The 60,948-nt window shown below is 54.3% G+C and overlaps 1 protein-coding gene across 2 annotated transcripts; it reads right to left on the bottom strand.

The window, feature by feature from the left end:
* Positions 1-2,452: 2,452 nt before the first annotated feature.
* On the bottom strand, positions 2,453-32,575 carry SOGA1 (suppressor of glucose, autophagy associated 1). Of its 2 annotated transcripts, none has more exons than XM_027721531.2 (16): positions 32,181-32,575; positions 24,165-24,389; positions 22,604-22,762; positions 19,916-19,978; positions 15,895-17,127; positions 14,785-14,904; positions 14,497-14,622; positions 13,942-14,172; positions 13,657-13,764; positions 12,906-13,073; positions 11,649-11,900; positions 11,481-11,552; positions 11,023-11,093; positions 9,335-10,784; positions 9,098-9,239; positions 2,453-8,067 (listed from the first exon to the last, which is right to left on the bottom strand). In XM_027721531.2, the coding sequence occupies exons 2-16, from the start codon at positions 24,360-24,362 to the stop codon at positions 8,039-8,041; spliced, it is 4,422 nt and encodes a 1,473-aa protein (XP_027577332.1). In that variant the 5' UTR covers positions 24,363-24,389; positions 32,181-32,575; the 3' UTR covers positions 2,453-8,038. The 2 variants fall into 2 exon arrangements, with proteins under 2 accessions (XP_027577332.1, XP_027577331.1); XM_027721530.2 differs by having other exon boundaries at positions 14,785-14,901; positions 32,181-32,262.
* Positions 32,576-60,948: the final 28,373 nt, after the last annotated feature.

Here is a 60,948-nt window from a genome sequence, read left to right as displayed (position 1 = left end):
TCCTTGCCAAAATCTGGGTGTGCAGGAGGCAACAGAGCAGGAAGGATGCAACCCAGGAAGGCACAGAGGTGTGAGAGCAACACCAAGGTCAGTGTGATGGCTGAGGCTCCTGTCCTTGCGTGGAGGAGAAGGACAGCAAACCACCTGCTCTCCTACTGCCTGCCCACTCATCCCAGACCATCTCCTGAACAGGACAGCCTGGACCAGGGTCTGGCTATGCAGTTTCAGCATCTTGGTGATGGTAATCAGAGAAAGCATCTTTTTAGCATGGACCTTATCCTTGGTGAACATGTCACAGCACATAAACGAGCTTATGCCTTGCATGGACGTGCCACAGGCAGTGGGAGGCTTTATCAGAATATCCTGCAGTGGGAAAGTTTTCTTTAACCATAGGCAAAGGCAGAGAATTGAGCAGAACAAAAGAGCAAAGGATCTGGAAGGAATCACAAGCGACGCGAGCAAAAGCTCCTGGGACCTGCAGAGCAAGGGCGAGATGGAGTGGGAGGCACAGATGGAGTGGGAGGGTGTGATCAGGCTGTGGATCTTCCTTCTGGGGTTTTCTGGGCTAATTTTCAGCACCTGGCCAGGCTGGGCAGCCCTTCATTTATGCTGAATGAATCAGCACAGGGTTAAGCACTGTGTTGCACTGTCTCCCCACTGATGACACTCCTCCTCAGTCGGCTGGCTGCAGAGGAAATTTAATCAGCACCGTGATAACAGCCCTTCAGTCCTGCTGGGAGTTATCAGCTCCTTTGTTTGTAAATGTAACTGCTCAGTACCATAGGCTTGGCTCTGGGTTCCAGCACACACAGGCTCCACAGCCCTTGGGCTCAAGCTGCCTCCCTCCCTCCAGCCTCCTGCTCCAGCATTGGGGATATTGGGGTATTAATCAGGATGTTAAAACGACCCAGGTTGTGCTGAACACAAGCATCAAGCCTGAGCTGTTTCCTTTCTACCTCTGCTTTTTCCTGGGAGAGAGAGAGACCTCTGAATTTCAGGCTGCTTAAGATTCAAAGAGTAGCTGATAAATATCAGAGCCTGGTAATTTAGCCCTCTGCAGAGTACAGACAATATATTCATAATCATTTTATATGGAGATGAGCTAGTAACGCAATCAGGCTTATAAATCAAACCCAGGAGACATGTTAGTGCTGTTTGCCTGAGCTTCTTGAGCGATCTATCCACAAGAAAATGTCTGTCTGTCTCTTCGATGGGGCTAATTAACTTATAAAGATGCTCTCTCCTCTCACAGTGGCTCATTTGTTTACTTGGGCTCTGCCAGCTGCTGCTATTTTCATTCCGAAGAGGGGGCCAGGTCGGTAAGAGATTTGATGGAGGAAGAGAAACTGGGCTCGGGAGAGGTGATGCCTTCAGCAGCAGCACGTAGAGGAGGTTGGGTTTAATAACCAGCTTCCCCCTGTGAGCTGTCCCCAGGCGTCAGAGTGTCTCTGCACACCCAGAAATGTGGCTGCCTCCCTTTGTCCCCGGTTTATTGAGCAGTATGGGGATAGCTGGAGCTCTGGGGAGCTCAGTGACTGTGGCCCATGGAGCAGCCATGTCCTGTCTAGGTGGCACAGGCCCGTGGGTGGGCAGGTGGCAGTGGCTGTGCCCTCAGATGATGAGTTGCCAACCATGCAGAGCCCCCTGCCAGTGATGTGGGGTCTGAGGTGGCACCACTGTGGGGGCTGTGGTGGCAGCGGTGCAGGGTCTGAGCTGCCAGCAGTGTCAGCTGCAGTGCCAGGGATGCAGGATCCAGGCATGAATTCCCTGCAGCCCGGTCTCATGGGTCTCAGCCCAGCCATTGGCACTGGGCACATGTGTCCCCACACTGTCCCCTGGCACCACCTGCTTCTGCCCTGCCCAGAGCCTGGAGCAGGCTGAAGCTGAGCTGTATCAGATGGTTCTCCAGCACCCAACAGCAAGAAAGCCATCACCTACCTGCACAGGGATGCCTGAAGCTGTTGCCCAGCCCCACACCCGCCACCCCACTCGGACATGAAGGGCCGGGATGGGAACATGTGGACACAGGAGCACGTCCCACGTTCCAGACAGCCTGGGAGGCAGCAGGACTGCACCAGTGCTTGGGGGGACTGTGAGGGACAGGGACAGCACCCAACAAAGAGGGTCTGCTCTGCTCTTGCTTTGCTTCCTTCTCGCCTGGCCATGTCCTGCCCCACACCATGCAAGGGTGTCTGTGTGCTGGGAGCAGGATGGGACCTGCTTCGAGTGAGCAGGATTTGGGGTGGTGCAAGGATGCAAGGTGCAAGGATCTGCAAGGATCCCAGCCAGGCAGAGCTGGGAGCACAGGGACACGTCTGGAGCAGGGCCAGCACAGAGCTGAGGTCAGTGCTGACACCAGAGGGTGGTGTGGTCTCATGCAGGAAAGCCACCACTGGGGACACGTCCCTGCTCTGACACATTTGTAAGGAGATGATTTGGAGACAAGCTCACCTTTATTTTTTTCATAGAGATTTTTAATGTTTATTTTTTAACAGACTCGGTTTAAATTTTTTGTTTTCTACAATAATTCAATGTAAAAATCCCAGTACAATATACAACGGTTTGAACATTTGGAGTAAGAAATCCAGCTTGGGCAGACACGTAAGTTCAGCTAGTTCCTAACACAGGTAGCAAATTCCCTCCCCCAGATTTCCCAGCGAAGAAGGCATTTGGGCAGGAATGTCACCCCCACCCCATCAAGACACTGGCTGCCCTGCCCCTGCCTGTATTGCAGTGGGACAGTCCCTCAGACACATCCCCTTGGAAAGGGCAGGGTGCCCTCCATGGAATGGCTGAGAGCCTCCAACATTGGAAGGCAAAGTCTGCAGAGAAGCGAGGCTCTGTTGTTGGTTGGCCCTTGTGCGTGAGTGACATGGGATGCTCTGAAGAGGCCCTGCGTGCAGGTCCCTCAGGGTATGGGGCTCCTTGGGATGGAGAGGAGACCTGTCCTTCCCTTGGCAGCAGTGCCAGCAGCCCTGTGCCCTAGAGCAGCCATAAGGCCATTGGAAGGGGATGGCCATGGCCCTGCATGGACCAGCCCGAGGGAAGGAAACCAAAGATGATGCAAGGATCCCTGGCTCTAGGGTCTGAGGGAACATGTCAGGGATAGCTCACTGGCCTGGGAGCTGGCAGTCTTTTAGGAAGCCACTTTGGCCTGGCCCATGGTGCTCAAGCAGCCTTGGGATAGTTCTACTTGAACAGCCTGGAATGGTTCTGCTCAAATGACAGGGGGTGGTCCTGTTTGGGCAACATGGGAAGGTTCTGCTCCACCACGCTGGATGAGCCTGCTCAAGCAGCCTGGATAGGTCCTGCTCAAGCAGCACAGGGTGCTGCTGCTCAAGCAGTGTGGGATGGTCCTGCTCAATGAGAATGATGGTTCTGCTGGAGCAGCATTAGGGTGGTCCTGCTAGAACAGCATGGAATGGTCCTGCTGGGGTATTCCTGCTCAAGCAAGGTGGGGTGGTCCTGCTCAAGCAGGCTGGTGATCCTGCTCAAGATGCACAAGGTGGCTAACTTGAGCAGTGTGGGATGGTGCAGCTCAGGCAGCATGGGATGGTCCTCTTTTAGTATTGGAATGGTCCTGCTAGAGCACCATGGGATGGTCCTGCTTGAGCAGTGTGTGGTGGTTCTGCTTGAGCACCATGGAGCCACTGCAAGTAGCAGGGATAGTTCCTCATGTCCTGCAGCATCCCAAGCGATGCATTCAAAGCCATGTCTTGTCCCTGTTGGAAATACTTCACTGCTTGGGGAAGTCTCCCAAAGACGTGCGTGCACGAAGGGATCCCAGGGGAATCTGGTCGAGCTCCATGTTCCAAAATAGTTATTGCTAATGCTAAATCAGGGCAGTGGTGACTTTATCTAGCTGAGTAACTGAAACCTTCCAACGGCAGAGACCCTCCCCTTTCTCCAGTGACCAGTTCCAGCTTCACTAGCCCTAGGGAGAAGTGTTTCCTGATGTCAGGAAGGGCCCTTCCTGCTTGCATCAGGGGTGGCTGAGCTGGTGGTGGCCTTCCCGGGTCAGGAAGGAATGGGATACAAGGCAGGGGAAGGAGGAAGGGAAGCAGAAAATTGCAGCTGCAGTCAGATGTGCTGGGAGTAAAAGAGTGCAGGGAGGATGGAGGAGAGGACAAATGGGAGAAGCCAGGCTGGGAGAAAATTGGAGGTAAGGATGGAGTGGGAGATGAAGGAGAACGAAAGGACAGTGAGAGAGGACACTGTGAGCTAAGGAAGGAATAGGGAGGGGGTGGAGGGGAAATCTGTGAGGTAGGCAGGACACTTAGGGGATAAGGAGGGATGGGAAGATAGGGGGAGGTGGAGGAGCATGAGGAGAAATGGAGACTGTGGAGGCAAATGACAAGGAATGGTGAGATAGCCAAAGTATGAAAGGGACAGGCCAAGAGGTGAAACAGCAGGAAAAAGGACATTGGGAGGTGGAGGGTCACAGGAAGGAGAGACTCAGAGAGATTGAGGTGGAGGAATAAGAAGTATGAGATGGAGGATGAGGGAGAAGGTATGGGAGATGGTAGAAAGGACAATGAAGAGGAAAAGAGAGGCTGGGGAGGATGAAGAGGCTGGACATATGGCAGGTGGTGGAGGAAAAGAAGGGAGAGGAGATGGAGAACAGAAAGGATGAGGAGACTGGGATATGGATGAAAATGACAGGAGTGATGAAGAGACATCTAAGGGATAGAAGAAGATAAAGACTGGAGGGCAATGGAGTAGGATGGATGAGGAGATGGTGGAAAATAGCACATGGGGGGATTGGAAATGTGAGGGTGGAGGAGGAGAAGGCAAATTTGGGTGACGCAGTTGAGGGGATGGGGAAATGGTGGGGGGTGAGGGTGGATTTTGGGATGGGGAAGTGGAGGAAGTTGAATGAGGAGATAGGAAGAGATAGAAGAGAATGAAGAAAGGTGTGGAGAAGATGAAGAGTGGAAGAAGTTGAACATGGGGTGGAGGTGGGAGCTAATGGAGGATAAGCAGGGACAAGATGATGGTAAGATGTAGAGGACTGATGGTGGGAGCTGAAGAAGAGATGGTGAGATGTTGACATGAATATGGAAAGCTGGAGGCAAAGCAGGATGAGGATGGATAGCACAGGGTGGAGGTGAAGAAGGAAGAGAAGACATGAGGAGATGGTGGAGGTGAATGAGGATAACAAGGAATGGGGTGTGGTGAATGAAGGAAGGGCAGGAGAGAGGGATGGGATGCAAATGTGACAGGAAGACTGGAAGGTGGATATGGAGGGCAATGGAGGAGCACAGGAAGCAGGGGTCGGAGATGGTGGGTGGTGGAGAAGAACAAGGAGGGAGAAGATGTAGTGTAGGATGCAGGGAGAGTGGGAGGGGACATGGTGGGTAATGGAAGAGCATAGCATGGCAGGGAGGGATGGGACACAGCTGATAGCACACTGGAACGTGTGGAAGGAGAGGTGGGATGTGGAGGGATAGGAGGTCACAGGTGACTGGAGCACAAGAAGGGATAGGACATGATGGAGGATGCAGGAGAACAGGAAGGAGGGACAGGACATGGTGGCTGATGGAGGAGCACAGAAAGGAAAGATGGGACCTGGTGGGTGATGGATGAGGGTGGCAGGGTGGGATGGGACACACTGGGTGACAGCACAGGAAGGAGGGATGGGTGGACAATGGAGGAGCAGCAGAAGGACGGGTAGGACATAAAAGGAGGCACACAGGAGAAGGGATGGGATGTGGTAGGTGATGGAGCACAGGAAGGAGGAATGGGGTGGAGGGTGATGGAGGATGACAGGAAGGAGGGCTGGGCTGAGTTAGGTGGGTGATGAAAGAGTGGAATAAAGAGGGATGGGACATAAGGGATCAAAGAGCAGGGATGAAAGGGCGGGGACAAAAGGGATAGGACATGAAAGATGATGGAGGAGCAAAAGAAAGAGAGGTGGGTCACGGTGGGTGTTGAAGGACCTCAGGGAGGGACAGTTTAATGGAGTGAGCCTTGGAGGAGGCTGGGACCTGCAGGTGATCAGAGAATCACAAAATCATGAAGGTTGGAAAAGACCTCTGAGCTCATGGAGTCCAACCGAGGGGCACAAGGACAAGAAGCCACAGGCAGTGATGGGAAAGGGGCTGTGGGGGGTGTGTGCAGGCTGGGGTGAGCTGGGCAGGCTGGGACGGGACATGAGAAACAGCAGCACCACACAAACAATGCAAAGCTGAGAGGAGCCTGGTGTGGGGTGACAGCACTGGCAGTGAGGCCATGGAGGACCCACCCACAGGTGGGTAACAAGAAGCCCTGGTGCTGTGGCACAGGTGGGGTCAGCACATGGGGACGGTGTCAGGGAGAGAGGGGTGGGTGAGGAGAGGCTGAGACACCGTGTGTGGGCTGGGCATCAGGCAGGATGGTGGGGACAGAGGGACAGGATGCATCACCCCACATCTCCCTCTGCAGCATGGTTCCCCCCCACCCCAGCACGGGAAGGCAGCACCAAGGGTGTGGGTGAGGGGTTGCAGGACCTTTATTCATCACACAACAAGCAGGCATGATACAGGGGTGCAGGACAGGGTGGGCAGGGAGCCTGTCATCGGAGCACAAGGTGCCCTTCATGCGACCTTGGCATGGGCTGGTGAGAGGAGGCAGGAGGACAGGGCAGGGGCAAGCGTGGCTTTGCCCAAAACACCTTGGGCTTCACCCCAGGTTGGGCACTGGCATATGGGGAGGACAGGGCAGAGTCCATGCAGGGGCTGGGGTAGAATCAGCCACCTCCACACCTCAAATTTTCCCGACAAATCCCTTGCCAGCCTCGGCTCAGCCTCCCTGGGAAATGCCCAGCACTGCTATTTACAGAGTAAGACAGAACTGACCAATATTACAAATAATTAAAAGGCAGTTGTAAAAATGAGAAACCACATTCCAAAAGTAGAGGAGTCTTTAAAAAAAAAAAAAAAAACAAAAAACCAAAACCAAAACCAAACAAAACCAAACCCCCGATTTATCAATGAAAATGCTAAAAACCACCCCGAAAGGATCTATGTACAGCAGGAGATTGCCCGTGGCAGTGCTGTGGGACAGAGACCCGACTGCTCCCTGGCAAGGCAGGGACAGCGCCCGGCCCCGGCTGCTGGTGAGGGTGGGTGGCACCTGCCCTGTGCGTCCCCCACCCGCGTGACGAGGGTCCCTGTGGGGCCAGGAGCAAAAGGCCATCGGTGCTGGGCCTGAGGAGCCCTGGCTGATGCTGGTTTGTGTCTGGAGACACAGGCAGTGAGTGGCCGTCGCGGAGGTGCTGACGGAGGCTGCGACGTGGCAGTGATGCAGCCCTGCTGCTGCTGCGGGCAGAGAGCGGCTGGGCTGGACGGGAGAGGGCAGCAGCCTCGGCAGCACGAGCAGTTTGTAAGTGGAACTGCAGGATGACAATGTGCAGAGGCCCTGGGAGCAGTGTAAACACCCCCAGAGCAATGCACAGAGCCCTTGGAGCAGCGTACAGAGGTCCTGGGGCAGTCTACAAAGCCCTTGGACCAGCGTACACGGCCCCAGAGTAACACACAGAGCCCTTGGAGCAGTGTATGGAGCCCCACAAGCAGTGTACAGAGCTCCAGAGCAATGTAGAGCCCTTGAAGCAGCACACAGAGCCCCTGGAGCAGGGTACACAGCCCCTTGGAACAGTGCATGGAGCCCTTGGAGCAGTGTACACAGCCCTAGAGAAATGCACAGAGCCCCAGGATCCACAGGCACCTGCAGGCAGCTCCATCTGGGTGAATCCCTGCCTGGCCCCTGGCAGGCAGCTTGAAAATAGGTCAGGCAGCTGCCTCAGAAATCTCTGCTCTCTCCTGGAGCTGCACAGAAGCACCAACGCTGCTCTGTGTGGGGCTGGGTCACAGCCCCCCAGCCCCAGGAGCTCTGCACTGCCGTGGGGGCTGTGGCTGCTGCCCCCTCCCTCCTCGGGTAAGGCTTTTTCTGGTGGTGACAGAAGGATGTGCAGCGCAGACCACGGGCCACGCTGCAGCCTCCCAACCCACAATCTCTTAATCCAATTGGTACCTCTCCAATGTAGCTCATTTCGGTATTTTTAAAATGCACTTGGTTTTACATTGCAGGCTGTCCGGAGTTGGCCAGAGCCAGAAGTGGAGGGGAAAAAAACAAACAAACAAACAACAAAACAAGAAAAGAGAAAAAAAAAAAAAAAGAGAAATATGTATATTCAGCACTTGGAGGAGAAATAACTGCAAGTGGCCCCAAGCAAGGAGGTGGGTGCAAGGCAGGGGCACCACGTCCCCCTCGGGCGCAGGGGACGTGCACACACACGCACACACACAGAGGCACACACTGCCTCTCCCCACGCTATGCACCCAGCGACCCCATCCCTGCAGCTGGAGGAGCCCCGGGGACCACCAGGACCTTTCCCAGCAGCAAAGGGCCTCAGCAGCACCCCCAGAGCAGAAGGATGGCCAGGGAGGGCCCCCCCAGCCAGCGCAGCCCGGGTGACCGCAGGGAGCCTCCCTCCCTCCTCCTTCCTGCCCGGGGAAGCACGTGCGGCTGATGCAACCGCCCGCAATCGGGGCCGGCGGGATGAGCTGGAGCCCGGGCAGGGCGGGCAGCGCTGGCAGCACCAGAGCCAGCACCGCAGTCGGGGCTGGCAGGATGAGCTGGAGCCCGGGCAGGGCGGGCAGCACCGGAGCCAACACCCTCCGTCCGCAGGGCCACCGCACCTCCAGCCAGTGCTTCCACACTGGGAACGCTTCCCCCCAGCCCTCCCTGTCCACACGAGCAGCCTCCCCCGGCTGCTCTCCCCTTCTCAGGGCCCGGCGAGCCCTCGGCATGGCGGGGTCTCAGCTGACATTCCCGGGGCGGTGGGCACCGGTGCGGACCCCCCAGTGCCGGCAGCGGGAGGTGAAGTGACCACCCTGGCCGGGATGTCCCCACGCCCCCCAGGGCTACCGGCAGCCTCCGGCCCCACATCTGCTTCGTAAGCGTCCCCGCCGGGGGCGAGGGGACGTTTAGGAGACAGATGCGCCCGCGCCGCCTCCGAGAGGGGCCCCCGCGGGCGTCAGCGCGGGCGCTCTTCTGGCAGGACTCTGGATAGCAGGCACTGGATAGCTGCGTCCCCCGGCCCCCCGTCCTCACTCACTCGAGGCCCCCGGCTTCTCCTCCGCCCTGGGGGGGTCCGCGGGGTGCAGTTTGCACTTGGAGGGGGAGTGGCGGACGGCGGAGCGGGACGGCCGGGCGAAGCAGGAGGTGAGGGACTGGGAGCTGCAGTCACACGCCGTGTCCTGCAAAAATAGACAGGGCACAGCGGGGTTAGAGGGGCCGGGCACCCCGACCCCCGCCACGGCGGGACACCCCGGGGGGCACCGTGCCTCGTTACCTCGCTGGCTAAGGCCGAGATGAGGTCGGGGTCCCGCAGGGCTGTGTCCTTACTGCCCTGCCCGGGGGACGAGGGCTTGGGGTCCTCGCAGCTGCTCTGCTTGAGGACCTTCTTGTTCAGGACGCGGGAGATGTTTTCAGCTGGGTGGTGGGTGACGGCGCTGGGGTGCTCGGCTCTCTTGCTGCCCTCCTCCCCAGCGACCTCCTTCTTCTCCTGGGGGGTGGTGGGGCTCTGTGCCCGCCCGCAGACATTCCTGAAGAACTCCTGCACGAGGCCATACTTGGGTGCTTCAGGCTTGGCCCGGCTGCTCTCAGGACAGCCCGGCTTCCAGATGGACTCGGTGCTGCCCGCGTGCTCCACCACGCTGAACAAGCTGGACAAGCCGTCGTTGATGTTGCTGAGGACGGGGCTGTCGCGGGTGGTGGTGGAGCGGGCCCAGGCGGAGCCGTTCTGCTTGCCCTGGTGCAAGTTCCACAGGCTCCTGTCCTTGGAGGCGTCCAGCTTGGAGGAAGACCTCCTCTGGAGCTTCGGAGAGCCGTATTTTGGGGAGCAGCACGGCCGCTCGATCCTGGAGTGGACCTTATCCAGGGAGGAGGAGATCTGCTTGCTGCGCACGGACACGAGGGAGGAGCTGCGCGGGGACCAGCTCTTGCCGTGCACGCCGGCGCCGCGCGGGAGGTCGGTCTGGAGGCCGACGCTCACCGTCTGGATGGTCTGTGTCCCCACGTGGGCCAGCCCCACCGTCTGGCTGGAGGTGCTTTTCACCTTCCTCTCGAGGGAGCTGGAGCGGATGGCCTGCCGCACGCAGTTGGTGATCTCCTTCATGTCGTCGCTCATGTTGCCCGAGATCTCCAGGTCGTGCAGCGCCGGCGGGAAGCGCGGCACCGGCGGCACCGCGCCCTCCACCGCGCCGCCGTCCAGCAGCTCCCGCTGCTGCTTGGAGAAGTTGCACAGCCACTGGCTGTAGGTGCCCTCGGTGCTGGCCGACTCCTCCGGCTCCTTTGGCTTGGCCATGGTGAACAAGAACCCGGGTTCGATCATGATCTTGCCCTCCTTGTTGTGCACCAGAGGCGCCTCCAGCCGCCGCACCACCGGCGGGCTGTAGTAGATGCGGATCCCGGTCTTGTCGGGCGCCGTGTAGCTCCTCTGTATTTGTTTGTGGGCTGGGTCGTGCCCGGAGAGGCTGCTTGCCCGAGAGTAGTCCCAGGAGGACACGCCCAGCTTCTCCTTGGCCAGGCTGTCGGGGGCGGGTTGTTCAATATTCACATATGTACAGTTGGAGGGAGGAACACTGGCACTGTCCCGGATCCCATTGGGCAGCAGCTGGGTGGCTGAGGATGCTTTTTTGCCCCGGGCATGGTCACCCAGCCCTGGCACGGTCTTTCCAGGGAGGTAGGGAGAACAGTCGAGCAAGCTTTCGAACTCTGACATGGAGGAAACCGACTTGGTCCTGTGGGGAGAGGATTGGGATCAAAAGGGGACAGGGCAGCAGGCTGGGGGACAGTTGAAGGCACGCTGCTCCCACCACAATGGGACCTTCTTGGGCACCCAGTCCTACTCCTCATGGGGAGCCCTTGGCCTCCAGGACTACCCTGGACCATGGCTGCATCTCTCCCTGATTGTCAGGGATGTCAAGCCTAGGGGCCTTCTCCGTGCCCTGGAGACCATGCAGGCACCAGCACACTCACCTTTTGAGGTTGGTTCCCTTGGCTTCTGTTTCAGAGATTGTCTCCTTGTCTGTGATTTTCTCATTGAGAGCCTAGGAGGGCACAGGAGAAAGCTCCGGGGTCAGCCAGCACAGGACCAAAGCACAGAGACGGGCTGGAGCATGGGCTGCATCCTGCTCCCCTCCAGCACCACCAGCTTCCCACACACTCCCAGGCCCAGCATCCCATTCCCAGGGTTGCATGGGGCTCACTGCATCCACACCTATTTTAAATCAGCTTTTTATAACCCCATGGAAGCTCTTGGGGTTCAGCTATGCCCTCCACCCTCTCATTCTTCCCAATTCCTGATGCTCCCATTTGCAGCATCATTTGCTGTTTAAGAGGGTGTTAACTGTGGTAAACACAACCTCCCAACTAACCCTTAGCATAGACCTGAGCCCAACGAGCACCCTGAGAGTCCTCCACCTTCTCTTACCCACCTCTTTCCAATTGCTGCCGTGCTTCTCCATTTCCGAGTGCTTCAATGCCCACGGGTTGGATCCTTTCTGCAACTGGAGAATGTGACAGTTATTCAACAGCTGCAATATGTGCCCCTCTGGGCAAATGGCAGAGGCTGGAGGACACATTCAGGATGGGGGACATCATACCTGGTTGAGTTTGTTCTGCAGGTCCTTTGCTTGCTGCTCTGCCTGCTGCTGCTCCTCCTTGAAGCGAGCCAGCAGCTCCACCTTCTCCTGGTTCCAGTTCTTCTCACTGATCTGCAGCTGCTTGGTGAGGTCCATGACGGCGCTGTAGGACTCTGCCAAGAGATGCTGGTGCTCCTCACGCTCCCTCTTCAGTGCCACCTTCCAGTCCGGCAGCGCTCGCTCTGCGATCCCTTTGCCTGCCTTTGACTCCAGCTGCAGGGACACATTGGTGGCTGTGGGGGACCCGTGGCTCCAGAGTAGTGCTGGACACTTCCAGCAGAGGGGCAAGGCTGCGGGCATCCCGCTTCCCAGTGCTGGTCCCATGCTGCCAGCTCGGTCAGCAAGCGTGTCCCCAAGGCTGTGTGCACCATGGCCAGCCCTGGCTTGCAGCCACCTTGTGCCAGCTGGCCTGGCAGATGGTCACCCAGTGGGACACAGGCTGAACGTCCTGCCTGCCTGGCTGTGCTCTGCCCACACTCCTCCATGGGGGACCTGGCTCCTGGAGAGGGGCAGCATCGCCTGTAGGGCTGGCAGAGCAGACCCTGAGGATGCTGCTGCCACTGGGGTGCTGCCACCACGGCAGCTCTGCTCTCTTTGAGGGGCAGTGGGGACTTGGGGACCACCGCTGAGCTCTGCCTGGAGAAATCCTGCCTGGAAAGCACTGGCACCTGCTCTAGGGAGCAGAGCTGACGTACAGCTGTGGGCTGCTGCCAACACAGTGTGATGGAGCAGAAACCCCTCATCACTGGGAGGGCAGGGCTGGGGGACCAATGGGACTGACTGCAGGCAGAAGCCCAGGCTGCCCTCCCTCCACCTCCTGCCCCCACCACAGCCATGCATTCCTTTTGCAGCATCCACAGGGATGCAGAGCCCCCACCTGCACTGTAACTCGGGAGAGGAGAGGAGGGCTGTGATGCCACCCTCAGATGCCTGTCCTGGGCAGGGATGCTGAGCCCCTGTCCCATCCCACCCCCCCATACAAACCCAGCAGAGGAATAAAGAGCATCCTCTGCTGCTCCACAGTCAGATTTCCATGCCAGCCTCGTTGCTATAGAAACTCGCCTGCCTGAGCGGCTGCTAATTAAGATTCCCACAGTGCCACCCTGCTCCCAGCCCTGCCCAACGGCCAGTGCTTGGCACGGGGCACAGGCAGCCCCCCAGCCCCCAACCAGGCAAGGAGGGGGCTCTGCCAGCCCGCGGGGTGCCCAGGGCTCCCACCTGGGCAATGTGGCACTTGAGCTCGGCGCGCTCCATCTCCCAGGCAGCCTTGGCCTTGGTGAACTGCTGCTGCAGCTCGCTGGCCCCGCGCCGCTCCTCCCGCAGCTCCGTGCACAGCTCCTTCAGGGTCACCTTCATGTCGGCCAGAGTCTTGATGCACTCGTTGGGCTGCCAAGGGAGCAGGGGTGAGCACAGGGAGCTGGGACCCAGAGGGTACCCAAGGGGGTGGGACTCCATGGAAGCTGCCCTCTCTGTATTCCAGCCCTGCTCCCAAGGCAGGAACCACCCCTGGGGGTGATGTGTCTGCACTGAGCATCCCCACCCAGCCATGCACCCCGAGAGGAACCACCACCCCACGTCACTTGGCAGCAGCTGTGTCAGCAAGAGCCCACAGCAAACACTCACTGGCACCAGCGGCTCCTTGAGGGCAAAGCAACGTCACCCTGCAGAAATCCCCTCCTCCCTGCCCCAGCCTGGAGTGCTGTGATTCCTGGGGCTCTGCAAGGTTTCCCCACGGGCTGAGAGGAGCAGCTCCCAGGTCCCAGGGTCCTGATCCCCACACTCCCTCCCTGCACGCTCATGCCCTCAGTGGTGGCCCCATTGCATCCCCATCAAAGCAGGATAAGGGAGCTCAGCCCCTGGGCTCCAGTCTGCACAGGTCGAACCTCACATATGGCACTGCAAGACCACAGCCACAGCGGGGGCTGATCCTGCCCCGATCCACCCCTGGGCTTGTGGGGACCCCACTCACTGTGTTGGGGGTCCAGGTGTCCCCACCACACATCTTGTTGTCTGCCTGTTGCTGTGGGGCGAGCTCCTCCTCCTCCAGCAGCAGGTACAGCTCCTTCATGCTGTTCACCTGTGGGAGACACCACGGCTGGGCTGAGGAGGGGACCCACAGCCCACGGCCAGGGACAGGGGACACCCAAACAGCCCTGGGTGGGACGTGTAGGCACAAGGGACAGCCCTGGGGAGGTCCAACAGCGTGTTTCCCCCTCCAAGGCAGCTGAGGTGGGAGCCCCTCAGCCCACTGTACCTCCAAAAAGTCCTCGCCCTCACTGTGCACCATCTTGCCCTGGCGCCAGCGCTTGAGGAACCACTTGAGCTTCATGAAGAGCAGAAGGAAGCTCTGCCTGAACTGCTGTGACTCCTGCACCAGCAGATTCTTCTCCTGGCTCCAGAACTTCTGCTCCAGCCGCCTCTGCAGGTTCAGGCTCTGCAGCTCAAACTCCCGCCGCAGCAGCGCTTTCTGGTGGTCCTCCTTCAGCTGTGGAGAGATGTGTGGGCACCTGGGGTGGTGTCTCCATCCCAGGGTCTGGGCTGAGCCTGGTGTCAGCCCCATATCCCTATTCTGGGGACCTGCAATGCCCTGGCAGTGTGCTGGGGACACCAGAGCCATCAAGGCAGCGCCACAGGGGAAGCTCTGCATGGCTGCACACCCATGTGAGAGGAGTGAGCTCAGCCTGTGTCCCTTGAAGGTGGGACATGCTGTGTGCGCTCCCAGGTGACACCCAGGTCCCCAGGCAGGTCATTGGGCTGGGGCTGGAGGTGACACAGCCACGAGTGTGGGGACAGGCTGCTGCCTACTCACCTGGCAGATCTTCTGTGAGAAGTTGTCCACCTCGTCCTTCCTCAGCTGCCTCTCCTGCGAGAGCTGCTCCTGCAGCCCCCGCAGGCTCTCGTTGGCCTCTGACAGCACCAGCTGCAGCTCCTTCATCTGCAACAGCCCAGAGAGACCACAGGGATGGTGGGCTGTGTCTGGCTGCACCTCCCCGTGTCCCTCCCCAGCGGGGCTCTGCAGCTTCCCCGGTGCCCAGCTGTCACCCCTGTCCCACAGCCCTGCTGGCCCAGGGGACGTGGCTCCCTGCCCGTGTCATACCTCGGTGGCGTAGGAGTCGTTCTCCTCAGGCCGGCAGGTTTTGTAGCTCCGGGGATGTGTGGGGTCCGTGTCCTTGGCGTGGGGGATGCGGAAAGGGTCGGCGTCCCTAAAATCAGGCTGCTGCATGCGTGGGCAAGTTAATGAGAACAAACCAAAAGAGCGGGAAGAAAAAAAAGCCAGAAAACAAAACAATGGGTCTCCGAAACAGTAAAGAACTACAAGACGACAAAAAGGATGAGGAGGAGAAGGAGCTTCATCACCATGGCGGGAGACAATGCGGAAACCAAAAGGAAACACAGGATGAGGAGACACGTGGCCTGGATTGTTTGGGGAAAGGGGAAGAAAGAGAGAAAGAGGGAAAAAATGTGCAAACACCAGTTACGGTGCCATGCGGTGACTGGGGGAGACTGGGACCCGGGACTGGTAGGACCACATGCAGAAAAATAGGACTCTGAACAAGGGAGTGTGCTCCAGAAAAGGGCCTGTGCCCGCAGCCCCAACCACCACTGACATCCCTGGTCCCCAGCATGGGCTGGGACCCCTGAGAGGAGGGTGATAGCAGGGCATGAGCTGCTCTCCGCTGCTCCAAAGGTGCTCCTCATTGGATGCAGATTTGCCCTGGAGCCTTTGGTCTCCAAATTACCCTGCTTGGGCACCCCTGGGGGCTGAGGCTTCCTGCAAGCGGGGTCCCCACAATTTGGGCTGCTTTCAGGGGCTACAGGCTGCTCTCCTCCCACCCAGCTCATCCCCAACACGAAAGAGCTTCCAAGCTGGGGATGTTGGGTTGAGCAGCCAAAACATCAGCCCCTGATAAGGAAGGATTGCACCTGAGAGCCCCTGGCCACGGGCAGGGCAGCCTTGGCACGACCAGCCTGTGGTGGGATGTGCCAGGATGCCCACTGCCTCCTGCCCTGGGCACACTCTGTTGGAGCAGAGTCCTACCTTGTCCCCGGTGCCACTGGCATGCAGTGAGGTGTTAGTCTGGATTTCGCTCTAGAGAGGCAGGAGGGAGGTTACACTGGGGATCAGGGTTTGCTCCATTAAAGCAGGAGGAAATGGGGCAGCAAATAAAGCAGCAGCTGCTGTGAGGGATGTGGGAAGAAGCTGTACCTGGAAGTCGGAGGAATGGTCCTTCTGCAACCCCTCTTTGGTGACGTCGTGGCTGCTGGGGCTGGAGAAGGGGAAAGAGTCCGTGTGCTCCTTGATGCCGCCGGTGAGGTGGTCCACCTTCCTCACGAGGCAGCCCAGGTCCTGCTGGAGCACTCCCAGCCGCATGAGGAGCACGTTCATCAGCTTGGCGTCGCTGGGGCTCTCACCACCACTGCCCACCGCCTCGCCCAGCAGCACCCCCGCGCACTCGTTGTCCAAGCAAGCCTTCAGCCCGGAGGTGAAGCCGTTGGCATCCGAAATTAAGACGTCGATCGCTTTGCTGACGAGCGTCGCCTGGTCCCTGATGCCCAGCAAGGTCTCCAGGTCTTTGGGCTTGAGCACCTTGGCGGGGCCATCGAGCACCTTCCCGTTGCCAGGCACCCTGTCCTGCCCGTCGGCCTCGTCGCCGCCCGTGCCGTCCCTCCAGCCGACGGTGGGGACGCACTGTGCCGAGTCTCCGGCCTCGGCGTCGGTCTCCAGCATGGGCCGGGTGGTCTGGCAGGAGGCCAGGTCGCAGCGCTGCAGGTTGGAGAGCAGCACGCGGTTCTCGTACTGCAGCTTCTTCACCTTCCCGCTCAGCTCGCTGATCTGCACCTTGGCCGTGGCCAGCTCCTCCTGCGAGGGCTCGCTGACCACCGAGCAGCTGTCCTCCGACAGCGTCACGTCCAGCTCGTGGTCCGACTTGTACTTGCTCAGCTCGTTCAGCAGGAGCTTGTTCTGGTCCTCCAGCTCCAGCAGCGAGCGCCTCAGCAGCTCGGCCTCCTCCTCCACAAACTGCAGGTGCCGGCGCAGCTCCGCCACCGTGTCCCCTCCGTCCCCGCAGCTCGAGATGCCCACCAGGAACCGCGTGTCCTGCCCCGGCAGCTCCCTGTCCCCCTGGCCCTTCATGTCGTCCATCTCCGCCCGCAGCCCGCGGTTCTCCACCTCCAGCTCCACTATCCTCCGGCTGAGGATGTTGGCTTCCTCCTCCACCAGCTTGAGGTGCACCTTCAGCTCGGCCTCGCGGGAATGGGGAGAGTCAGCCAGCTCCTCCACGGAGAGAGAGCTGTCGAGGTCCCCGTACAGGGAACGGTACTTCAGCAGCTCCTCCTTCATCCCGTCATTCTCCTTGGCCAGCTTGGTCAGCTTCTTGCACATCAGGGCCGACTCCTCCTTGGCAAAATGCAGCTGGCACTTCAGGTCTGCGCTGTCCTCCTGGGGACACAGAGGGCGTGGGTGTTAGAAAGGTGCTCACAGGGGCCATGGTGGCTCTGAGAGAGCCCTGGGGACATGCCACCCTCCCACCCCAGTCAGCCCAGGGAAGCTGCAGCCACTCATGGAGGGGAAAAAGCTTTGAGATCTATCCTGGAGGCTTTCAGGGACAGCACCGAGCCTGGGCAAGGAGACCCATGGCTCTGGCCCCAGGAAGGACATCGAGCCACCAGCAGGGATGTGTAGACCAAGCCCAGCCCAATCCACCACAGGGCAGAGGAGAAAAGAAAGCTGTCAAGACTCCACAGGGCAAAATAAAAGTCACCAAGGTTTCCTCCCAAAAGCCAGTAAGCACTGAAACAACTGGCACTGCTGCCACTGCACTACACCCTCCCCTAGGCTCTGCTCCTCCCACCCAGCCCTAAACACTCCATCACAGAGCAGAGAAGCAGCAGTTTCAGCTGGAAACCTCCCGAAATCCAGCCCTTGGTCTCGCTGCCACCACTTTGCCAGGAGACTGAAAACCCAAGCAAAGCCTCAGCATCAGCTCTCTGGTCCCTTCCCAGCCCCTTTGCTTCTCAGGACTGTTTCTCTGTGTGTTTGTTTTTTTTTTTTATTTAGCAGTTAGGACCTTGGCTATTTGCCCAGACAGACTGTTCCTCTGCTCTGGGAAGCTTTTTGGATGGAGGACCAGGATTTCCTGACGTCCAGCTCGCAGCTTCCCGTGCCGTGGGGTCACTTGAGTGCTCTGAGCTCTGGTGTGGTGGCTGCCAGGAGGGGACCTGCCTGGCCGTGACCCTCACCCTGCTGCACTCGCTGGAGCTGGGTGGGTGCTGGAGGTGGCCAAGCCCTTTGGCCAGGTGGCTGGTGGCCCCTGGCAGCCCTTTTCATAGCTGAACTCATCTCCTTTCCCCTTTTCCTGGCTGGCAGAAACAATCTGTCCCCCTCTTTGGATGTTCCAGGCCCCAGCTCTCCCAGCCATGCCCACCCTCACAACCCTAAACCCTGCAGCAGGTATTTACTCTGCAAACTTCCTGGACTGCTCACAACAAGGGTGATGGGAAGGGGGGGGATCCCATGAGTTTGGGGTGACATTTCATTCCCCAAATGTCCTGCTGTGACCACAGGAACCACACTACTGCTGTTCTGTGCTCGTGCACAGAGACATGGCCTCGTTAAGGCGCATTAAACTGCATCCCCCTAATTAGCTGTGGAGATTAGGGGAGGGCTGGCGGGCAGCTCTCCCCGCCAGGGCAGACATGACCTCAGTTCCTGTTTTTCCAGGGGAAAAAAAAAAGCAGCGGCCCGGCGTGTCCCTCTACCCCTTGGCATCTCCAGAGGGACACACACATCCCCAGGACCCTCTCGAGTGTCCCTGGGGTCTGGGCAGACCTTGGTGTCGAGTCTGTCCCCCACAGCTCCATTTTTGGTGAGTGCTGATGCTCACCCAGCTTGGCTTGGGCAGGAAAGGGGCCCAGGAAGCCACCGATGAGTCACAAGCATCTGTGCCCGCAGGGCCACCAGCCCTGCCACTGGAGAGGGAGCAGATGGAGGGGCCATATCCAGGGGCATTTGCACCCAGGGAAGCCCAGGGTGGGCTCCTTCCTGGAGCATTAGTCCCATCACAGAGCTGGGGCTGCATCCAGCCCTGCATCCCCAGGCTGAGGGGTCTCAGCTCTGCAGGGGTGTGGGAAGCAGAAGGGGTTTTACTGCTGCCAAAAGCTGGGGGTTGTTTCCTGCCCCAGGAGGAGACAGAGGAGGGGCTTCAGCCTTGGGAAAGGGGTGATGGAGGGGCCTCCTCAGCTCGGGGTAGAGCCGGCTGTAGGTGCAAAGCCACAGTCTGCTCTCTGGGGAAGTGGGGGAAGGACGCTGGGCTGGCTGGAAAAGGGATCTCGAGGATGGAGCTAAAGAGAAATAACAAATGAAGGACTGAAGGGGAAAGTCTTTGAGGGCCTGGGGATCCCTGTCCTGCAGCTGCACAGAGTGGGCTGTGCCAGCAAGGACACAGGTCACCCAGAACCCCTGGGGTGCTCAGGGTCCCTGCCATGAGATGCTCTCAGTCAGGAGTAGCTTTACAGCATCTCCTTCCCTGCTCCAGCTTTGGGGGAACAGATCTGCTCCCTAAAATAAACCTTTCATGTCTTTTTGCCTTTGAAAGAGGATTTTTCCTCTTGCCTATCTATCCCAGCAACAGCAGCTCTGCCTCTCCCAGCCCTGGTAACAGCATTAGCGAGTCACAGTAGCTCAGCCCAACAGCAAGTGACAGCTGAAATCCTGCTGCCACCAGCAAATCCCCCATCCCCTCCTCTGCCCCGGCAGCCTGCGAGGGGCAGGGACAGCGTGTGGCCTCCAGCCATGCCCCGTGGGGACCCTCTGCTCTCCCAGACCCATCGAGGTTCCTGGGCCACTCTCAAGTACAGCTGTTGACAGGCAGGAGGGACCCAGGCTGTGACAGCCACAATCCAAGGGCATGAGCAGCTTTGAAACGTAAAAGCCAAAGTCCTTCAGCTCCTTACACAGGGAAAGGGTTAAAGCCACCGCCTGGCCACTGCTGCTCCATTGATAAATGAGACAAGGGAGCGGCTGAGGACAAAGAGGATGGCCCAGCACATCAATCCCTCCCTTATGCGGGGGCTTTGAGAGGCAGGAAAGCTCTGCAAAGCCCTGCAAGGAGGGGATGGCACTGCCATGCCCAGATTTACTCCTGGGCTGGGCGTATTCTCCAGCTGGCACCATGACCTGGGTGTTGGTGGGTCACTGTGGCGTGTCCTGGATGCACTGGCACTGATACCTGCACTGATGGCTTCTTCTCTGTCTTCCCAAGGGAACGAGACCCCCGTTTCTTGAGGGAATTCTGCAGAGAGCAGAGAGAGCTGTTACCCGTAGCAAGCACACAGCACCCCAGTGCAGACAGACAGACAGACAGACCCAGCATCCACACCAACTTTTCCAGCTGCTTGTGAACCCCAGGAATACACCCAAGCCCCAGTGGGCTGAGGGAGGCCCTTTGCTTGGAGGGAGCTGGACTGGCGAGCATCACATCATGAGGTTTGGCCAGAAATTCCCCCTGCAGGCAAGTGAGCAGTGAGAGAGCAGGAGTGAGCAGGAAATGAGCCATGGAGAGCGGAGAGGCTGAGTCACAGTCACTGTCAGGGCTGGATGGAGCAGGGAATCCAACCCCCAGGCCAAAGGACAGCTCTCAGGGCATTCCAGTGTGAGAGCAGCAGTTGATGACATTCCCCATCGCCTTTTCCCCAAGCAAGGGACATGTCCTGGTCACTCAGCTATGGCAAGGGCTCCTCAGCAGGACAATGCTGACTCTGCTCTCAGGGTGTCTGGGGACACAAGGGACAATGTCCAGGCTAGTGAGGACAGCTGGGAGGTGGGGAAGGCAGGCAGAGCAATAAGGGAGACCAAAAGTGTGAGAATAAAGCGGGTGCCCAGAGCACCCTGGGGAGGGGAGCTGGGGGAAAACCTTCAAGAACATCCACACAGCCCCCATGAGCACGATCCATGCAGCTGCCCTGGACCTATTTCCAAGCTGGTGCTGAGGCCCAACAGCCAAAGAAAGCAGCTGTGAAATGTAAGCTGCTGCCTGTGCCAAGGTGCCGGGCTCCAGGCTTTCCTATTAAGGCCACGACCATCACTGGAGCTGCTGGAGCTGCAGAGCCTCTCCCAGGGGCTGGCTGTGCCACGTCGACATCCCTCACCCCCACTGTGCTGGGGACTGGGGCTGGCACAGGACATCACCAGCCTCAAACAGCCCCAAGCACCCCAGGCACAGCACCCTGGGTCAGGGGACATTGCTCCACCTTGGGAGCATCCCTTGGGGTGGCTGTACCCGAGAGTCTGGCCACAGCCAAGCTCCACGTGGCAGGTTTGGCACAGGGTACCCGGATTGGTCCTACTTTATTCCTGCCCCCCAGGAGATGCCATGGAGGGGTAGAGCAGAGAGGAAAATGCCTATGCCTTTGGGGATGATCCCCAGACAATTATCCAATTATGGGAGAAACCTCTTGGAAGGGAGAAATAATCAGCCCTGAGGGGTGAGCCCAGCCCTGTGCAGCCTCTTGGCTTGGCTGCTAACGAGCTCTGCCAGGCTCTGCGCCCTCCAGCAGCAGGGAGGAGGTGGAGGAGGGCTGTTAGCTCACTTTGACTAATGTTTGCCTAATTAGCACTCTGCAATCAGTGAGTAACCCCAACGCCCTTGCTAGCCTGGGGACACTCCATCCCGAGCTTGGGGACCATCTCTGAGCTTGTACCCGCCAGCAGCATCCCCCCCGGGCTCAGGCAGCTGCAGAGGGGCTGTATCCTGTCCTGTCCCACGCTCTCCAGCCAGGGCAAGGCAGCAGCTGCCTCTCGGAGCCCCCCTCACACTGACCACGCAACCATTTTCTCTGCCTGTTTTCCAGGCGCGGGAGTGCTCCCTCCCAGCTCCCACCGCTGCCATTTGTTATTCAGCCCGCGCTCCCGGCTGCAGGGAAACCCATTTCATGGCTGTCAGTGCAGCCTGCGCAGCCCAGGGACGAGACACCCCGTGCGGGGGACACTGCTCCGTGTCACCAGCGGGAGGACGGCTGAGAGGGGACGGGTGTGACCACGGCCGGGTCCTGCAGCTCCTTCCCAGGAGCTGGTCCCGGCATTAAACGGAGCTGGCCCCAGAGATCCCAAGCCGTGTGCAGGAAGCACGGTGGGGGAAGTGAGAGCTTTGCCTTCCCTGTGTCTCCTCCCCCACACTGCCCTGATGGCTCAGCCAGCGGTGCTTCCCGAGGCCCCCCGGGGACCAAAGGCATCCCGGGCAGTAAGGAAGTGGGTTACAAGTGCTGCAATGGATCACAAGTCCATGCTGTCACCGGGATGCCTTTCCTATCACCAAGGATAACATCCTGCCAGGAGCTGGTCCCAAATGCGGCACAGAGCGCCCTGGACCTGGGTACATGTGCATATGGGTACATGTGTGGCTGCCCAGGACACAGAGGGGGTTGTGCACCCTCCCAGCTCTGCAGCACCACCAGGACACCTTCAGGACACTGCTGGGACACCGCTGGGACAGGGCTGCCACACACCCCATGGCTCAGCCCAGTTTGAACCAGCAGCATGTGGTCAGGATACATCCAGCACCGGGCACTGTGCCAGGGACACACAGACCCCACACATCACGCTGGGCTTTGCCCAGTGGGAGTTGGGCACGGCCCAGGTGGCCAGGCTGAGCAAGTGGCTGAGGACATATAAAGTGTCTCTAGCACAGGGGGGGAAGTCCTGCAGCCCCTCTAGATGGGGCAGAGCCAGCCCGTGCCCGCAGGGTGGGATGAATCGTGCCGAGGGCAGGCACTGCTCAAGTTTCACAAGCATCTGCAGCAGGGTTTGGGTTTCAGTGACTCAAGCAGGGTTGGGGGATCCCATGATTCAGGGCCAGGACACCTGCTACGAGCAGAGCCTTGGGGACTCCTCCCGGGGCCCCCTCCCGTGTCCCGCTCACCTCTCGGAGCTTGTCCATCTCGTTCTGCACCACCTGCTTGGCCAGCTCGGTCTCGATGAGCCGCTGGCGCAGGTCCTCGTTCTCCTCCTCCAGCCTGATCCTCTTCTTCTCCACCATCTCCAGCTCATTGTGGAGCCGCACAGAGACGTCCTTGGCCACCTGGGGACACAACAGGGGTCTCATCAGACTGCCACACTGTGCAGGGGGCTGGGACTGCAGCTCCTGGGAACCTACAATACTCATGCAGAGAACGTCAGGCTGTTACTGAGATCCTCTGGAGCAGACACTCCTGTGTGTGCCCCCATCCCCTGGCCAACCTGCCTCCTCCATCTCTAATCCAATGCTGTTGTTGCCTTTTTCTACCTTTTTCCCACACCATGAGGCTGGAAAAGCCCCCAGACAGTTGGAAAATCTGTTGGGAAGCATCAGAACAGGCAGCCTCTCGCTGTGGGCAGCAGCTGTGCTGGTCAGGAGAAAGGCGAGCTGCTGCATCACATTACAGAAAAACCAGCAGCTGCCGCGAGGTGAAGGGTGCCTACATCCACCTCAGAGCCTCCCCTCTCTCCAGATCCCTGCAAGGGAGCAGCCCCTGGCATAAAGGGAGCTTAATAACACAAAACATTCACTCTTGCATACATAGGAAGGGAAAAATTGTCCCCAGTGCCCGTGTTCCCCTGCACAGCCCAGGACACCAGCGCTGAGGAGGAAGCAGCAAGCCCCTCTGTAGGGCTGGGGGGGCTCAGGCCATGGGGTCAGGCTCCTGTTCCCCCAAGGATGGGCTTGTGCTTTCTTTCCCATAAAGGGAGAAGCCGGAGGAGGCGTTTTTGGCAGCAGCAGCCCAAGCTGGGGGCTGATGGGAGGTTTGGGGAGGGGATCAGGGCCCCAGCAGGGATGGGCAGCACAAGGCGGGTTCACAGCCCTACACTTGTGTTTTTCTGCTCAAAAAACAAAGTTAGTCCTCGAGCTGCTGCCCATCCATGCAGAGCTGTCTCCGACGGGCACCGCACCCCCCTCCTGGTAGCAGCTGTGTCAGCAAGAGCCCACAGCAAACACTCACTGGCACCAGCGGCTCCTTGAGGGCAGAGCAACGTCACCCTGCAGAAATCCCCTCCTCCCTGCCCCAGCCTGGAGTGCTGTGATTCCTGGGGCTCTGCAAGGTTTCCCCACGGGCTGAGAGGAGCAGCTCCCAGGTCCCCAGGGTCCTGGTCCCCACACTCCCTCCCTGCACGCTCATGCCCTCAGTGGTGGCCCCATTGCATCCCCATCAAAGCAAAGGATGAACCTCACATATGGCACTGAGACCCTCATCCTTGGGCCATGCTGGCCATCTCCACCCAGAGATGTCCTCGGAGATGCAGCCAAAGCAGCCAAAGCACTGCTCCCACTTCTCACATCACCACTGCTCGTGGGGAATCATGATGTCCCCATCAACGGCCTCACAAACAGCACAGCCCCACGGAGCTCCCCACACCCCCACATCCCCCACCACCTCCATAGCCACGACTCATCAAGAACCACTGTGGGGGCCCTGTCTGGGTGGGGATGTCCCTGCCAGGCTCACCTTGACGTCCTGCTCGAGGCTGTGGATGAGCTCTCCGTCCACCTGGCCGGTCTGTGCCACGCGCAGGCTGCGGCGCTCGGCCTTGCGCAGCCGGTACTGCAGGATGCGGCACGTCTTGCTGGCCTGGTCCAGCTGCTGCCGGAGCTCCTGCAGCTGGTACACGTCCTCCTCCATGTAGACATCCCTCATCTCCAGCATCTCGGCGCGCAGCTCCTCGATCTCGTCCTGTGGGGAGACGTGTGTCAGAGGGGGCAGACCTGTGGGACATCTCGCCACTGTGGCTCCCCTGCCCTCCTCCACCCCACGAGCCATTTTCACAGGCCTTCAACTCCTTGGGTCAAGCCCAGTTCTGGCAGGAAAAGGGCTCAGAGCCAGCTGGGCACCATCACCCACAGGCGAGCCAGACACCCGTTGGGGGGGAACGGTCAACACGGGCGCCTGAGAATATTTGTGGTAAAAGAAAGAGGAAGGTGGGGGAGGGAGAGGAGCTGCAGGAGCAGCTCAGGCGGCAGCCACGGGGAGAAAAATTAGGTTATCTTTGGAAAAGATGTGTCAGGGAGGCAAGGGAGGGAAGGAGGAGACGGCAGGCGAGGACAGGGGAGGCAATACAGGGACATGAACGAGATGTCACCAGCGAGGGGAACCAGAGCTTGCCCCTTGTTTTGCCACCAAGCAGCAGTCAATGAGCTGGGTGCCCACTTCCACCCCTTCCCAGTCCCATCAGCTCTCCCAGGGATGAACCTCTCCCAGACCAGCACAGCCTCTGGCATGAAGCCTTTGCATCACTGTCACAGCAGGGCCAGGGGTTGCTGGCACCAGTGCCAACCCAAAGCATCCTCCAGCACACAACTGCTGTGGAACCCCCAGTGCCACCCCCTCATCCAGCACAGGGCTGTGGCCACTGGGAATGCTCAAGGACTGTCCCCTATGGATCCACACAGGCTGCACTGCCCAAAGCTCCTTTCATGTAGCCATGAACATAGATTCAACCCAAATCCTAAGCAAATGCTCCAGCCATCACACCGGCTCTTCTCCTCGACAAGAGCCAGTGGACCCAGCACACTCCTGCTAAGGGATCAAGTACCTGCATTCCTGCCAAAAACCCTGCCACTAAACACCACCCACTGCTGCCAAACACAACTGCCACTTGAGAAGCGAGGGGCTCACACTGCCACCCTGCACCACGGCATGGCCAGGGGAGGGACACGAGGATCCAGCACAGGCAGTGGGGATGCTCAGCCCTGATTCACCCTGGGCAGAGGGGGACAGGACCCCCCTGCTCCCCACACTGCCCGTGACAGTGTCCTAGAGCCTGGGACCGCAGCTCTGTGCCGGCTCTGCCAGGCGCTGGCACCGCGGCTGCCGCGCTCGCCCGGCCCAGACAAAGCCCCAGCTGCAAGAACTCCCCAAAAGGCAGAGCTGAGCCCAGGGAGGGGGGTGGCAGCTGCAGGGACAAGTCACAGTCACTCACTGTTGGCTTTAAACACTTTGTGACAAAGAAGGAACGTCAATTAGACAATCCCAGATTATCTCCTGGCCTGGGCTGGCAGAGCCGGGTGGCACCATGGCCACCAGTGTCCGGCCACCCTCCACTGCCCTGCTGCTTGCTGGGGGGTCTTGAGAACAACAGCAGAGCAGAAATAGCCTGAGGCTCCGAGATGGGCTGTGGGAGGTTCCAGGGACAGCCAGCCAGGCTATTCCAGGGACAGCCAGAGACCGCCCTGTGCAAGGGCATCACTGCAGACACGTTTTGGAAACCCCTCCGGACACCTGAAATCCCCCCGGATTTCAGATGTGAAATCCCCCATGGATGAACCACATGTGCTGGCAGACAGCCCTGTGGTGGCTGTGACACACCCTGGGGTGACAAACTCGCTGGGAACCCACCCCCATGGCAGTGCCACAGCCCTGGGGACACCAGCAAAACCCCCCCGAGCCAAACCAGCCCAGGGAGCTGGTTTATGGCATCTATTCCTTGGGAACTTTCATAAGACAAAAAGCATTATGGATTGCAGGTGAGCAGGCGCAGTGCAACGGGGGATGGAAAACAGCCTCGCTACCAAAGTCAGGAGAATCGTGGCTTGAATACAATTCCAATCCCACTCCAGCACGGATCATTCCTGCTCCCGTTTGCCATGCGGCTTCCCCAGGCAGCAGCTGAGCAGGGCAGGGAGCAGGGACCTTGGAAAAAACCCAACCAAACCTTGCATTTGCTTGGAAGGAAGCCTGGGCTTGCCCTGCTAAGAGCTCCTGCTTGTTTATGCCTCGGGTTGTAGCAACCGTTATTTTAGGGGGAGGCCGTGTCCAGCGTGATCCACAATCCACGGCCTGGGCAAAGCCCGGAGGCACAGCCCTGAGCTGCTCCTTCACTGCCTGCCTCCCTGTGGAGTGGGGCTGGGGGATTTTGAAGCAGGGCTGGCACTGGGGGGGGAACTGGGAAAGCGGTGCCTCCCTTCACTCCAGCTGCAGGAATTTACCTGCATCCTATAATGCCAATAAACCCTTGGAGTGGCCACAGCCCGGCAGCCCCAGCTTGCCCCAAGGAAGGAAGCCACGCCACTAAGCCATAGTAAAGGGATTAGGACTGGGGAGTGGAAAAATGCCAGCTAACTGGAGGAGACCTTAGGAGGGCAGAGCTGACCTCCTTCACAGCCAGGCCATGGCAAAAGAGCAGCCCTGTGGGGTCTGGAGGCAGCGCAGGGGGCTCTTTATGGATTCAGGAGTCTCTGACAGCCACTGAGCCTCACCCTGTGCATCTGCACATCTTCCAGAGTTGATGCCCAACTCAGCAAAAAATCCATTGGACTAAGGTGAGAGCAGAGCCAGGGGAAGGGAGGAAACCCACAGAAACCCCACAAATTCAGGGGGTGGCACTGTGAGCATGGTGCACCGTAAGCAGTGCTACATGAAGTGCGAAATGGAGACGAGGTGGGCAACACTGAGGAGGAGATAAATGACTTCTCTCCAACACAGCTGCTGTGCTCAGCCCCTTGTCCCATAAACAACAGGGTGCCCACCCCTGTGTGCAGTCACAGCCTCCAAATGCTCCTGGGGTGCTCACACCCTCCATCCTCCAGGATTACCCACTGCTGCATCCTGCTCATCCTGTCTCTGCAGCAGCAAAGATTTCATGGTGTTTTTACACCAGAAATCACCTGACTTGGAAAAGACACTGGGAATCTGCAGTCCAGGGAGACTCATTTGAATGCCCAAAGGACTGTGTGCAGAAGCAAACAGCCCATTTTGTGTCTGCAGGAGCCAGGTTACCCTCGATGGAGGAGCCCAAGAGACAACCTTCCTTCAAACTCCTCCGCACAAACCTCGGAGACAACTGTCTCTCCCTAGGGAGGTTATTAAGGAAACTAAGAAGCGGAAAGGTGGGATGCAAAGTGCCTGGTTCCAGTTCAGGAAAAAGGAACCGTGCATTTTCGGAGCAGGAGGAGGTAACAGCCGTGTCCACACCTCCACTTGCAGGACAGCAGCTCTTCCTGGAAGGGCAAGACCTGGAAAGGGCTGAGCTTTAGGGTGATGGCCCTGAGCAGCGGCAGGGCAGAAGGGGGGCCAGTGGGGACAGCAGAGCACACCTCAAAATGCAGACCAGACCCATCAAAGGTCGCAGAAGAAGAGTTAAACCTTTGGATCTCCTGCCCAAGGGGAGTTACCTGCTGGCTTCAGTGAGTGCAAGAATGCAGTGAGCTCAGAGCAGAGCAGGGCACTCTGCGCAGTGCCGGCAGCTCCTCAGCAGGACCCGCTATCTCTGGGAAGCAGAAAGCAGCCAGGGATACAAAACAGGATCATGCAAATGCCGCCATGGCTGGCTCTGGAGCCGCTGCCAGCACACACACCCTCACTTTGGCAGCCCCAGGCTCTGGGGCACAGCCAAGCAGCAGCCGCCTGGCCGTGGGGGACGGGCAGCGCTTTGGGGGGCACAGCCCTGCCTGCATCCCCCACCAGCACCCCTAAACCTCAGTGCAGGATGTAGAGGAAGAGAAAGGCTGGAAGCTGCCTGGATGTTTTGCAGTGATGCCTTTGTGCAAATCTCAGGGTCCTGCTGGCAGCGGCTGCGCCTGCGGCTCCCTCCCCTCGTGCAAAGACAGGGATTACCGTGCAGGAGCAACAAGCACCGGCTTCCTCCGAGATTACAGGACAAAAGCAGCAGCTTTCAATTAACTCTGAGCGCCCAGGCAGGAGAGGGAATTATGCTAGAATTTGATAGGGAGAAAATAAAATCAGAGGGGGTTCTTAAAGGAAACTGCCCAGGGTGCTCAGGCATGTCCCTTTCTAGCCAGGGGTTCCCAGCAAATGCAGCCCAGCCCGAGCCTGTGCTGGGGTGCAGTGGGTGGAAGGATGGGCAAGGCACACCCATATCACACAAAAGGTGTGATTTTTTTTTAGGTGCATTAACAGCAGCTCTAGCCCAGCTCTGACAGCAAACACCAGCCATCCTTCCCTCCACGTCATGCTGGATGGAGCTCAGTGCAGCACCCTGTGCACTGATCCCTGCCCCTGGCCAGCACACCAGCTCCCACTCAGCACTGGGAGTGAGGGAAAAATCAACATTTCTCGGCTTTACGCCTGCCCCCATAAATTCACAGGCAAACAGCTGGGGGCTCTCTGCAGCCCAACCCCATGTCGTGCACCATCCAAAAAGGCAAGAGGCTGCAAAGACCTTTCCATGGCAAAGCCATGTGCCATGGCTCTGCAGGTGGTTACTGGGATCTCTGGGAATTGTCCCTGTCCCTGTGGCTGGGTAGAATCTGAGCAGCAGCAGAGCAGGGCCCCAGTGCCAACCAGGCTGCCCAGACACAGCCTCCAGTGCCCCTTCGGGATGCTCTGAGAGCCCTCGCTGGTGGTATGTGCTGGTCCCTGACTGCCTTGGGGAAAACAAGGCACCCACTCATCTGCATGTTTCTCCTAGAGCTGGGAAATGCATGCAAACCCCGAGGGATGTGGGATGACTCAGGGCAGGGAGCGGGAGGGGGACAAGCAGCAGGAAGGCACAGGCAGGGCTGTGCTCCCAGCATTATATGACTCTTGCCTAAATCCCTTCCCGCAGAGAGGAGAGGAAAGGGTTTGCAGGCATCCCCTCCCCTCGCTCCAAACCCTCTCCATGCCCACTCTTTGTCTGCCTGTCCCTCCGCAGCTGCTGCCGTATCACATCTCACATTTTCCAGCCCGCTGAGCAGGGCTGGGAGCTGCTCTCCAGCACACGGCTCAGCGACAGTGAGACGGGGCAAGGACACCCAAGACACCTCCTCCCTCACCAGGCTGCCAACCTGCACGTGAGGAACGGCCCCTTTTTGGGAAAACACTTGGAATAACCCATTTAGGGAGGGTTACAGCAGGTGCAGCACCCTGGGAGCGGGGACAAGAGGAGGCACCGGCCCGCCTGGTGCTCCCAGGGTGGAAGGAGGGAGGCAGAGCCTTGCACAGATCTGGGCTGCAAAGAGAAATGGGTGAAGTGTGTTTAAACATGTACATTTTATTATGTCAGCCGAGGAAAGATGGGACGTGAGCTGGCACTGCTGGAGCTCTGCTGGGAAGCTCCCAAACCCAGCGTGCAGCACACGGGCGTAGTAGTACCACACACGTCTGGCTCATGCCAGAACGTCACCAAAACCCTCCCACCCCCAAAAATCCTCATCTCGCTTTCAGTACGCACTAGGTTTTAGCTGGCTCTGGTGAATACATTAAAAAAAAATATTCATCTGCAGCTACTTGAGTGAGTCCTAGGAAATAAGTCACCTTGGATAAGCCTGATTCATCCATACCCAGGAGAAGGGAGCTGCGTGGCAAGGCAGGCAATGCCAACGCTTGGGTTAGGGCTTTATTTTTGCCCTAAGTCCTCAAATCCCTGAATTTTTAGCACAGACAGCACAAACCAGCACTCTGCTGCAGCCCAGCCCAGTTTTCTGCTCCTTGCTGGAGAAACTAGGCAAACCTTCCAGCATTTTTTGGAGCACAAGGGAGTGTGCTCTGGGCTTCTGCCCAGCTGAAGCCAGGGTACCACCCCAGTCTTCTGCTTGAGCATCAGGAGAAGCGAGCTCCAACACAGAAACATGGATATAAGCAGGATGCACATGCCAGGGAGGAGACACACATGCTGACAGAGAAGGGAGGATGCCACCAGCATCCCCACGGTCAGTCTTGGTGCACACCTCCAGCAGCTCTCCACTTTCCCACTGCTCTTGGCCAGGGGATTTGAGCTGCCACTCCTCATGGCAGGTAAAACACTCACACCCCACATGCCTGCAGCTTGCCAGGAAGGAGATCCTGTGGACATGGAGGAAGCAATCGCTCTGTCCACAGGAATGGCAGCGCTCACACGCATGTTCTTGGAAACGGAGGGGCCTCATCTGTATTTTTCCAACTCCCAGTAAATCAAAGCCCTTAAGCTGTTGCTGCTAATTCTGGCAGGAGTTGGGACACCAGCTGTGAACTGAGGCTTTGCTAACGGACAAAGGGCCTGATTGACCATCTTCGAGCATGTCACCAGTGCCCAGCTCCCACCTCGGGGCTGCAATCCCAACACATTTACAAACGTGGGCACCAGCAGATGGCCTGACTTCCAACCTGTGGCATCCGAAGAGCAGCCAGGGACACCTGGTACCCATCCCTGAACCCTGTAGCATGTGGCTGCACAAGCATCTCACGCACAGCTCCACCCTGAAGGAGAGCAGAGGTTCAAAACGCCTGCAGCCCCCCGGGACGTGGCACCTGGTGGGTGCTGGTGCCCACCCTGCAGCAGGCAGAGTGTACCAAAGTGCATCAGGCCAATGTGTGACCAGAGGCAGAATGGCTCTGTGCCCCTGTCCCCTCACAGCATGTCTGCCCTGGCTTCACCATGCACCCATGAACCAGGCAGCCACTCTGCACGCCTGGAAAAAGGCCCCAGGGAGCACAGGAACCAGTGGGAAGAAGAGAGCTGGAAAATCTCCTGAGGGTCTGGCAGCATCAGCGGGCAGGGAGAGCAGCAGGGAGCATCCTACCCTGTGCCAGGGTGGGCTGTGCCCAGCTGCACAAGGTCAGGTTATGCCATATTGTGTCCCAGGATACCAAACCAGGCTGAGCCAAATCGTGCCATGCTGAGCTGCACCTTACTAAGCTGTGCCAGCCCAGGCTGTGCTGAGCCTCGCCATGCTGAGCTAGGGCCATGCTAGGCTTGGCCATGCTACACCCATCTGTGCTGTGCCAGGGCAAGCCATGCCCAGCTGGGTAATGCCAGGCTGAGCTGGCCCATGTTGTGCCAGTGCCTGCCCTGTGCCAAGCCATGCCATGATACGCTGAGCCAAGCAGTGCCAGCCATGCCACACCATGCTGGACCATGCCCAGCTGGGCCATGCTGTGCCACAGCCATAGAGCTCTGCCCTAAGTCCAGTGGGGCCATGCCAGGCTTAGTTAAGCTGGGCCCTACATCCAGTCATGCCACACTGTGCCAAGATGAGCCAAGCCAGGCCCAGCCACAACATGACAGGTCATCCCTGGCTGTGCCATGCCAGTGATGCCATGTTGGGCTGAGCCATGCCAAGCCCTGCACCCAGCCATAGTGTGCTAGTCTGCCCAACAAAGTCAGGCCAGGCTGTGCTTGGTGATGTCATGCCAGGCTGAGCCAGGGCACCCTGGGTTGAGACAAACTGTGCCCTGTGCCCAGCCATGCCCTGGGGTGCCCTGCCACCACACTGTACCTAAGGATGCTGTGCCACACTGAGCTACACTTTGGGATGCTGTGCTGTGCCATGCCATGCCATTCCCAGGGATGCTGTGCCATGCTATTGCCCAGAGGTGCTGTACCATGCCGAGCCGTGCACAGGGATGCCACACCATGCCATGCTACGTCCAAGGATGCTGTGCCATGCTGAGCCGTGCCCTCAGATGTCCTGCAAAGCTCTAGGACGTTTAACCACGCTACGGACAGCGATGCTGACCCTGGCTGACCCATGCCACGTTTTGCCACAGTACTGCCCAGGGATACCACGCCACACCGAGCCGTGCCCGGGGACGTCCCGCCGTGCCCACCTTGAGATAGTCGTTCTCGGAGCGCAGGTCCTCCAGCTCGCGGAGCAGCCCGTCGGTGCCGGCGTCCAGCAGCTCCTCGGTGAGGTCGGAGAAAGCGAGCGAGGTGCTGAGGTGCAGGCGGCTGCTGGCCACGGAGGCGACCGAGGGCTCCTCGGGCAGCGGCGACGCCTCCCCGGCCGAGGGCGGCGGCGGCGGGGCGCTGCCGGGGGACTCGCCATCGCTGCCGCTCAGCCCCAGCTCCAGCGAGAGCAGCTTCGCCTCCTCCGAGGCGCTGCAGTCCGACACCTCCGAGCTGCTGTCGGTCAGCCCGGAGCTCGGCCCGGGCGCCGGCACCGAGCCGGGCACCGACGCCGTTCTCCGCGCCCCGGGGGCCGCCGTGTCGGCTCCGTGCCGCCGGCCCTTCGGCCGCGCCGCGCCGCGCCCCGCCGGCCCTTTACCGCCGGGGCGAGCCCCCGCCGGCCCCCGCTTCTCGGGCCGCCCGTCCTTGCCGCCCGCCCGCCGCGGGTGCGGGTGCGGGTGCGCTCCGCCCGCCGACAGCCGCGGGGCCGCGCCCGGGTGCCCGCCGGGGCCGCCGCGCCGGCTCTTGGCCAGCGACCAGCCGGGCACCTCCTTGGGGCGGGCGGGCGACGGCGCCCGCTGCGGCTTCTTCTTCCTCTCCGGGAGCGGCGGCGGAGGTGGAGGCGGCGGCGGCGCGGGGGGACCCGGCTCTGCCGGCTCGGCCTCCATCTCCCGCTGCGCTGCGCTGGGCTCGGCCCCGGCTGCGGCTGCGGCTGCGGCCCCGGCTCGGCCCCGGCTCCGCCCGCCGCCGCCGCCGGGCGGGGACGAGCGCGGGCGGCGAACAAAAGGCGGCGGAGTGAGTGAGGGGGAGAGCGGGGGGGTTGGTGGTGGTTGGCCGTGCTGGCGGCAACAGCGACCCCTCCGCCCGCCCGGAGCCGCGCTGCGAGATCCCACCCTGCCACCGCCACCCTGGAGCCCCGGCACCCCGCGGGGATGGGGTGTCACCCGTGGATGGGGGCATCCCCGATGGATGGGGCACGCACGGTTGTTGGGGGCATCCCCGATGGATGGGGTGTACGCGATTGGGGCATATATGATGGATGACAGCATTCCCGACGGACGGGGACATCCCTTATGGATGTGGGCATCCCTCATGGATGGGGCAGCCGTGATGGACGGTGACATACGGGATGGATGGGTCATCCCCGATGGATGGGGCGTCCCCGATGGATGGGGGCATTCCCGATGGATGGGGGCATTCCCGATGAATAGAGTATCCCCGGGATGAGGTGTCCCCCCTGGGTATCTCCCTCAGGGCGTGTCCTTAGGAGAGCCGTGTCAGGTGCCCCCAGCGCACCCCTGTGGGTCCCTGGACTGGAGCATCCCTGGTCCCTGGAGCATCCTCTGTCCTCTGCATAGCGGGTCACTGGGATGCCCCTGCGGGGCAGAGTCACGCCGGGACAATCCTGGATGTGGGGGTTCCTGGGATGCCCCTGAGAGTAAGGGTCCCCCAGGACAGATCTGGGGAAGAAGGTCCCCAGGGTGTCCTCAGCAGAGCGAGTCCCCTGGGAGTGCCTGTAATTGCAGGTCCCCCGGGGCAGTCTCGGAGCTGAGGGTCCCCAGGGTACCCTGTGGGTGAGGGTCTCTGGGGCACCTCGGTGGGCGGGGGTCCCCCGGGGCAGCGCTGTAAGTGCAGGGCATCCTCGGACATGGAAGTCCCCCATGTACCCCGTGGGTGGGAGGTCCCTGGGGCCCCTCCTGGTGCCGATCCCCTGAGGCACCCCCATCTGTGAGGGTCCCCTGGGGCCCCCTGCCACGCTGCCCAGGGCCAGCTCGGCTGCCTTGTGAGCAGTCGGAGCGCGCACAGTGCCTCTCCAGGGGGAAGGCAGCAGCAGCGAGTGCCTCTTCCAGCCTGCTCCCACCCACCCGCCGCGTCTCTCATACGTTACCAACCGGCCCCAAAGCCTCTGCGAGCATCCGAAGGCTGAGTTTGAAAAATGCTCCTCAGCTGTGTTTGTAAAATGCTCCTCTGTGCTTTCCCGCGCGGCAGCACTGCCGGCCGTGGCCTCGCCACGGGAAGCGATGCTGTGCCGTGTCATACAGACCCCCCGGCTCCCTGGCTGCTCAGATTCGGTTTGTGATGCTGGGCAGCACAACCCCAAGGCAGTGGATTCTTCCCTCCAGAGGCAAACCTGAGCCTGGCCGAGGGGCAGAGCCCACCCCACATCTCGGTCGGATTCTGCCCAAAATAAACACATGTGGGGTTTATCAGGGCTTTGCTCAACACCCCTCTCTGCTCAGCACACAGCCCCCTTCCCTCCCTGGGAGCCTCCCCAAGCACCAGGCACCCTCTGGGACACAGGGTGGGATTGCACCCCCTCTCTGCCCTAAATCAGCCATGCATCCAGCACAGGAAAATCAAGATTGTACAACAAACACAGGCTTTCCTTGTAGGTATCACTCCCTCCTGCTTGTGGCCTGGGCAAGGGCTACAAATCAGGTGGGTGCCTCTGGCTACAGCTTGTTGAGCCCCTGCTGTGGCTCTGTGAATCCTGAGGTGGTGGCTCCAGCCTGCCAGCATCCAATGATCGTGACAAGGGGGATGTGGATGGAATCCTCCCAGGAAGAGGTGGGAGGCTCGCTGTCCCATCCCATGCTGCAATACAGCCACTGCACTGGGGGAAGGTCCCTGGGCACTCCTGCCCCTTCCAGGATGAATCACAGCCACAGGTGCCATTTTCCAGGCTCTGGCACGTTGCCTGAACCCATCCCTTGTGGGAAAGCAGGTTGAGCAGTCACAACTCCTGCCCAACAGCTTGGGGCACGAGGGATGGATGGAGGGTGGCAGGACCTGCCCTTCTGTACGTGCTGCAGAGCAACCCGTGCCCAGAGCTAACGAAGGCTGCCCTCCCCACAGCATCATTTCCAGAGCTGTGACTCAGTCCTGCTGCATGACTGCACATGCCCCCGAGCAGGACGTCAGGCCCTGACCGACTGGTGCTGCACTCATTAATGAAGATCATTAGTTTTCCTCTGAGCAGTGGCTAATTGCATAACACAAGGCACACCGTGGGCTGCCCTCCTGGAGCCACACAGCTGCAGGGGAGCCAGGGATGAAGGCAGCATGTCCCCGGCCTTGTTCTCAGGTACAGCTCCCAGGATGTCGTAAGAATGTGGCACACGACACACCCTCAAAATTGCTCGGGGTGAGCAAAGTAAAACTGCTTTCCTAGAGAGCAGCCTTCCTCTGGGATGCCCATCTCCAGGATCTGGATGGTCTCATCACTCACTGCCTGCTTGCTGGAGCTGGGGTCTCATCCCTGTGCTCCCAGCTTGGCTCTGGCTCGTCCATGTGGCCTCAGATTTCTGCGCCCAGTGGTGGATGTGAATCCCACCACAGCAGGAGGTGCATCCAGCAGTACCTGTGCATCCCAACGGGGATATGGCGTCTCCCCACCTGTGCAGCACAGCCAGCTGGCAACGGGCTTGGGAGGCAGGTGAGGGCTGAGCCAGCCCTGTTCTGGGACTGCTGCCCGGGGACCTCGGCTCAAAGGCTGAAACAGGTTTGGGGTGGAAGTGGGAGGGATATTAACAGACCTCAAAACATCCCCTGGGGCTGGAGGCAATGCAGGCAGCCAGGTTTAGAGCTGAGCCAAGTCTGCCCTGGGCCAGGCGCCTGGTCCTGCACTCCCCATCCCCTTGGCACCACCATGGAGATGTGCTGGAGGGGACAGAGCACTCCAGGGCCGGGGCCGTGCCAACTGATCTCATTGATGGTCTGTGGTAGTGCTTGGTCTTGAACTAGTTGTTCCCAGGAGAATTATTCAATAAATTTGAATTAAATGTGGGCAGGCGGCTTTCTGAAGCCTCTGAAAGAAAAGCAATGAGCTTAACCAGCCCCCTGGGCCCTCGGGAGGCCTGGCTGGCAGCCAGTCAGAGCCAGGATCTGGAGCATCCCTGAGCAGCACAGAGGGAAAGGTCTGTTCACTGGAGCCTGTGCCTCTGGAGATGGGGCTTGGGCTGAGCAGGATTCCCCCAGCCACTCAGCCCATCCTGGGGGGCACTGGGGCCCAGAAAGGGGACCAAGGAGAAGTGGCCAGAGGGAACATCACCCCACTGCACTGCAAAGGTTCCTTGGAAGGTGCTGGCTCCTGGCACAGGGACACCAACCCTGCAGATCCCAGAGCCACCTGTCACCCCCAGAGCCCTTGGTGTGGGCAAGGGCAGAAGCACTGCAGGGGGCTCAAGGGGACAGATCCCAAAATGTGTGCCCCAAGTGCAAAAGGCAGAGCCCAGGTGAGCACCAGGAATCAGCAGCAGGTCTTTGCACCTGAACACATTTCTGGGTCAGGCCCTGGGCTCTGCACACTCTCTGCTCCTTCTCTGGCTCTCAGTGGCAGTGCTGGCTTCTCTCCAGCCCTCTGATGAGGCTGTCAGGTGCATTTTAGGATAAGATGCTAAAATCCTTGTAGCAAAGAGCAGTGAGCCCTGGAGAGTGGCAGGAGGCAGAGCCTGAGCCCTCTGTCTCCAAAGGTGACAGCAGGACCCAGTGCAAATGGCCCAAGTTGTATTAAGCCAAGCTGAAAACCCCCGTAAACTGATGATTCTACAATTTCTTAGGGACAAAAGATTTAGAAATGGTTGTTGTGCTCAGCCAGTGTTCAGCATCCCCCTTGTTCAAGCAGCATTTGCATCTGCTATCAAGTACTTTATCCACACATGCACACACTGAATGACAAATATTCCAACTGTGTTATTTTTAAACACCTACATGCATTGCTTACTGTCGGAGCCACGTTCCCCCTCCCCAGTGCTGCTTCCATTGATGGGATTTTTGCTGCCAGGGAGGGTCCTGGATAGGGACACATAGCCACAGGCACAACCAGCATGCCAGGGGAGGCTATGGGAGCAGAGGGGACCGTGTGTGGCCTTCCATGCCATGCTCACAGCTGCAGGAATCACTTTGCTTTCCAGCTGTGGCACATCTGCTTGCAGAGCTGCTTGACACGATGTTGCATCAAGGACGGTCTGTGGCAACCATAGCAACGGGTCTGCCTTGGTTTTCCACCTTCCCAGGAAAAATGATACTGATTTCTCCCAAATTTGCTGCTGCCTGAGAGATGGCAGCAAAAACCTCTGGCCAGGCAGGAGAGAGAGGCTGATCTGCCCCTGGGAAGGTCCCCAGGTTGAGGCTCTGCTCTCCCTGTCAGGTGAGGACTCTGGTGTTGGGCCCAGTGAGCAGCTCCAGAAGCTCCAGGCAATCCCACCTCCACCAGCCTGAGCCTCCAGAGAACCCCTGAGCACCACTCTAAACCCTGTCTCTGTCCTTCAGCAGGGTGGGAATCACAGCCTTTCTGCCCCAATACAGCTTGGATCCCACAAGAGGGAGGAAGAAAGGCCAAGTACCCCAACACCTCTGGGCTCAGCAGACAGCAGAGCCAACTCAGCTTGTACAGCAGGGCACGATGGCACTGCCCACTGAAATGGCTACTGGGGTTTGGAGATGGAGGCCCTGGGTCTGGGAATAGTCTCAGGGATTTAGGATGTCAGAGCAGCTGAGGGCACCCTGGGGTCAGAGCAGCACCCAGTGTCCATGGCACAGCACAGGCATCTCACTGACCTGCAGTAAGGTAATAAAAAATGCAAAGAGGAACAAAACAAGACACATCCCTTCTCTGGCCCTGAGCTGCACCCTCTCCTGTGCCAGCTGGTGTCAGGGCTGCTGCAGCTGTGGCACCCAATGGTCCAGCACCAGCTGAGCCTGGCCACGAGCCCCACAGCCCCTCCCTGAGCCAATCCCACCTCCCAACACTTTGAATTTTGCAGCTCACTCTCTCCTGTCATTACAGGTGCTATCCTTGGCTCCCCACCCTGCCCTCAGTCCCAAAGTGCACAGAACCCCCCCAGCCCCTGCTGCCCCCCCTTTCAGGCACAGTCCAGGGGGGCTCTGGGCTGTTTTGCTGCTGCTCAGTGCTCCTGGGACCAGCTCTGGGGAGGAAGGGGAGGGGGCAGCTCTTGCTTTTGGGGTATAAGATCACTGTACTCCCCTTGCCCAGCTCTCCTCACCCACATGCTGAGTGTTCAGGCTCTGCAAAGGCAGCAGTGCAGGAGTGTAACTCAGGTCCTGGGCCAGGTGCAAGAGCCCCCAAGCCTGGCTGTCCTCAACACCAGTGACACTGCAGTGTGGCAGGATGGGGGAGGTGGGTTTCATGAGCAGAAATTTGCTCCAAAAACCCAGCACAGCACTCAACACCTCCCACCCATGCTTACCCTGTGGGCACCAAGGAAGTACCACTGCACTTCCAGCACCCCGGCAGGCAGCCTGGCTCTCCCGGGATGGAGATCCTTGGTCCAGGAATGGCCACGGGCATTTAGGGCATCTGGGATGCTGAGGGCATCTCCCAGGCTGCCAACTCCCCCAGCTCAGCCTCACGGGGTCTGCTCTGTTTGGGACAGGGACACGGGCATCACCACGGCCCAGGCGGGTCCTCCCACCCATGAGTCTTCTCCTGGCCCCACACTCCAAAAGCCCAAAGCGAACCAAGGTCCTTAACAGCGAAGTTGTGCAGTAAAACCTCCAAATCGGGGTTTTCTGCCCCATTTCTGCTGGGCAGAAGCTGCGGGGCTGCATTGCCACCCGGTGGCCACGTGGAATAGCGCAGCCACCTCCCAGCTGCTGCCGGGGAAAAAGCGGAAAAAAAGGAGTGAAAACACTTTTCAACGCTCTGCAGACAGGAGTGTTGTATAAATATGATTATACATCATTATGCACATAAATTTTATTACGTTTGTCTTTAAAAATAGAGGTGATACACAGTTCCTTCAGACTTCAGCTGTTTTTTTATTTGAATTTTGTATCCCTGATACTTTCAGTACTTTTGTGCCTTTCCCTGGGAGCTGAGACCACAGCTCTGATACAGTCTTGCCCAGAGCACTACCCATCCATCCCATTTTTGGTGCTACCAGCAACATGTTAGCAGGACAAAAGGCCTTCCTTTTGTTCCCACAAAAGGATGTGGTGGGGATGTGGCAGAGCAACTGTGACACTGCAAAGGCTGGACTGGTAGTTAAAGGATACAAATTATTCTTTTTTTTTTTTTTTTTTTTTTTTTTTTTTTTTTTTTTTACCCCACAGAACATTTTAACAATATTACAAATGTAAAACCCAGTCAGGGCAGTCCAAAGGCTGAGCTCAGAGCACAGGTGTCCACCTACAACCACAAAAGACAACTGAGGATGTTTAACCAGGGATCCAAGCTAGGAAGGGAGGGCAACAACTCAACCAAAAGCTTAAGAATGCATCAGGAAAAACCTAAACAAGTTCTTCCCTTTTCTTAACCTTACCCCAGAGAAACTATAACTTCCAGCTGTATGAAAGTTTTCAGGATTGGACAATTACATTGATGTGCTGACCAAAAACTGGCTTTTAAGAAGTCTCCAGTATGCATAACAAGATTTAAAAAAAAAAAATATATATCTATTATAAAGGAAAGAAAACACCCAGCCAAGCCTGAAGCTCCAGCAGCATTCTGAAGCCATAACAGTGTTCAGAGGTTAAAGCTCTGACCCCAGTGCAAGCCCAGCTACATTTGCATTCACCCTTCAGAAAAGTGCCCAGTCAGAAGCCCAGGGCAGGCCTTGAGCAGTGAGAAGGAAGAGAGTTACAGAAACCATTAATTCTTTGCCAAGAGAAGGTCTTCTAAGAAAGGCAAAAGCTACACTTTGTAGCTTTAAAAATAAACAGTATCGACATTTAGTAGTTGGATACAGAGAAGTCTCTACTATATAATACAAAAGAAAAAAACCCCATGTTTAATCTTTGTTGTGTCTCCCAGGACACCTGAGCCTTCTCCATCAGCTGGACTAACAGGAGCACATCATGTGGGCTCAACCCACACAAGCAACCTCTCTGCTTAAACACCGACAGCAGGGTGCCCTGAGTGTACTAACAACCCTGAACCCCAGACAAACCTCACCTGGAATCCCAGTCCCATCCTCCACTTGGTCCTGGGGCAACATTTAAGTGCAGACCCAGGGCCCCCTCTTACTTTTATCCTACAGCACTCCTTGGAGCAGCTTCTCTCTTGCAGCTGCTCGAGGATGGTGCTGTCAGGCAATTTGTCTGCAGTCCTTATCTGCCTCTGCTCTTTTCCTCGAAGATCCTGAGTGTTGCAATGGCTTTGGCAGCTGGTTTGTGAACAGCCACCTTTGCATACAAAGGAAGTGTTTGCAGTGGCTGCCAGCCCTACCAGAGGTGTGTGCCAGTGTTACCTCTGTGCAAAGCACTGGAGTGTTGTTGCAAGGAGCATTTTTCCAAGTAGGAGACACAGCCCTTGATGGGAGACTTTTTGTGGTTGCTCTGCTGCTGCTCCCCTGTTTGGTGAGCCCTGTGACAGGCTGGCTCTGCTCCCCGTGGCTGTGGTGCCCATCTTGGGCAGCTCATCCTGGCTGCTTTGGCTTGGTGTTAACTTGGGTGACCAGAGACATTGTTCAGCCTGGCCTTCCTCTGGGGAAAATCTGGATACCAATGCCAAGGGTTCAGAAGAAGCAGCAAGTGATTCTGCATGGTTTGAGCCTGGTGTTACCCCTGCCTGGCTGCTCACACATCCCTGTGTGGACTGATCAGGCTCGAGCGAGGAACTTTCTGGCCCCTTGTGGGAAGGGAAAAGGGCTGGGGCAGCAGGTTCCTGCAAGGAAGAAGAGGAGTGAGGTGTCCATGTCTCTGATCAAGTGAAGGAGCCTTTAACCACTCCATTCCCTATCCCCTGGATTTACCATTTCCTCCTCATCCTTCAAATCTGTTTCATGTGCTGTTTAAAGACTATTTCTGTTTAGCAGAGCAGAGCTCAGACAGCACAATCCAGAAGAGAGCCAGTGCAGAGACCCTCAGAGTTCAAGGGGGTTTAATCCAGCCAAAAATGGATGGCATACTTACAAAACCCCCCTGAATTAGACTTTTGATCAGTCCCAGTGCCCCAAAGTGCTTGCATTCAGAGTATGAGGAAGGCTCTGTCTTTGTCAATTTGAGCTGTGCCTCTTCTCCCTCCCCTCTGTAGTAGCTGGGTCCTGCATCCCTGTAGGAGCAAGTGTTGGAAATGTGGCTGCACCTCTTTGGCCTGTGCTCTCAGCTTCTCTCTCCCAACCTCAGCAGCTTTGTGTCAGGTCAGTATTAAACAGGGAAATTGGGATTTCTTTGGAGGAGTCCCTATTCAGAAATAAAACTTGCACAGGCATCACTTCTTCTTAAAATTTGCATTTTTAAAAAGTTTTAGACATTGTGGAGCCTTCAGAGAATGTAGTATCAGTAAAATCAAACCTACTTTTGAGCAGTGGATGCTGTGAAACAGAATCTTATTGAATAAGAAACAAGTAGTTAATGTAAGATAGATTCCCAGTTCATTTATAGCCTAAACCCTGGATTATCTGTCTCAGCTCTGTTATTCCATCCTGTCCACCTGGCACCTTTTCTGTGCAGTGTGGGAAGGGCCATGTTGATGTTGGTGACAGGGGACAGTCTTAGGGAAGGTCTCTCAATGCTGCCTGCACTGCAGATGGCAAATAAAGCCCCTGTAATGAGTTGGACAGTGCACAAGGGCACAGCCACCACCTTCAGATGGAGCTGGAGTTGCTTGGCTCTGAACAGAAGCCCTAATTACTGCTCATTAATGGAAAACCCATTTCAGTTTAATTGCTGAGAGTTTGTGTGTCTGGAATAGAGGGTCTGGTCTCTGATCTTGCCTCTGCTATAAAGCTCCAAGCAAGTTCTGCAGTCCAGGTAGGAACTTCAGTCTCCCACCTGATCACAGAAGACTTTGAAATGTGGTGGAAGGTTGTCCATGTTGGGCTTGAATTCCCAAGTGTCAGGATGCCAACAGAAATCCTTTCCATCTTTGCCTCTAGCCCACTTTTCCTAAAAAACAAAACATAAGCCAGGCTTGATTATACTGAATTTTAGGGGTGGAAGCACTGGGGAGCTTATGGGCTGATAGTATGATAAATGGGTTTATAAATGTTGGAGACAGCCCATGGGAGTGGAGTCTTGGGATGTTTTGGGTGGTTTCAGCTTGCAGCTGACTCCCTGTGCAGGCAGCTCAGCCTTTCCTGGATGGGATAGAGCACAAAATGCTCATGTCTGGGACAAAATGTGCAAAACAGGCTCCAGGACATGAAATAATAGAACTTCACTGCATGGGCTGGTTCATTCAGGGGATGGAGAAAGGAGCAGGGTGAACCCTGGATTCTGCCCTGCTGAGCTCTGGAGGGCTGGACTTGCAGTGCTTGAGAGCAAAGAGGATCTGGTGAGGAAGGGAAGGATGGATAAAACCACTGCAAAATCCTCTGTCTTCTGGCTCCCTCCTCGGAGGGGTCTGAAGGGGCAGGCAGAGGTGTTTACTCTGCTCCCTGTGCCTGACACTGGCTGGGGCACCAGCCTGCCCAGTGCTCTCCCCGTCACCAACATCTCACTGGCTCTGTTTGGAAAAATAAGTCATCCTGCCTGTTAGCTCAGCAGGATCCCTGGAAGCCTAATGGATGCCTGACACACCACATTTCCAATGTGCTGCTGTAAATCAAGCACATTAATAACCCTCCAGGGCTGGTGTCTGAAGGAATAGGAAGAATTGAGTTCCCACAGCTACAAGCTGGAGGCTAAACTCTAGTTTTGGGTATGGGGGGGGGGAGATGGAGCAAAATATCTGGGGCTCTTGCCTTTGTGTGCAGGCTACTGCTCCCAAACAGGATTTCCAGCGCTGTGGGATGTGTAGGTACGAGGCATTAGTTGCTAATTTGATGTGCTTTATGTTAAATGTTTTTAGCAGATAACAGCTGTTTGCTACTCCCACTATTCTCACTGCAGTGCTGGCTGAGAGCAGGGAGAGTTCCTAAGAATAGTGATGATTTTATTTAAAAGGAAGCAGAAGATGTTTTTGTGGGAGATTTGTGTGGACGCCCATCAGGAAAAGCAGTGCCATCAAAATCGGCTCAGATGTTGCTTTTCTGGAAGGTGGAAAGCACTGGGTGTGTCTGAGGCCCGTGGTGGGACCCAGCTGATGTCCTGCAGCACCCAAGCTTGGGAACACTGGTTCCTCTGGTTCTCCCTGTATCCCAGGAAATCTGCAGCTGCAGACAGAAGTCCTGCTTTTTCTATGTAGAAAATAAGTCCAATTTAATTAATTTTTTTTTTGTTTGTTTGTTTTTTTTACATGGTAATTCCACCCTCCAACATATTCCCCAGGAAACCTCCAGAGGAAGGACAGGCTACAAGTCTGAGCCTGGCACAGCTTCTGAGCAGGAGTCTGGTCTGTACCCACTGAATCTGGTCCCCCTCTTCCTTGGCACACAGCAGTGCTGTTGTGAGAAGCCTTATAAATACAGATGGAACCATCCCAGCAATAGCTGGGATAGCTGACTTCAGTCATGGTCTCCAAAAAATTGGAACCACAAGTATAAACATCTTTTTGAGATGACGAAAGCTTTCTCTGATCTAGGCCTCTCATATGTACCTGGGATGCTTTTGGGCCCACTGTAAGATCTCCCAGACTGCCCAAAGAGAGGTTTTATGAAACCTCTTTATGGCTTTGTCTGGGGAGACTTTAGAGGGATGTTTGATCTTGAGGAAGATCATTGCAGCTGGGGAGGTGGAGGCTTTGCCAGCTGCTGGACATGAACACGAGAGGGGCTTGCCTGGGCTCTGCCTCCCACTGATTGAGTTCTGAGAAGTGAGCAGGCAGCCTTTGAAGGTCTTGTGTGAAGGATGGAATCGCAACATGGCACTTCAAAGATGGGCTAAATAGTTCCTAGAATCATAGAATCAACTTAGGTTGGAAAAGCCCTCTAAGATTGAGTCCAACCATTAACCCAGCACTGCCAAAACCACCACTAAACCACGTCCCTGAGCACCACTTACACATTTTTTTTAACATTTCCAGGGATGATGATTCCACCTCTGCCCTGGGCAATCTGTTCCAATGCCTGACCACCTTTTCACTGAAGAAATTTTCCCTCATATCCAGTCTAAACCTTCCCCGGCTCAGCTTGAGGCCGTGTCCTCTTGTCCTGTCACTTTTTACTTGGGAGGAAAGACACTTCTGCACCTGCTCTGAGCCTTGGTTGCCCTCAGGAGGCACTGCAAGCCCTGGGAGGCTGCAGTGCTGGCCCTGCTGTGCCACGGCAGCTTCCTGCAGGGGTTTGGAGCTGTGGGAAGGGCGACGGGATTCTTGGGAGTGGATTTAACCCATGCCGGTGGTTTTGATGGTGGGTTTTTTTAACCTGCAGTCCCCCACGAGATGGTGCTGTGGGATAGGGGACACTGCCACTGAGACATGACTGCAGGGCACTCACTGAGGCTTCGAGGTGCCCGGTATAACAGCAAATTAATTTGTGGCTTTGTGAGAAACTGAGGATTTCTCACAGTGTCTTTGCAAAGGTCTCTCTTCGGGGAGAAAAATGGGGAGTGAGCAACATCAGCTGCAGTTGGGAGAGTCCCTTCCATAGGAAAACCCAGTCAGAGGGAAAGCAGACACCAAATCCCATTAAACAACAAAAATGACACCTTTCACCAAGCCCATTTTCACTCAGAAGATATTGCTCGAATACCATATGGGTGAAATGGAAACATGCCTTATGTGAAAGTAAAGCCCAGCACATATTGCTGGTATATACAGTATCTGAAGAGTATAATGACTATTAGACAAGACAGGTTGTTACCAAAAATAATGCAACTGAAATATTTATACAAGCAATTGGCTTTTACCCCTTTTTTGGGGCAGTCTTATGCTCATCCCTGCCTTGCTCCCCTGGCTCCTGATGTTGGTGGTTTCGTTCTGTGGCAGTGAGGGACGCTACAACAAGGTGTCAGTGCCTGAATCCTTTGCTAAGAACATGAGGTTCTCAGTGGTGATTTTAGTTTGCTTGTTCTGGGGTCGGTTTTTTTGTTTAGTGACATACCTTTGTACCTTTGCTCTTCTTTCGTTGAGCCTTTACAGCACTGCTGCTTTCTCTGGGGTCTGCAGCTGAGTTATGTCTAAATTTATCACATGCTGTGGCATTTTCATATCTTTGATCAGTGACATGGAAAATGTGGACAGTTCTGAGAAGGCTTGATATTTTACAAAGAAACTGAAAGAAAGTGGAAGAATGGACAAATATTTGCCACAGGATTCCTGCTTTCTTTTCAAGCAAACCACCTGGGTTATTCCAGTTGAACAAAGATATTGTAGGACATACAAAACCACCCAGGAATTGCATGTCAACCCGTGTTTTTATTTTTTAATTTCAGAGCCTCTCCACCTAGAAATTAAAGTATTACTGGGGTTTGATCTGGAGCCTCTGAAGTCAAAGGAAGATTTTCCCTCAAAGTGCTTCAGTAACAGTTAATACTGGGTTGAGAGAGGTTGAATACTTTTGGCAGGAATTCCCAGTGCTGTGTGTTTTCTATCCAAACATGCTGGGAGCCAAAGTGGGCTCTGAGATGTCCATAAATCCAGAGATTCCCTCAACTTCCAGTACCAGGCTGGGTCCGGCAGCAGCTGAGCCACTGCCAGGGTGCCAGGGTCCCTAAAGCCTTCCTTTGTGGAATTGCAACCTATTCCTGTAACATAACAAAACCAAAATAATCCTGGTTTGGGGTTCTCTTCCTGCTCCTGTTGATCAGCAGGACCCTTCATTGCTGTCCAAACAATGATTTTAAGCTTTGCTTTACACCAGTAAGAAAGATAATCAGTTGTACTTTTCACCAGAAAATGTTTCCTCTTATTAATTTATCTCTCCCAGTCACCCAGGCATGAACTTCCCCCAGATTTTTCTTTAATGAACTGGTTTTTGATATAATGTACTTCTGCTCTAAGGCTGCAGTGACTTGTTATTTGCTGCAAAGGTGGCCAGGTTAGAGGGGCTTGGAGCAACCTGGGCTAGTGGAAGGTGTCCCTGCCCCTGGTAGGGGGTGGAATGAGAGGAACTTTAAGGCCCCTTCAAGCCCAAACCATTCTGTGATTCTATGAAATACTCAGCTCCTGATTTTGAGCAGGTTTATTGTAACTCTGCCTGGTCACTCCACTTTCTCCCCTGCCCATACAAAAATCTCAGCCTGCCTGTCCAGTGTCCTCTGGAGGTGCAACCATCAGCTCAGCCTCCACGTAGCAGGGAGATTTCAGCCTCTTCCCCACGCCCTTCCCTCCTTGATCTGCTGCCAATAAATACCACGGTTATCATTCAGGTCAGCTCCCTGTTGCTTCTTAGACTCACGTTTCCCTCTGGGTCCTGATGTTGGAGCTCCTAAATTTTGCAGGCTTTCTGCCTAACATTTCTATAATTCAGCCCTTCTAATCCACCCGTGCAGGGGGGCTGTGTTTGCCCCTTAGCTTATCTAGGGCTCATGTGTTTCTTCTGCTGCTGCAGTGCAAGGAGAGGGAGGTGTTAAAACTTCCATAACTAAACTGGGTTTGGGGCTTGACCAACTTATTGCAGCTTTGGAGACTTTCTTTGTATTCAGGTAGGTTTGTGGATACCTTTAAGCCAACTTCAATTATTTCTCTTATTAGACTTCCAGAGTAATGGGAAAATCCCATTAATCCTGTTTTCTTCCCCTCAGCAAGACATTTTCATGCAGATGGATAAGACCCCCACAACCAGGCAAACCCAGGCACGCCAGAAACTTGGGAATGTGATGTCATCTCTGCTACTGCCTGTTCTGCCCTCAGCAAATGCCTCCTGCCCCACTCTGCTCACTTAAAACCTCTCTGGGAATCTTGTTTTAGCGAATTTGCTGTGACCACCCCTCCTCTGCCTGCACCCCTGCTGCTCCTCTCCCCTGTCACAGCACCAACACACCAGCAGAGTTGTTGTCTTCAGTCTGAAGAACTCAAGTGTTTTCCTTCCCTGATGCCAGTCTTGACAAACATCTTTGCAGCCTCTCCTCAGTGGTCTCCCACAGCTGGACACGCTGCCTAGAAATGCTTCCCAGATTCCTCATGGTGGGCTTTTCCTTTCTTTCTTTAAGATCTGTTTTGCACCTTCAAATCTTGGCAGGAGGGAGACAACAAACATGGGATTTTTGTCCTTGGGGATGTTCAGTGTAGCCCCCCTGCTTCCTTATTGCTTCTCTCCTCTCACTGAGGGCAGCAGTAGGTCCAAAGGGGCAATGAGGGATTGTAGAATCACAGAATGGTTTGGATTGGAAGGGACTTTAAAAATCACCTTATTCCAGCCCCCTGCCATGGGCAGGGACACCTTCCACTAGCCCAGGTTGCTCCAAGCCCTGTCCAACCTGGCCTTGGACACTTCCAGGGATGGGGCAGCCACAGCTTCTCTGGGGAACCTGTGCCAGTGCATCAGAGTAAAGACTTTCTTCCTAATATCCAGTCTAAACCTACTCTATCAGTTTGAAACCATCCCCCCTTGTCCTGTCACTCCAGGCCCCCTTGTAAACAATCTCTCTCTGTCTTTCTTGCAGGCTCCTTCAGGCACTGGAAGGCCACAATTAGGTCGTCCCAAAGCCTTCTCTTCTCCAGGCTGGACAATCCCAGTTCTCTCAGCCTTTCCTCACAGCAGAGGTGCTCCATCCCTCTAATCACTTTGATGTCTCCTCTGTACTCACTCCAGTGGGTTGATGCCCTTCCTGTGATGTGCAGGAGCTCCCTACCCTTTGCTTCTTGCTGCTCCCAGCCCAGGGCCTGCAGATCTGCCCCCATCCCTCTAATCACTTTGATGTCTCCTCTGTACTCACTCCAGTGGGTTGATGCCCTTCCTGTGATGTGCAGGAGCTCCCTACCCTTTGCTTCTTGCTGCTCCCAGCCCAGGGCCTGCAGATCTGCCCCCAGTTCCCTCTGCAGTCCCATCAGCTTCACATGGGACACCTTCATCACCTAAGGAAGAGCCTTCTTTGCTCTGCACACCATGTGGAACAATGAGTCATAGCCAGTTTCTGCAGACATTTACACAAGTAATTGCTAATTGCATCCCAGGGATGTCTCTCCTGTTTTTCTGCAGGCACAAGTCTCTGAGATCAGTATGCAGAGAGAAACTGGTGCACTGGCCAGGGCTGATGGTGGCCCAGATCTCTCTGCTGTGCTTTGTCTGTGCAGCTCACAGGCTTTGTTTATTTGTGCTAAGTCACGATGCCTTTGGTCACCACAAATGCAAAGCAGAGCAGTCCAGACTTGGGGAAACTGGGTCACATTACTAAGGAGGAGTACAAAAGCCTAGTGTGTGAGCCTGGGAGGGCAGAACTAAAAGGCCAAGGCACAAAAAGATGAGGGGACTAGGCAGGATGTAGAGGAAGACGCTCAGCACAAGCGTCTGAGACACAGGAGGCAGTTGGGAAGGGCTGGTCTGGCCCTCAGAGGGAAGGGGATGATGTGGAGGAGCAATGCCCAGCTCATTAGTGTTTCGTGTTGAACTGCTTCAGATTCAACTAAAACATGCAGCTGCCACCAGGCAGCCAACACAGAGGAAAAAACGAGTGAAAAATGTGGATTGTTGTTCTCAAATCACCGCAAAGTACGTGGGGAAAAACCTGGAGCAAACTTGGAGCTGCTCACCGCTGGTTTTGAGACATTGCAAAGCGTGGGTAATGTCTCCTGGCAAACATTAAAAAGTAATTCTCTTCCAAATGGGGTTAAGGAAGCTCCACATAAAGAGCAGCAGTTTAAATTTTTCTGCCAGCAAAATATTGGAGCAAATAATGAAAACCTGAGCACACAACAAGGAGGTCAGCAGTGTCCCGTGGGCTTTGTCTAGAACAAATGGCTTTCAAAACATTTTGATTTTTCTGCTGTGACACTATAATCCAGTTTTATGGGCAAAAGAAAAGCAGTGGGTATTGTATAACTTGACATTAATAAAGCTTTTTGGTTTTCTCCAATTATGTTTTCATAAACAAGGTAGAGAAACCTTATCAGAAGAAAATTTTCACTTGGTAGTTGCAAAACTGGTTGGAAAGCAATGCTAGAAAGTCGTTTCTTATCAAAGGGGAAGACTTTGCAAAGTGGGGTTCTGCAAAGGCTACTGGGGTTACTGTCCCTCAGTGTTTTCATTAATGATCTCAAGGATGAGATATTCTTATTAGATTTTCAAATGAGGTCAAACAGAAGGTTTCAGCTGCAAATATATCAGAGAAGGATTAGGATATAAAACAATTCTGAACAAAAAAGTGAGGAACAAAATGCTCTCTCTGTGCTCACTATTCATGGGAGGAGAAGTCACGGGTTTAGGTTTGGATATTTAGACCACTGAGTGCAACTGTCCAACAGGAAGGATAATCCAGTACTGGCATCACTGGCCTCAGGGCACTGTGAAAGCTCCAGCACAGGCATGATGTAGGAAAAGGAAATGAAGATATGGTTTGTGTGAAGGTCAGTCTCTCCCAGTGTAGAGGCCTGGCCTGTTGAGGTCTCTTCCCTCCTTGTTGCTGGTCTGTAAAGCAGGAGAGGGTTCCTGGGATGCTGTCTGGGATCACTCCCACCATCAGGAACCAGCCCTGTGTGTGACTGCTGGAAGGCAATAATGTGCATGTTCCCCTGCCCCTGACTTTCTGATGTTTTCTTCTTTTTACAGAGCATCTTGCAGACCACCAGAGTATTTAAAACTGCTTTTGCTGTTTCTCCAAATTTCTTTGGTTGAGGGGGTGAATGTGGGAATTCATAATGTGTTTTATCAGCTACATAAAGTTAATAATGTGGATCTTGTGTAGTTTGGAACACTACCAAAGAATGAATCAGCGATGCACAGATCTAAGTTCACTAAATTCCCAGAAGTAAAACTCCTTCAAAATTTATCTGTATCTGGAAGAGCATTGTCTTATCATTTGCACTTGTGTTTCTATTTCTGAATTGATACAGCTCATGTAACGTTTCTTTTCATTTCCACTTTTGAACTTGAAATACTTCAAGATGAAAAACTGATTTTGGTAAACAGGGACTTTTATTTTGGGTTCTGGAGAGAGAACAAAATTCGCTGTGCGTGGAAGCTGCTCTGAAGTGGTTAATTTGCCTTTATCCTCAAGACACGTGACACCAGATTGGATCCAAGTGTGTTCTTGAGTAGAGATGGATCAAGACCTGACCCCCACAGCTTTGGGTTCACTCACAGCTGGGTTAGACCCCTGTAGTAAGAAGCACTTCTCCCTAAAGCCAAGCAAGACCCATAGGGCTTTCCCAAAACCTTGACATAAGTGGTTTTTTTTGAACCTGGACCTGACCTGGATCCTCATTTTGCAATTTTTTTTTCCCCCTGAATGAAGGGGATGTATAGGCAAGGAACATATTGTGCTCACAGTAATAAGCTTTGAGTTTCATCAGTATTCAGCACTAGTACATGCTGGGTGGTGTTGGGGACTGAGCAGATCCTGCGAGCACCAGCTGCTGCTTCATGGCAGTTTTTCATGCTTAACAGTAGGAGACTAAACTACAGCCTCATGCAGAATGGGAAGGTATCAGGGGCTGTGAGCAGCACAGGGAAATTCATGCAAATCCCCCTTTGCTGGTTAAAGAGTGTCTGGGATTGTCCCGTGGAGGAGCAGTTTGGGATCGGGGTCTGGAACGTGGTTGTTCCCCTGCTGGGCTGTCAGAGTGACTGTGCCACCTTGGGCATGTCTCTAAGGCATAATTATTTTGAGATATTGAGGCCCACAGAAGCCTTTACTTTAAGGTTGACTAATGCACTACAATGTCTTTTAAAACTCTGGCCCTCAGGCTTCTTGCCGATGAGTCATCTGACTAAAAGCATCTGTCCCTGTCTTATTCCCTCACACTGTGGGTGGGTCTTTCGTCCTCTGGGCCTTTGGCTGGTGGCACAGGGCTCCCCAGGGCCTTGTCACAGCGTGTACAAGTCCTCAGGGTAGGTGCCAGCGACCTGCCCAACCTGCCTTCCGTGCCTCTCCACACACTCACTTATTTCTCTTAATTCTCAATCCTCTGCTTTGCAAAATGACCTTGTAGGTCTTTTTTTCCTTTTTGCAGGTACCTTGAAAAATGACCCTGCAGGTCTCCTTGACTTAGATGACCCAGCAAACCCCAACAAAGTCTTCAAGGATGGCAGATGCTGAACGTGGAGGATGTACTTTATTCTGCAGTGAAGCTCAACCAAAGACCCTGTGGCTGGCACACCACCCGTCCTGGGGCCACCAGCAGGAAATGCAGGTCCAATGACACCAGAATATTCCATGATTTTGTATATGGTTTCTTGAATGACCTTGGCTAAACCACCCAGCCCCTCCAGGTCTCGGTATATTTTTATGTAAAGCAACAGTTCTCCTTTTTCCACTCACTCTCTGCCCTGAGTAGTCAAGTTGAGGAGTCCAGTCGTGGGATGTTCTTTCTTCTTTCAGTGGTTGACCTATGGAGAACCTCAAATCTTGATGGCAGCCAGTGTAATTTTAGAGCTTCTGGGGATAAAGTGCTGAATGATTCTCCAGACTAAGGTCTGGAGAAGAGATTTTTGGTCCTCTAAAATCCAAGCACAGCTGTTAATTCTCTTTCAAATTTGTATTGACAAAGGATACATCATAACCTTAGGAAGTGCTCTTTTGACTTATAGTAGATGTAGATGTTGCTCTGAATTTGGAATCTGCTTTGACTATAAGTCTGTAGAGTGTGATTAGAAATCTAATTCTTAAATCATTAAGATGTTCCCCCAACACCCCATTATTATTGTTAACAGCAGCTTCTTGCCATGATACAGAATTTCAATTTATGGACATGTTGTTTTGAGATCAGGTCTCCATGTTGAATGCCTTTAGGCTAATTGAACTGAGGCTTCAAACTACAATTAAATCAGAGCTCAAAAATGCCCGTAATTAGGAATTTTAAAGGATTATTATTACTATCTTTTGTAAATCATGATGTAAGAGCAACTGTTTAGTTTTACTGTTGATTTTCCTCTAGCGAAAGACACTACTGGATTCTTTTTTCTGATTTGCACAAGCCAGGGAGGTGCCATCAAGCAGCAATTTGCATCCTGTCTGGGCAAATGACAAGATGGTGCCTCTGCAGGCACGGGAACACACTGGGTTTTGTGCCATTTGCCAGGGGAGGAAGCAATTTCCCGTGGAGACAAAAGACCTCCGTTCCCCAAGCAAGGTCAGCAGAAGCATTTGCTGCCTTTGGCTACATCATAATTGCATTAATAAAGACAGCAGCTCCTGTGGGGCAGAGGCTGCAATTAGAAGCAGTATCAGAGGTTTCATCACTGCCTCTGCAGTGTCCCCCTGCCAGCAGAGAGGCTCTGGATGAATTTGTTGATGCCATTCCCTGCCTTTGAATAAGTGGCTCCCACTGTGCTTCTACCACCCAGCAAATCTCTCTGCAGCTGGAAATAGGCTCTGGGGGTGCTAACGTGGAAATCAGGGCTGCTGCCTGCAGTCCTCAGCTAAGGGAGGTGGTGGGAGCTACCCCCAGTCCAGCACTGGAAATTAAATGATTTGGAGGATCATCTGGTTCTTATGAGGAAGGGGATGATCATGGTCACAGTGTTTTGGTTGTGTGGCTGTTTGGGGTGTCTTGGTGTAACTTCCGTCTTCTTTGGCTGCTTTTTCCAGTTTAAAATGTGTGCACAGACTATCCTGCAAGAGGTATAGAATCCTAGAGAGGTTTGGGTTGAAAGGGATCTTTATGATCATCTCACTCCACCCCCTGCCATGGGCAGGGACACCTTCCACTAGCCCAGGTCGCTCCAAGCCCTGTCCAACCTGGCCTTGGACACTTCCACGGCTGAGGCAGCCACAGCTTCTCTGGGCAACCTGTGCCAGGGCCTCTCCACCCTCACAGGGAAGGATTTCTTTGTAACATCTAATCTAAATCTACCCTCTGTCAGTTTAAAGCCATTCCCCCTTGTCCTGTCACTCTAGGCCCTTGTCCAAAGTCCCTCACAGCTCTCTTGGAGCCCCTTTAGGCACTGGAAGATGCTCCAAGGCCTCCCCAGAGCCTTCTTTTCTCACATCTGTGCCTTCACAGCACCCACTTAGGTGACTTGGCAAATCTTGACTGGATTGACTGTTCTCATTTTATTTATTGAATACAGTGTTTGAAGACCCATAACCCACAACATGGGCTGAGACTTTCTAACTGTGTGCCTGTATATGCACACACACAGAGCAGCAAACAGTCACACAGAGAGAGAAAGGCACAGTCCCATGGGAGCTCTCACACTGGGATTGTCAGTGACCTGCCCTGGCTCCTGCCATCCATCTCTCCAGAGGAGCCCCTGCCTGGCAGAGCAAGGCAGAGCTGCTGCTGATCTTTTCTCTTCTGAAAGCTCCCTGCTATGTGTTCCTACCTGCTCAGTAGCTCAGTAATTTTCTCCAGAAGCTGAAGATACTGGGAAGGTCTTAAGTAGCTTCCTGACCTCCTCATTGCACTTTGTGGAGTTGTTGCTCTTCAACATTTCAGCTTGAGTAACATTGCTTTTAAAGAAAAAGGATTGGAGTAAAGTAGTGTGGTAGTTTACTCACTCTTTCCATGTGGGAAGTGTGGGTAGAGTGGAGCACATGCAGGAGAGCTGGTGGACTCACATGTTCATTACCACTCTCCTCACAGCTCCAAGGAGGAGGGACACAGGAGGGATGTGTAGGAGATTTGGACTTGACCCATAGCTGGAGTAAATCAGCCAGATCCTTTGCTGGATTTGGTGGAAGAGAAGATGAAAAAGCTCCCATCCAATAACAGGGATGGATTCATGCCCAAGACTAACTTTGGTTAGTCTGCAGTGCTGTTTTCATTCTACGTCACACCCCACAAATGCAGGGAAATGCTCCCGGATCCTCCCCCTGCCACATCACCACCCACCAACCTGCTGCAACACACCACTCCTCTCTCCCTTGTCCCCTTGCCAGTCTGAGGAACTTTAAATGGGAAAAAAAAAATCATGAACTACCATCTGGTTCCCACAAACAGGATCAGCTCCTGGGCCATTTCCTCAGCGCAAGCTGGCACAGTTCCATCCTCTGCAGCAGATCAACTTGTCTTGCTGTAGCTTTGGGTCTGGTCCCATATGGTCAGGGCCCAAACTATTTATGTTATTTATACTACTGTTGTGCCTCAGGTCCAGGGCCTTTTTGTGCTGACTAGTATGAAAAATCCAACAAAACCAGTCCCTGCACAGGGAACTGATACCTTATTACCAATTATGCTCCATACCTGGCTGTATTTTTATAAAGTAATGTCCCAGGAGCTTCATACTCTTCCTCTGGTCAATCCTTGTGGCTCACAGCTTTTCTTCTGCAGCATTGGACCATTTTCTTCAAGTCCCAGGTGAAGTCGTGTGCTTATATGAAAATCACTGCTTTTAAAAAAGGAAATTGAGGTTTATATCATTATAATTTTTGCTATGAAAACTTAACATCCTAAAGACTCAAACCTCAGGGGGTCAAGCAAACTGAATGGATTTTTTTATAAGATTTAGTTAGGAAGACATTGACTTTGTCAGTCTCAGGCTAAGATGAGAACTGGGACTAATAATCACAATTCTGTTCCAAGAAGATCTGGTAATAATGGATTCATACACAATATTTAAACTGTCTGTTTTCTTATTTACCCTATAATTGAAAAAAAGGTTTAAATGATCTTCATCAAATGAAACATCTGGAGCTTTTCCCCCTGCAATAGTGAACGAATAAGCAACTGAAAATTAATTCTATCTAACCCACTTGGGTGCTCAGGTTGTGGGATGTCTGTTCTTTCAAGGTGTCAGCAATAAAGTCATTTGGACCAGTGGGAATCAAATGGGAAAGAGTTTCTACCCTTTTGATGGAAGCCTAGGACCTGCTGGTGGTGACAGACACAGCCCACGAACACAGGAAACCAAAAAAAAAAGGAGCTGTTTTACCTCTAAGAACCACGTTAGAAAAAGAGATGGATGTTTTCACTGTGCAGATACATCTGAAGGATCTTGCTGAGAACATCTAGAACCTGAAACCAGGGTTGTCTTCTACCTTTGGAAGCTGGAAGGCATTAATGGGTAGTACCCATGTTAATGAAGAAGCCAAACCAAGCGAATGCTGCTCTGGAGTTTAAGGGAAGTCTCCCCAGGAATTTGATTATGGAGAAGTTAAGTCTGCAGTGAGTGCAAGAAGAGAGGATCACTAGCAGAAAAGCTTCTCAAAAGTTTCTTTGCTTTGGTGGAATGATCAAATTTAGTGGAGTCAAACAGGTTTTATGACCCCTGAAAGCAGCAAAATAACTTCAAAACAAATAACCTTTGATTTTTAAACAAACACTAATAATAAGGGATCAATGTGTGGAAGTCAATCACAGTTCAGTTAAGCTGTGCCCTTTAAAACCTCCCAGAACTGCTCTTCTCTTTCCTCCAGTGACACATCACAGCTCCCAGCTCTGCTCAGACAGAGTGGGAACCTATCTCCACTTTCAAAAACTGCACTTACCTCTTTCAAACCAGAAAAATACAGTCTTTTTTTTTTTTTTTATCTTCTGAAAGAGGAATTCATTCCTTAACATCTGCAGGATTGTCAAGGAAAGGAGTAATGAAAGATCCACCTGCCCCTCTGAATGGAATACTTTGACATGTTCCCCTGCCATTTCCCACAGCTCTTTCTATGAGTGACAGCCACTGACACCTTCAGAAATGAAACACAGTCACTGACAGTGCACAGGACACAATTATTCAGAAGGACTCTAAAAAAAAATAAATAAAGAAAATAAAATTAGTGACTTTATGACCGCAGTTCTGCTGTAGGATCTCAGATTCTACTTTTTACCTCTGTTAGATTTCTTTACTCCACGTTTCAAGCCATGTTTTGTAGGTTGTAATTGAAGCTTTTCAGTGGTGGCCACATCTTTCCTTCCTGATGGAAGGCAGGAGGATGCAACCACATGTGTGGATGGGAAGGGGCATGAAAAGGTTGATATCAGGATGTCCCCAAAAAACTCAGAAATCAGCAACATGAAATGGTCTCTGTAGACCTTCCAGGCATTTTTTTCCATGCTTAATTATATTAGAAATCAATCTTATCATTCATGCACTAAGGAGCCAAAGTAGAAAGGGAGAACTTAGTGAAGCCCTCAAATTAAAAACTAGTGATGGCTTTGTGGGAACCTTGAATTTACCAAGAACACACACTGAAGTGTTTTAATGGTGCAACAGAAAGCACAAAACTTAGTGGATATTTTTTGTGCTATTGAAATATTAGACAACTAATTGTGTTGCATGAACTGCACGTAGGGCAGCTCAGGGGGTGGTGGGAGGACTGGGGCACCTACTGCTGCCCCAGCACTCCTGCTGCCCACCTGAAGCGTGGTATTACCATGAATTTCATCCTGGTGACCCGTGAAAATCCTTTTTCTTTAAGTGTTGAGTCTTAAAGAAGAATTTTGTGGTTTTAGATGTCTCAGAAGACATCAGAGTTGAGGAACAATTACAGTGAGCCAGCAAATACAATGAGTTTTCCCCTAATCCAGTTGCTGAATTTTATCAGTTGGGGGGGGGAATAACTTTATCCTTAGGCTCACTAAATAATTATTTTGCAGTGTGTCAGTGTCCCAGGCTGGATTTCCTGGGAGCAATGGAGCCTTTCTCTGGGAAGGGTGTGTTGGGTGAGCTGGAGGCATGGCTTTGTGTGTGGGAAGGGCTGCTCTTGGTGACCCTCCCTGATGCCTTTCATGATAAAAGGAGGAGAAGAAAGATCTGTCTCTGACTCAGAAAGAGTTAATCCATTAACATCCTTTAATTATGCTGCTGCCAACCAGCATTTCTGTGCACCTGACCAGATGAACCTGGGATGCTTTTTATGTAGCAGAAAAAGAAGCTCCTGGAAAATGTATCTACTGAGGTTTTCCAATTACTGCTGCCCTTTTTGTGCTTTGTTCATCCTGCATTAATTTAGATGAGTTCAGAGATATCAGGTTAGCCAGGATGATAAATAAATTAACCTTTATTAATTAGACTCTTTGAAACTGATTCTTTTATTTTGTTTCAGTGTTTGTGATTCACCACGAATGAATCTGCTCTGCCTCCCAGTCTGTTTGTTTGGAATTTCAGTTTATTGTTGCAGCTGTTTGGGATCTTTCAGTATGGGAGAGAGCTATGATTTAAAGATTATAAACATGTATAAATAGTGGGGGAATAAACTGAGAGGCTTGGCATGTTACTTTGGGCTCTGTGCCATGCTAACATGACTGTTGGGATTATCTGGTCTAGAGCTGCCTCATATTTGTCTGCTGTGGAGAAGAGATGGTGATAACAGGCAGCTATCTGTGGCTGTGCCAGCATCCTTGACCCCACTTTGGGTCCTGAGTTCCCTTCCTGAATGATTCCCCCCTGCCAAAACTAGGGAGTGCTCCCTGCTGAAGCACCAGGAGCGCAGGATATAGCACAGGGTTGCCTTCCAGTGGCCAGATTTTGACTCTGGTTTGGGTTTGATAGGCACACATCAAGCAGTTTGTCTGTTGGACACACCTGACACTGAGCAGAACATTCCCACCTCTCAGTTTTGCAGAATTGGACTGAGGGTGGTCTGAACTCTCTTTCTACTCTGATAAGAAGACTAAAGCTCTGATGTCCTGTGGCTGGACACCATCCAATCACCCTGGTAAATAGAAATAATCATGATGTTACAGCTCTCACCTCTCCTCACCCAGCCTTGGTGGCCAGTAAAAGATAGACAATGCTTTGATAGCTTTCCTGCATTTCTCTCAACTCCAAGTTTGTGCTCTTTCAATTTTTCCCTCCTGATGAGGTAGAAAAACAGCAGAAGTCGATACATTTCTGAGATAGTATTGCCCATGCCCTGAAATACTTCATTCAGTTGTAGAAAAGCTACTTGGGAGAGGAATACATGTAAGTAAAAAGCAGCAGTTCTGGGAAAGGCACCTTGCTCTCCGTAGGGCACCGGTGTTTCCAGGGGGTTTGTGTGCACTTTCCCTGGGAACTGAAGAGATTCCTGGCTTACATAGAGGCTCATTTATTCCCAGGAGTCTGGCTTAGTGTGAGCCATGCTCCTGAGCACACCGTGGTCGAATCCTGCAGGTTCCCACCCTGGAGGCACTGCCTGTGCCCTCGGCTCCGTGGGTGCAGCTCTCCCGGGTGCTGAAGTGCCCTGGAGATGCTGCACGAGAGCAAGGCAGGTTAGTCATGGGGGAGGTGTATAAAGGCAAAATTAAAGCTGTAGGAGCCCATGGAAGTTTAAAACCCCTGCTGAGGTGCTGCTTTGAGAGCTGCCACCCTTGTGTTCCCTGAGGAGGACACACCCAGCACAGCGTGGCCCCGACAGCAACAGGCACCCAGGGGGGCTGTGCTGCCCATTTATCTCACTCCTGGGGCTGAACCTTCACTGCACAGACGTTCTTCATCACAGGCACCGAGCACTGTCTTCAGCATGGGACCAGGGCTATGCCTTGACAGCCCCTAATAAAGCCATTTTTCTTTTGCAGCCTCGACCAGGCAGGTCTGCTCTGGATGCTGATCAACAACTTAGCTTTACTTGGATGACTTGGAACAATCCTGGCTCTTTCAAGGCTGAGTGGAAAAATGTTCCCAGCATGTCTAAGGGAGGACCTCGAAGATTTGTCTGTAGTTCTTGTGACTGGTGCATCCCACTGTGCATTTGTTCCCACGTTTAAATTCTGAGCAGACAGCACTTAGTGTTCACCAGAATACCTTTTTTTTTTTTTTTTTTTTTTTACAGCTCCATCAGCATATCAGAGAGCAATATTAATGCTTTAAAGTGCAAGTCCCTGACACTCCAGCTCTGCCTGGAGCAAGCAGCAGGATAAAGCATCCAGTGGTAGATAAGCAGATCCTTTGTAGAAAGTAAAAAAAGGGTCACATTGGAATAAAACACCAAAATGTTTGTGTATCCATTTGTCTTTGTAAATTTGCTAGAAAGGGACATGATTTCCACATGGTAATTTTTGTTTGCAATCTGTGTATCTTCAGCTTTCTGGTTCACTTATATCAGTGTTGGTTTGTCTAACAGAAGATGTATTATACCTTGCCAAAATCGCCTCGCTCTTTGGGCAGCACTGGTGCAGTTGTACCACTGCAGCCCAAGTCACATTCAGGCTTTGTGTGTAGTTTCTCTTTCTTAATATCTGTCTTTAGACATTCCTCTAAACAAACAGGTCCAAAACATCACAGGTTACCTTTATGTAAGGAGTAAAGGAGCATATATTGCAAATTTCATGAATTGCTACTGGGATGGGCATTCCTATTCCCTCTGAAAGTGGATGGGATTAATTAATTTTGGGTAGCAATAGCTGCCAGGCTTTAACTCAAACAATGCTTCTATCTCAAGCTTTGAAGTGTCCATTTCTTATTAAAAAATATCATTAGGATACAGCTAAAGCGAAGTTCTCAGAAACCTAACCTTGGAAATGGATTGCTTTCTTTCCTGGAGAACACAATGAATTCACAGTTGTTTTCTTTTAAATGGATAACCTAAAACTACATTTATTTATTTTTTTTTTAAAATCCCCAATCTTAGCTCTAAACAATTTTTAAAATTACTTTCAGGATGTCAAGGCTGCTTATTGTCAAGGCAGGCTGGTGAGATATGAGCTTGTACCAGCCAGGCTTTGTAGTTTTGTGTGTTGAGTAGGTGAGAGGGTAAAAAATACATATAATAGAGGTAGTTTGGGGCAGATTAGTTAACGATAACTTCCCTCCACCCACTCATCCCCTCCCTACAGGCTCTTGCAGAACTAACAAAAGCAAGAATTTTTCTCTTTCTGTCTGTCCTTTACAACTTACCTTGAGCTGCAAAACCATCTGGAGCCATAAAACAAAGAGCAAATCCTCCTTTGCTTTCTGTACATATCATTTTTTATGGGCAAATAATTAATTCCGTGCGGGATTTGAAAACAAAAGTGATAGCTGCAAAAATATTTGCTGGCAGGTTCTGGTTTGTTTCCAGCAGCCTTTGCTTTATGCCCCAGGACTCGAGTGGCAGAGGTTGCTCCTCTCCTGAAATAGGCACAGCCAGAGGTGCCTGAGGTGTTTGAGGAGGAGCTGATAATGGATTTTTTCATCTTGATATTTGAGTGGCCTCTGTTGTGTGTGCCTTGCAATTAAAAGGGAAAGGGAGGATGAAGTTGGCATCCTCAAACTTAAAAACCCACCACTGTTACCCAGTCTCCTGCTGCAGCTGCTTATGCATTCAAATAAAGTTTTCTGATGAAGAACTTCAGCAGAGACACAAACATATGTTGCAGTGCGAAGGAATCCTTTGTTTCACAAAGCTCCTTCCTCCCTCTCCAGAAACACGGGCCAGGGGAAAGAAAGAGCGAGATTTTGATATGCAAATTTCTGGTATCATTAAAATATAATGCTGGCTCGTCCTTTATCAACAGGCTTGTTCATCTCTGAGGCTCAGCGTGTTGTGTCTAATCATGTGCTCTGTCAGCTGTCCTCTGGGGCCACTGGGTCAGGGGGAATATTAGGACCAGACAGTTGGTGTTGGCCAACCACATTCACTTAGATCTCAAATATCTGTGCCTCTGCCAGGAAGGATTTTTCTGTGGTGATTTTGAGGCTAATGCTGGAGGGGTAAAATCAGGGGCCTCGTGGAATGTCCTCCAGGGACACTTTCTGGACTTGCTGCTCTCCAACTTACTCCTGTGATTTCAGTGCATTGGCTGGTGCTGCCCTGATTTGTGTCTCTTGAAGGCAGATAAAACTTGAGCACTTCTAGCACTGCTTTTGCCTCCCTCATTTGATTTATCTACCCCTGAGTTTCAGGAGAACCAGATCTGTTCTTGCAGGCAGGGCAAATGTGTAATTGCAGAGAAGTTTCCATCAGTGTAACTGGAATTAGCACTGGGAGAGGAGA

The sequence above is a fragment of the Pipra filicauda genome, unplaced genomic scaffold (genome assembly GCF_003945595.2).
Source record: "Pipra filicauda isolate LSUMZ 115617 unplaced genomic scaffold, ASM394559v2 scaffold424_size589613_pilon, whole genome shotgun sequence".
In the NCBI taxonomy this organism is placed as follows: domain Eukaryota; kingdom Metazoa; phylum Chordata; class Aves; order Passeriformes; family Pipridae; genus Pipra; species Pipra filicauda.
The sequence above is the reverse complement of the archived record's forward strand: the minus strand, read 5'-3'. Positions and strand labels throughout refer to the sequence as shown.

Coding starts and splice junctions, on each gene's coding strand:
- SOGA1 (XM_027721531.2), bottom strand. CDS start 24,362: ATGCTGGAGATGAGGGATGTCTACATGGAGGAGGACGTGTACCAGCTG. Junction 14,173..14,496: donor TCTCACAGAAGATCTGCCAG/GTGAGTAGGCAG, acceptor ATCTCTCCACAG/CTGAAGGAGGACCACCAGAA. Junction 13,765..13,941: donor AGGGCGAGGACTTTTTGGAG/GTACAGTGGGCT, acceptor TGTCTCCCACAG/GTGAACAGCATGAAGGAGCT.